We start from the raw sequence: 67,420 nt of genomic DNA, 5'->3' as shown, positions 1-67,420 counted from the left end.
CAGCACTCCCGGGCTGTGCCATGGCAGCCCAAGGGAAGGGAAGGATCCCTTCCCCATTTCCCAGGGGGAGAAGCCAGGGACATTTCTCAGCCCAACAAGAGGCCCTTGCCAGGAGCAGAGCAGCGAATTGTGCTGTGCCCTGGCCGTGCCTCATAGCCCTGCTCCTACCAGCGCCCAAGCTCAGGGAAAGGCTGGGCAGGCACTGGGCCAGCCCCTGCTGTGTCACCAGCCCAGGCTGAGGGTATGTGTCCCTGGATGCCAGGAGCATTTGAATACCTGCCAGCTTTCCAGGGCAGCTCCTCCCTGGCCACAGAGCAGGGACACGAGTGACTGTGACACAGGGACGGGACAAACTCCAGGTGCTCCAGGAATGCTGCCTTGCTGGGGACCTGGCCTAAGCTTCCTTCCCCCAGACCAGACCTATGGTCTCCTCTGTCCTGAGCCAGCTGCAAGGGGGAGCATAAAGGTGTTTCCTCAGGATGTTCCTGCATTCAGGAGGATGACTGGGAGTTACTGGAAGGGACATTGGCCCTTAGGGAGCACCCCAGCTTGCAGCTGTGTCAGCTGATGAGCTTTTAGGGAGCTGTCTGCAGCTGACAGAGCATTTTCCAGAGGTGCTGGCTCTATGACCCCTTGGTAGCAGCAGCGTGAGGAGGAACAGGAGGGTTAATTCCTCCTGCTCACCTCAAAGTTCTGCTCCTGCTCTTCAGCAGGACAGTGAATAAACCAAGAGGCTGAAATTCCTCTTTTGTCAACACCTTCCCTAGTGTTGCAATGCCAATAGCGTCGTATGGGACTGCTCTGCCCATCCTGGCAGCTCACGGTGCAAGGGCACAATCACAACTTCCCAGCCCCTGCACCTTCCTCGTCCCTCCCCAGCAAAGGAAGAATCTGCCTGAGGAATCACATGATGGTCTGGGGCTGGAAGGGACTGTAAAGGTCAGCTCATCCCAACCCCCTGAGGACAATGGTTTTAGATAACGGGGTGAGAAGTGCCAGGAGAAAGTGGGAACAGACAGGGCAGGTGGCCAAGTGCTAGCTATAGGTAAAACCTTATAAAAGAAAAGCCTTGTAAATTAAGGCCTTGTTATTTTGGCTAAGCTAACAGCTAGCCTGAGGAAAAAAATTCTTTTTTTTCCCCATGAAAAAAAAATTAAAATAATGAGAATCAGTTTGCATAATGATCTATTCTTGTGAAACGATAGCTTGCACCTGTGGAGAGGAAAATTCTACTCGTGTATGAAACATCCACTTCTCAGAAGACAAAAATGTGAACATATCTAGAAAGAAAAATATTTGATGGACACGTACACTAGCCATTCCCAACCAATGAACTGAGTTCCAATGAATTGTTCACACAGTGCCTTCTGATTTTCACATAAATGTGAGCTGTGTGAATAAAGACTCAACTATTCTGCATGAAGAAACAGGCACCTTGTCCATCCCTATTGCAAAAGCCAAGAGTGTGAGGGGATCTGGCTCTGAATCCCCTTTCAACAGGAGCAAACAGGGATGCAGCTGGCTGTACTGGGTGTCCCCAGGGAAGCAATCTGAGTTTGGGATCTGCTGTTGGGCAAAGCTGCTGCTGCTGCTACGAGCCCTGAGCAAATCCCTGGCACCTCTAGGGCATGAGGCACAGTAGGATGAAATGAAAGGTTGTTGGAGATTTCCTGCAGGCACAGGGAGCTGTTGGCCTCTGAAGGGACTTTTTGCCACTGATATTTGGGGAGGAGAAGGGGGAAAGCAGAATTGTGCTTTTCCTGTCTTTCAGCACATTGGGGCATTGACCAGATCTCCTGGCACAAGTTATCACACTTGTGGATATTAAAGGGGAAGCTGAAAAACCTTTCCAAGCCCTTTCAGGAGTTGAAGATTGTTCTGCCATCCTGACTCTGGGGTGCTTTAGGAGCCAGGACATCTCTGCACGAAGCAATTTGTTCCTCTGACAGGTTCAGCATCACCAAGGTCAGCCATGCCACTCTGGCTAGGACAGCTGTGTCACAGCAGGAGATGCTGGTATGCTCCTGCCCTCTGAGACATAGCGGGCAATCCTCCACAGGGGAAAAGCAGACAGGATGTGCAGGGCTGGACCTGGCTTCCAATGGTTTGCGTGAACCTCAGGGAGAGATAAGAATCAAAGCCAAAATCTCCCCGCCAGGCCAGTGGTGCTGTCTAGTCTGCCTCCCTGCTTTCAGGTGCTGCCAGCTCCACTTGTGCCTCCCCCATTGTTTCCCAAGCACTTAGGACAGAGCTGAGGAAACCAAGCCCTAGACCCTACACGGATGAACAGAAGTAAAATTAGAAACCAGGGGAGCAGACTTCCTCCAGACTTCTTGCTGCTCAGAATATCAGCTTTGTCCCTGAAAAGTCCTTCACCAGTTTGCCCTCACCAATCAGGGTTGTTTCAGCTCTTGCTGTGATGTTGAGGCTGGGGTTCTGGTCAGCATATTTGGGAAAGAATTGACTTTTGGGGTTTGTTTTAGCTGCCCCCTCACATTTGGAGTCCCACCTTTCTGGATCCCTCAGCCTTCCTCAACCAGCTGCTGCTAAGGTGCAAGCAGAGCCCCTCTGTTCACACAGCACTCAGTGAGAGGAACAAGTGTTTGCCAAATCGCTCTGGGGAGCAAAATTCCTCATCCTCATCCCTGTCTTGAAAGGAGCTCAGCTGTGCAGGGCCTGGTTCTCCTGCCAGGGACTTGCGCTTTACCACATCAGGGCATGGGAAGGAGGGAAGAAATCCAAGCAAACTGCTTGTGGAGAGCTCCTATTTTTCTTGGAGCTGGCTCCCCTCTCTCACACTGCCTTTCCCCTCAGAGCTCTCAACCCCTGGAGAGGGAGGCTGGGATTGTGTCACTTTTGGGGACAGATGCTGTGACAAAGAGCACTTTTCTCTCAGGCACCAGCTGCCCTTCACCTGCTGCTGGACATGTTTTATTGCTCTGGAGTCTGGCCCAGCCTGAGCCAGATGAACCAGGAAAAGCCCTTTGCTTGGGATACTCCTAGGCACAACTGGGCTGCAGATACTCAGAGATCCAGAGAGAAATAAAGCACAGAGAGGAAATCTGTCAGTGCTTCAGAGCACCAGGGAATTTTAGTTCAGGTTACAGGGGAAGGGCTTATTCAGCCTCCTGATTTTCTGCTTTGTTCATGATACTCTGTATCCCACAGAAACAGAGGGAGCACTGAGAAGAAAGAAACCCCTTTTGCCTGGTTGCAATTAAAGATGTCACCCAGCTGAATAAGGGTGTGAATAACTCTCATTTTTCTGGTTTGTTCTCAATATCTGGGTGTGGCTCTACCTACCTGGACTAGATTATTTCTGTCAGCACCTGGAAAATCAACTTTCCTTGGGATTGCACAGGTCCTGTGGGTGGAACTCACCTCAGCTGCTTGGTTCCTGGGCCCTTTGCTCATGGGGCTTCTTGGTGCTTGCTTTGGTCATTTAACATCTTGCTGCTCTTTGCCATAATTTTAGCTGAACCAATGTGGAAGGCAAAGTGTGTGGGGAGATTTTGGGGTTGTCTCATCAAGGCAGCAGTGATGGGGAACAGAATTTGTTATTCCCTGCGAGCTGGGAAAAGACAGCTGGAAATTTCTTGGGGTACAAATGCTGCAGCAGCAGCAGAATTGCCTCAGTTCCACCAGGAAGCAGCAAAGCTGTGTTTATGCTGAGCCATTCCACAGCAACTGGCAGATTCCCACTGATAATGATTAGAGGGGAAAAACAGGAGACCAACAAATCCCTTTTTTGTCCCAGGAAAACCTTGAAGGAGAGAGGAAAACAATCCCTGGATGATGGAATTGCACCCCAGAACAGCAGCTGTTCCAAAACAGATGCAGCATCTCTCTGTCAGTCCTGCTGGATGTGGCTGTTCAGAAAAACCCCATGAACATCCTGAAGACGGGGAAAATTCCTTCCAAAGCCTGGCCAAGTGTTACTTTGGCACTAGACATTTCCATGAGGTCACTGTTGGAGTTCCTCCCATGGCTGGATCGTTCACAACCAGAAATTGAAACTCTTTGGGCTTTGTGACCCCTTGTATATCTTACTCTGGTCTAGCATAGGGCAAAGGGGTCTTTGCATTCCTGCTGGCATCTGCCAGGATTTGGGATACTGCAGGATACATGGCCTGACTCAGTCTCCAGCTTCTCTGCTCCTCCAGAGCTGCCTCACAGGAAAGTCTTGTCACCCCATATTAATTATCAAATGTAACAAAAAATGATTCCAGGAATCCCTGCACTAAAACCATCTGCTTTTTGATCAGCAGTCCTGGAAAAATGCTGGATTCTAGGCAGGGGCAGAGGTCCAATATGGGGGGTAAAACCATTGTGGTTTTTGCTGGGTCTTGCTGATGAAAGCTGCAGCAATGGGTGTCTCCTCACATCCTGCCATGGATTGGTCTGAAGGGCCAGGAAAGAACAGGGGAAGAACCCCCAGAATTCCACCCCTGCTTTGGAGATTTGTAGGAATTCCCGGAAGGGAGAGAAGACTTGGGAGCCTACGCTGATGATGGAAGCAGTAACATGAATGGTCTGAGGGACTGCAAGCAAAAAACCCTTTTTTAAAAAAAAGTTTCACAGTTCCATGCTGTATTTTCCTTGTTTTCCCCTCTGGGAGATCTCTCCATCCTGTTGCAGGTGTTCTCTCCATTCCTGCCCAGCTTGCCAGTCCTGGAGATGAGGGAAGAGAGAGAACAAATGGGGAGAGAAGCTCTGAGTGTCTTTTATTGGCAAAGTATCCCGACAGCAATGTCCTTGACAGGTGCCAGGAAGTGAAGCAGGGGCAGAAAAAGCCCCATGTGTGGGAGAACTCTGCAAAACAGGATCTACCAGACTTCCTCTGCAGGACAGCCATGCCCAGGGAGCAGGGAGAGGGGAGCAGAACAGGCCCCACACTTGGAGCAGCCCAATCTGAACACAGATTCCCTCCTGAGCAGCACCAGCACCACCTGAAATTTCCAGCTGGATATTTCCTCCCTGCTTTCCACCCTGTATCCCATTCTATATAAATATCTGCAGCTTTGGTTGTCCTTTTGAGATCCAGCAGGGAAAATGACAGTGGTAAGTGCTCCTTCATTCCCTGATTCAGGGCTGCAGCTGGGAAAGGGACAAATAGCTGGAATTGCAGATTTTCAGTGAACACCAGGATTTGAGTGCACAGGGTCAGTGTTGGTGTGGGTACAGCTGTTATTCTGTTGCTGTTCCCATTTCCCTCAGTGTTTGGTGGCATTTCCAGTGACCACCCCATTTTGGGGGGGATTTTTAGGGTCATTCTCCAGGAGTTTTCTGTAGTGGCAGATTTCCACATGGCTGATCTGTTCAGAACCCTCATGGGGGACCTCAATTCTTCCCCTACTTGAGTAATGCTTCTTACTGGATTTTATTTGATTCCTTATTCCAATTGGGAAGTGAGGAATGTGGATGGTCTCTGCATTCACATCACCTTCCTCTTCTTTCTTGGCTGAAAAAGCGAATTTATCTTGCAGAGGGAGCCTGAGCCCCCGTGGAAGGGTGGAGAGCAGAGAGGACATTTCTATCTAACAGCGATTCTTAATTGTGGGGGGATATTTGTGCTCTGGTTGTTCTTTCATTGTTCAGGAATTACAGCACCCGGCTCTGGAACAAAAGTCTCTTATCCCCAAAAGAGATGGGAATTGTTTGGGTGGCTTTGCACACGTCCAGCCACCTCTTTCTCCACAAACTGCTGGAATGGCAGCAATTTCCCCAGGCTGACGTGGGAGGATGTGAGGCTGGCAGTGAGGAGGGGATGGATGTCAGGCAGAGCAGTTCCCAGCAGAGCCCTCTGCTTCCCTGGCCTTGTTTATCCATCAGGATTTATAATCTGCCTTTTTTTGACTGGAAATAACAACTTGTTGATGGCAGCAAGGCTCATCCCCCTCATTACTTACACTTTTCAACCAGCCAGTCCATCCTGCCCTTTCAGACCTCAGCATGGCCCTTACCAGAAATGACTGAAGGTGGAAAACACAGGATTATGTTCCCAGAGGGAGGTTCCTGCTGTTCCCCCATGGATTCCCTTATAGAAACTCTGGGTGATGGGGTAAGGAGTGGGGTTGTGTGGTTTATGCTCAACTTTGCTGTTCCAGGCAGGATATTCCCCTAGGACTGATTCCCTGCTGACTGTCCCATCCTGTCTGTGCTCCAAAGTCAGTCTCCACAAGGCACCTGCACCTCCAGAACTTGCTGAACTCGTGGAAAATTAAGAATTGGTGCCTTGAAGGAGCTGACTCAGAGCTGTGCCCCCCTCTGACACCAAACCACCACGGGGGGACAACTTCTCAAGCATTCCAGGAGCAGGGGGGGAGCTGGCCAAGGCCAGCTGGGCTGGAGAAGCCCTGCTGACGGCACAGGGACTACCCATTCCCTTCCTTCCCACTCCGTCCCCAGCTGCCCTGCTGGCTCCACACAAAAAGAGTGATTGTTTTATGTGCTCCAAGCTTTGTTCCTGCTCACATGTTTGTGCCTTCCCACTGAGAGGCTGGGGAAAGCCCCACATGCAAAGCCAGCCCTCAGCAAATCCTACCTTAGAGTCAGCTCTGTGAGAGACCCTGAAAATGAGGGTTGGTGCCATTCTGGCAGCCTGGAAATAACTGTAAATCTCTGTCCCAGGCTGGTCCAGTTTGCAGTTCTGCTGCAAGCACAGCAGTGCTGGAGCTGTTCCACCCCAGTGTGGCAGCTTTAGTTCTGGATTTATCCTAACGTGAAGATTCTCTGGTCCCAGTGATGCCTTTTGGGGCTACCTAGAAACAGAGGCCAGACAAAATTAAGAGAATAAAAAGCAGTTCTATTTATAAAAGGGCCTTCAGGTGCATTTAGGGCAGACAAAACCACCCAAAATGGACCACGACTCATGGGTTTTTATCCTTTTTTAAATTGGGTCCATTTGCAGATTGGGGGTTAATCCTCCAATTCCAGCTTCAGGAAATGAAGGAATTTACCCCAAGTTTGCTGCCCCCAACTCACTTTTGTTTCCATCTCTCAGGCCTGGGGCAGTGAGGTGTCCTTGATTGCCAGGCCTGGAGAGGAATTGCTGTGTCTGCCCAAAATGGGAAGGCAGCAGCTCCCACTGTGTGTGGAGTGTAGAGTTCTGCACTGAAGAGCTGCAGGGTTACAAATCTATGGGAAAAAAAATAGAAAATATAAAAGTTGAAATACTAAGGAAGAACAAGAAGGCTGCAGAGCTGGGAGTGGGGAGGCTGGAGCTGTCACCTGGGTGTTGAGGCTGATGGAAAATCAGCCTCACTCCAAATTCCAGGCTGAGAGCAGCGAGTCTCTGCCAGCTCTGCTGCAGCTGCACTTCCAGTGGGGGCCAGGAGCTTCTCCTGATGGGAACTCCCAGCCTCATGCTGCTTGCCTTTCCTGCTGTGGCTGACTTTGGGGCTGAGGGGTGCTCAGAGGCCCATCCATCACTGTCTGTGCTGCTTTCCCCCTACCATCACACTCAGAGCCTGGCAGGATTTACACAATCCTCCAAAAACAGAGCACACACAAAATGCAGCTGATGGCAACAGCAGCTCTGCTCTGTCCCCAATCACCCAGGGGTTGTGGCCCCAGGAAAAGGGGAATAATGTCCTGATGGCCCCTGAAACAGGAGCCAGAGATGGATGGAACAGCTAAATAAAAACCATGACAGAGTTAACTCAGCCCTCCAGCACCCTGAAAGCAACACAAGCAAAGCTGCCCTAATTACTGCAGGGATTCAAATAAATTGGTTATAGAAGGTGAAGTAAGAGAAACAGATGCCAGGGCAGCCTCCTGAGGAAGGGAATCTGATTTCCTCTGCTTTGGTGGTTCCTGTGCTGGCTCCTCCCTGCAGACAAACAAGGCTCTCCAAATGCTGGAGTCTCCTCTGCATCCCTGCAGGATGCTTCAAATTGTTTTTTTTTCTCTCTCCCACATGGACAAATGTAGGAGATTACAACTCTTGAGAGAGGCTGCAAGTTCTCAAGGCTGAGAACTTGCTGTTTGAGGGGAAGCAGCAGCTCCTTACGTAGGTGGAAATTCCTCAGGAAACCCAGTCCTAAGGAGATTCTCTTAAATTTGGCTTTTCCAAGTTGTCTGGGCTTTCCTAACAGGATGGAGATAGGGAAAAAAAGTCAAGCAATATGGAAAATTATCCACTCCAAAGAATAGCCTTTGGCTAAAAATTGACCTCCTCATCCAGACCTTGCTTGTACTGCTTAGAAGTGAGTCCAATTTTTGGAGCTATTTGGGCTCCTGGCAAGCAAAGTGAAGTCCAGCTGGGAAAAAAGGCAGTCAAATCCTATTTTGTGAAGGAAATGAAGAAGGATTTAAAATCTTGGAGAATCACTGCTAGAGATTCTTGGGAAGAAACATGAAAGGTTCCCCCCTGTTCAGAGCCATCAAATTCATGCCCAGTTAAGTCCAAGGAATTATGAGCTGCATGGAAAAGTTGGTTCAGCCAGGCTATAGGGATCTGGGATCTGAATCAGCCACTCCTCCCTCTGAAGCTTTCAACACAAGTCTTGCAGCCTTTGGGAAGAGGTGCTGGTCCTAAAGGGAATGTCTGCTGGGGACATCCAGGGGCCCACCCACGTTTGTAACCTCACTTCTGTGCAGTTCCTGGCACTGTGCAATCAGATATTTATGTGGAACATCCACTCCTTTATTTATGGCAGCTCTGTCATGGCAAGCAGGGATGGGGAGCTTTGGTCTGGCAAAGCCTCGGGATGCAGTTCTCCCTGTGTCCTCCCACTCTGCTGTTGGGGTGAGGGCTGCACTGACTGTGGGATTTGGGGATTTGGACACTCCAGAATGGCTGTGTCTGTGTCAGGCCTGGTTTTCGTGAGGGGGTCAGTGTTTCTCAGGTGTGTCCTGCCTGGTTTTTGTGGGGTCAGTGTTTCTCAGGTGTGTCCTGCCTGATTTTTGGGGGTCATTGTTTCTGAGCCTGCTCCAGTGGTGGAATTACGGCAATTCCAGACAACAGCAAGGAAAAAATGAAATCTCTGAGCTTGAGGTACCCAGAATCCAGGGCTCAGAGCTCAGGCTGCTGCTCTTCACCCCATAAGTGGCCATGTTCTTGTGCTATGTGGCTTTTTAGGGAGCTTTGGGATAAAAGAGATTGTCTATAAGCTAGACCTTACTGAGAGTCTTACTGAGGAGTCATTCTCAGCACTGCTCATCTTCTGAGAAACATAAAACTGGTGAATGCTGTGAGTAAACACATCTATTTTTGTAGTTTGTCTTCCAAGTCAAACAAAAATAAGAGATGACTCGAGGCTGAGCCCTACATGACACAGAGGTAACTGAGAAGTGACAAACTCAGAGCCTGACTCCGGGCTGGAAGACAGACTGGCATTTCTGGGGTCAGGGAGTTGAAGTTGGTGCTCTGCAGCTGAGCAGAAACTAAGTGTGGCACAGTGGGTGAGCTGTTCCTGGTCATTTTGGGGGAAAATCTGGTGATGTTGGTATTTCTGTTCCTCTTCAGCATCCTCTGAGTCAGATTTGGGCTGGTAAGAGCTAAGCAAGGTCTGGCCTTCCAGCCCAAGCCCTGTCCAGTGGGTCTCCTGTCTCTTTGGGTGATTTCTCACCCATGCTGGGGCTGCACAAGCCTTCCCTGGAGTTCCAGGGGAAGTTTTCACCCTCCTCACCCCCAAAAAGCTGCTCTGCTTCCTTTCCAAATGGGGAATTTCCAAACTGCCATATATAGACCCCCCTCCAAACAAACCTGCCATGTGGAGCTCAAACAAGGCTGTGTTCCCAAAAGCCTGCTTGTTCCAGCTGCAAGAATTTGTCTCAGAGAAGAGGATGTTGCATCTCTTCAGAAATTTGGGATTGTTTACATCCCTGGAATGTCCCAGCAGCTGCAGCAAAAAACCCCCAAGCACTGAGGGCTCTACAAAAACTTGAGCCCCAGCAATATCACAATCAAAATGTGGTTGGTTGGCTGTTGGAGGTTTTATCTGGGCTTTGTCCTACAATTATTCATTGTTCCTGAGCTGTTCTGTAGCTTGTCATGGTGAGAAGGGGATCACCCTGAGGGAACTTTGGCCAAATCCACAGCAGGTGGAGAATGGGAGCTCAGAAGTGATGGGGAGCTGAGACTGAGCTGAGATTTAATCAGCAGCAAAGCTGGAGTGACACCTCTGGCTTCAGATGCAGGATGTATCCAGGAAAGAATCAGCACGAGCACAGGCACTGGGCTTACTGGAAACAGGATTTTCCAATTCCTGTAAAGTTTAAAAATAAACCCAAACCCTGTAAGATCTAATTATTTTCCAGGCTGCTTTTTCCTGCTTGCATCTATCCCAGCAGGACTTAGAGGGAGATAAAGGCTCCCTCCAGGCTTCAGGGTGTGAACGGCATCCACAGGGATAAACTGGCAAAAAAACAGGGAATTATTCTAAGATGAGCAACACTTCCTTGGGAAGTGAGTAATAGAAGGAAATCATCTCCTTGGATCCAGCAGCCCTAATCAAGGGGTTCTGAATGGGTCTGGAGATGGGGCAGGGGGAGGATGGGATGGAATATGATGGGAGCAGGTGGATGTCTGGGTTAGCTGATGAAAACCAAATGGATTTGCAGTGGGGCAAAGAAAAATGTGAGAAAATGGGCTGAGAAAATGGGCTAGAAATGCTCTAGGTCTGGCTGACGGGGCTCTCAGAGGCACATTCCAAGCCCTTGGCTAGGCCATGTGGGAACAAGGAGATGATTTCCTTCCACTGCTTCCATTCTCTGCCTCCTCCAACCCATTCCTCCCATGTCCCAGCTTCAGAATCCAGCCAGTGGGAGAACAGCAAGGACAGAAACACCAACAGAGAACCAGGATAAGATTGGGAAAGTCCTGAGCTCAGCAGTGGTTTGAAAAACCTTTTGCCTTCTTGGCTGCCCTAATGGTCAATCCATAAGGATTGAGTGGGAATCTGTGCAGCAGGAATGGATGGATTTCTCAGGATGGGGGTTAAGACTCTGTGGGTTTTGCTTTGCTGTGTAATTTCTCCCTGGAAGCTCCTTTGCCACCTGAGCCTGCAGCTTCCCTGCCTCAGGATGCAGATGCCACCTGGGAGGGGATCTCAGAGTGAGAACAGGGCTATCCCATTCCCTTAAAACCTGGGGTAATCCTGATTCCAGCCTATATGGAGCACTGGGTGAGGCTGTCACCTCCACAGGACTGAGTGCTGGAGCATCCTGGTGCTGTCAGCTCCCTTGGGATGCAGATGGGCCCCAAACTGGGAGGGGAACACAAACAAGTACTCTCAACAGTCTGAATCTGTGGATTTTTAATTGTATCTTCAGCCTGATTTTCCATTTGGTGGATGAGTTTGGATACAACTTTTTTCCACTCTGAGCACTCCTTGGCCCCTAACTCCTAGTGAGTTTTTTTTACAGTTCCCAGGGGAGAGGAAATAAAATTGAAGGAAATAATGCTCACCAGTGTCTGAAATCCCAAAAGCTTCCTTTCTTAGCTGCTTTTCAGCCTGGCCTGCTGGTCCCTCCCCATGTTAAGGAGATGAAGATTGATGGATCTCTTTATAACTGGATGTAATTTTCCAGTTTTTCCCTCTGCTGGTAACATTTTGGACCTGTCCAGAGGCAGCACATAGCAAAACTTACAGTGGAAAGGGAATTATTGTCACATCACCTGATAAGTGGGAGCCAAATGCAAAGTGAGGAGAGCAGGACAGCCCTGGGAAAGGGAATTGGGGTTGATTTATTGATATTCTAGTAGAAATTCCCTGCACACAGCAGCACAGAGAGGCTGGACCTCAGCATCTTTGGTATCTGCTCCCCTCCCCTCATCTAGTGAGGGATTTATCACAGGTTTCTCTTCTTTGCCTCAGGATCCCAGACTTGAACCCATATTTAACACCACATCAAGAGATGATCCCTGGGCTGCTTCTGCGCCAGCTGCAATTCCTAATATTGCTCCCTGCCCTTTCCCACCTGGCCAGCAGCTCCTTCCTGCAAGCTGTGCATGTCTTGGTGGCCCCAGTAGCCCTTCCCCAGGGGACACAGGCTCCGAGTGTGCCCCAGCCTGTGGGAGGGACCCTCTGGCAGCACTAGGACCTGTGCAATGCTCCTCCCAGAAGATTAGCCAATATTCCCAGGGCAGGGCAGCTCCCCAGCCTTTTCTACTCTTTCTTTCCCTTTTAATCGTGTTTTTCCTTCTTCTGGCTTATTCCAGAGAGGAGAGCTTTGGATTTTTCGCAGCTTTTCTTTCCTTTTTTTTCCCCCCTCTGGTAACTGGCCTGCTGCCAGTGCCTTGCAGGGCCAAAGTTTTATCTGTAGGGATATATTTTTCAAACCAAGTCCAGCTGCACACAGACTGAATCCCTGCTCCTGGGGCAAGCTTCACTCGGAGGAGGAAGAGCAGCAGGAGCGTTGTGTGTGCCTCTCCTCCAGCTATTCCTGTCAAGATGGATTTATGGCTTTAAAAGGAGTCGTGGGGGAGGAAGGAAAATTGCCTCCAGGAGCCAGAGCTCGCACCACAGCCCAGCAAAACACACGTCAAGGAGCAGAGACCTCAAGGCACGGGAGTGAGATTGCGCTGGGATCTGGTGGATCCGGACTATGACTGATCTCAGGCTTTTGGTCTGCCTTCACAGAGCCCAGGCGGTGGATTTAAGGTAATTTGGCCAGGACCAGGCTCTGCTATGTTGGCCAAGGCGCTGCTTTCCCTTGGTCTGTGGCTTCGGTTTGCTGCGGGACAGGATACACCTGAGCCAGGTGAGTGCCCAAAAAGGCAAAGGCTTTCCTGTGGCGCTCTACCCCATTTCATGCCTTCTGCTCTCCTCACAAAACCTTTTCAGAATAAAAGCTGAGGCTATGGTGCTGCTTTAGGTGTTTGGATGTACTTGTGTACAAACAAACTTGTCTGCAATTGCTGCTCAGGAAGTAATTTTGTGCATTTGTTTCCAGTGGGGAAGAGGAAATTGTTCCAGAAATTTGCAGAGTTAGGAGTAATCATATGGAAAAGTCCTCACTCCTCACTGTGGACTGAAGGACAGGCATTGAGAGAAGTCAAGCCAGTGATTAACAGTGTTCTCTTGCTGATCCCTGTAATTCAATCATTACGGCTCTGCTTTAAAATGCTTTCTCTTGGATACTGCTGATAGAAAATGATAATGGTTCAGTCCTGCAGAGCTGACAGTGGGGAAAGGGATGTGCAGGAGATGGACGTCTCGTTCCTGGACCCTGGACGGGACTCATCCCACATCATGGTGGCTGAGCTGCTGCAATTCATTTTGTGCTGCCCTGTGCTCATGAGTGGAGAAAGTTCTGTGGCTGCAGGGATAGTTGTGATTGGTTTTCACTGCACCTGGGAGCTGCAATCCAGTGGGAAATGAGAGGGAACTTCGTGCCTGCCTGGCCAGGAGCTCCTCAGACAGAGCAGCCTGGACTGCTGGTGTCTGACTGTGCTGCTGGTACACAGAGGCACACAGAGAGGCTGTGGCTGGGGCTCAGATCCCTCCCAGGGTGCTGAGTTCTGTCCCTCAGTGTCCCAGCTGGGGCAGGAATGGTGCTGCAGCTCCTGGCATTGTCCCAGAGCTCCAAGTCCACCCAGGCAGCAGCAATTCCCATTGTCCTGCCCTCCTGCTGCCCTGGGAGCGTGTGGCATTTTCCAACACAGGCTCTGAACAATGCTCAGACTTTCAGGGTGTGTGACAAAGCCAGCCATGGCATTCCAGAAGGACTGTGCCCCACTCCAGAGGCAAAATGTGTGTGTGTGTTAGTGATGAGCTGTGTGAGTGATGTGCTGCTTTTGCCTCTCCCTCGAGAGGGAACGACCCCTCTGGGCAGGAGATGCCCATCCCAGCCTGGTACAACTCCTGTGCATTTTCCAGGGTTGCTGTGATGCTGTGCCATGGTCACAGGGACAGGAACACTTTGGGATGTGTGTCCAGAACCTCTTTTTGAGGTTCCCAAAATTCAGTCTTGAATCTCTTGGGATTTGACTGAATGTGAGTGACCATGGCTTCATTCTCAGCTGCAGTGGGAAAAGTGAGGAAGCTGCTGGGTGGCCATTGGTGTTTCCACATGCTCAGAAATTACAGGATTGTTCTGGACAATGGGTACTGGATTGTTCTGGACAATGGATTTTGGATTCCTGCACAAAGTCAAGCCAGACCGTGACCAATTACCCTCTTCCCTCTCTGGGTCCAGATTCAGATCTTGGCTGCAGCTGTGTAAAGAACAGCCTTTTGATGTTTTGGGCTTGGAGAAATGGAATTTGACTGTCATTTCCTGGGCTGGCATCAGCAGAAAAGGATGTTGCTGTTGTGAGTGAAAAATGAAGGCATGGCCCCTCCATACACATTTTGTGGGGGACCCTGCACTTACTGACCTCTGAAGCACTGGCATAATTCCGTGATCCCAGAACTGTTGATAAAACAGCAGAGAGAGTAAAACTCATTGAAAGATCATGAGAGATGGCAGCACAGCTCCCCTCCTGCTGTTGAAGGCACCTGGAACCTCTAAAGGCTTTTAACCACACAAGTATTTTGTGCTTGGTGGCTGTCAGCCCTTCATCATGCAGGTGACCTCCCCATCTCCCATGGGTTCTCTGATGTGGTTTGAAGTGTAAAACCCCTCCTGGGTGGCTTGTGGGGAGAATTCTCTGCCAGGGAGAGGTGGTGTCTTCTTCTTCCTGCCTCTCACTGTGATCCAGAGGGGCCACAGGGAAGCTCAGCCTGTGTTCCTCGGTTCCCTCTGCCTCCCTCTCAGAGCAGAACCTTTTTCCTTGCGTGGTCAAGCACTTCTTGAGAGAAGACAAACATAGGATGTCAAAAGCAGTTAACCCAGACAGGACATGATCCTTCTTGGCTGTAACTGAGCCCCACAAAATCCAAGCCTGTGTAAATCAGGCATGTGGTGTGTGTTCAGCTCCCAGATGAGAGCGTGGGGAGCTCTGTGAGCGGATGTCTCCTGTCAGCATCACGGGGAAGTCTGGCCAGCTGTTTTCCTCCCGGAAAAGCCAGCAGGCAGCGTTGTGTTTCCATAGTGACATTTTGCTCCCATATCAAGCCCTTCAAAACACTTCTGAGCCCAGTGCATTGGCTGGGCATCACGTAGGGAGTGGCACCAGGACCCTGCCGTGTGTTCTGTGTCACTCCCAGGCTCAAGCAGGGCACAGGGATGAGATCTGCAGTTATTCCTGACAGTTCAGGAGTCAGGGTAGTGCTCGTGGATGCCCCTTTCCCTCCAAAGCCTCCCTGAAAAGTGAGAAATCCTCACTTGGCAACTTGCCAAACTGTCTGAAGTGAGGAGAGTGCCTGAAAACAGCAGCTGTTTGCGTAAGCAGGGATTTGCTGGTAACAAACCTCCACAGCCCCACCTCTGGCACGGATGGCATGTTTGTACTGGATGCAGGACAAGGAGCAGGAGGATGGATGAGGGAATTGAAAGCATAAACCTGCAGGGAGGGGGAGATGCAGTGTCTGGTCACTTTCTGAGCATTGCCGTGCTCCTGATGGGGACAGAGCTTTTGTCTCGATTTTTTTTAATGGATTCTTTCTGCTGAATAAGGAGGAATTTGTGCCTATCTCATGCAGGACAGAGTGTTACAGCTGGGATGGTGTTTGAGTGAAGGAGAAGCCTTCTGCCTGACCCACAGAGGGTCTCTTTAGCTCCAAAACACACCCCTAACCCACCCACCAGTGGGTTTAGCTGCTGGTTTTGTTAACTGGTTGTTGTTAACCAAGGTAGAACCCTGTGGTGTCAGACTGGGGCTCTTCCTAATTAACACAGCAATGAGTGATGGGGAAAACCAGCGTTTAAGGCATGGGAACATGATGCCCAGCTCTCTTGATGCCCCAGAGCTGCAGGGTGCAGACAAAAGGCTGTGACTCCCCAGACCCTAGTTCTTCTGGGGTTTCACACAAAAGGACACGGCTGTGACTCTCCTCTGTTCCCTGGTGTTTCATACTGGTGCTTACCTGCATGTTCCCCATGCAGGTAGCTCTGGCAGCAGTGGGATTTATGCTCCCTCCGGGTGAATTCCCAGTTCTCCTCCCAGTGCTTGTGCACATGACCCTGTTGTTTACTGGTGCAGGAAGGTCCTTTGGCCATTGATCCCTGCCGGCCAGGGCCAGACACTTTTCCAGCTGCTTGTTGCAACATTTGGGAAGTGAGGGACACTTCTCAAACTGGTGAGAAGCAGCGGGGAAGAACAACCCCGTGTTGCCAAGATCTCTCCCTGTGTCCTGCCAGCCAAACCAGTGGCTTGTACTCTTTCCAGCAGAGGGGAGAGCTCAGAAAGCTTTGCCTTGCTTTGTGCAGCCAGCAGCACAAACCAAAGCCCTGCTGGAATGCCACTGGGTGTTCTGGCATTCAGTGGCAGGAACCTGTGGGGTCACAGTTCTTCTCAGTGATGTGGCGATTCCTGGACTTCACTTTTGTTTTCTGCCCAGCACCAGGGAGCTGCGGGGGAGTGTCTGTAGCATGGGGTGAGCTGTAGTGGGTCACATGGAACTGGCCAGGATCCAGCTGGGATGCAGGTCTCTCCAGCCGAGGCACAGAATCAGGGAATGGCTGGGGTTGGAAGGGACCTTTAAGGATCATCCCATTCAACCCCCTGCCATGGCAGGAACACCTTCCACTATCCCAGGCTGCTCCAAGCCCCATCCAGCCTGGCCTTGGACATTCCCAGGGATCCAGGGGCAGCCACAGCTGCTCTGAGCACCCTGTGCCAGGGCCTCACCATCCTCACAGAGAATTTCTTCCCAATATCCCATCTAAGCCTCCTCGCTGTAAGTTTGAAGCTATCCCCCTTGCCCTGTCACTCCATGCCCTTGTAAATAGTAGCTCCCAGTTAACTTCCTCCATTTCTGAATGCTCTGCCAGGTCTCTCCTGCTGTTCCAGGAGATCTGTTGTGCCTCTGCCATCTCAGCCAGCACCTCTCCCTGAATCCTGGAATTTGGCAGAAGATAACCGAGCTTTCCCAGGAGGTGCCTGTGCAGGGTTTGGGTTCACACCACTCCACTAATGCTGTTCCTTCTCTCTCCCCTGCCAGGTCCCCAGCCATTGATCTCCAACACAGAGGGAGATCTCCTCTTCCTGCTGGACAGCTCTGCCAGCGTCTCCCACTATGAGTTCTCCAAGGTCAAGGAATTCATGTGGGATCTTTTGCACCCTTTCACCTTTGGCCCCAGGGACATCCAGGCCAGCATCATCCACATCAGCACCACGCCCACCATGGAGTTCCCGTTTGACCAGTACCTGACCAGTGGCACCTTGAGAAAAGCCATCAGGGACACACGGCAGCTCATGGGTGACACCAACACGGGCAAAGCGCTGTCCTATGCCAAGGAGAAGCTCTTCAGTGGAGAAGCTGGGGCCCGGCCAGACGTGCCCAAGGTTCTGGTGTGGGTGACAGATGGCTTCTCCACGGATGACATCTCTGAGCCCATGCAGCTGCTGAAGGACATGGGGGTGACCGTGTTCATCGTCAGCACCGGCCGGAGCAACTTCCTGGAGCTGTCGGCTGCTGCCAGCCAGCCCTCGGACAAACACCTGCACTTTGTGGATGTGGATGACCTGCCCATCATCACCAAGGAGCTCAGGGATGGGATTCTAGGTAGGCTGGCATTGGAGGGGGGCATTGGAACTTGGTGGCAGGGGTAAGGATGGGTTAGTGTTTGGCTTTGTGGAGTGGATAGTGGGAGAATTCCCCAAATCTCATGGTCATCCTAACCCAAAAGTGCTGCTCTGGCAAACTGCAGGGGTTTGCCCACCATGCTACAGGTCCAAGAATAAACCAAGGTTTCTGGGAGGTCTGGGACAAATATTCCCCTTGGAATATTTGACTGAGTGGAACAAATTCCCTTTGGTGAGATGAACTTGTGTTTGTGAAGAGTTCGGCTGGGAATGAGGAACTCAGGCAGCAAAATATCTGAATCCCTTAAAACTCCACAAGTCTTTGAAGTGAGTCATGCATCTCAGGCATCTGCACAACCCAGGCAGAGCACAAAAATGCCCCCACCTGCACAGGCTGTTAACCAAAGGTTTCCCAAACAACAATGATTTCACCTCAGCAAGAGGCTGCTGATTGTGGACACAAAGTGCCTGAGCCCCTTGAGTTGATTTTCATGCTCAGGGTGATTTTTCTTTTTTTTCCCCTCAAACATTGTCTGTCTCTGCGCCAGCTGATGGAGGAACACAAATGTGTGGAACACGTCCAAAATGGGATGTGTGTCCCCGGCAAGGATTTGGTCCTGTCAGCTTCTTCCAACTCTTTTAGGATAGATGTGACTCCCTAAATTCACCATCAAGGGCTGAGACCTTCATCTCCTGCAGTTGTTCTCTTACAAAATACAATTAAGGACGGTGCCTGCTGTCAGCATTGAGACTATAGGAAAGGAATGTTTCTGTTCCATAAATCCCCTGTCCTAGCATGTTCCATATCTGCCAGATCCATGGCCTGAACTTGGCCAGCACAACCTTTGAAAGAACAGTCCAGCCCTGCCTCTGCTCAGCAGCCCAAGAGCTACCTCTCTGTTCCTTGCAGGGTTGTAGTGGTTGCTAGGAAAGGGAACACACAGCAGATTGGAGTTTTCATCACTCCAGGTATTTAGACCATCCAGGAAAGGCTCTGAGGAGATCAAATTCCATTATCTGGGCCTCAGGAGAGGCTTTGGAAGGCAAGGGCACTGCCATCTGTCCCTGGGGATTGTCTCAGCCTCCCAGATGCCTCTGGATTTGTTTGGAATGCTGAGGGAGTTACTGTGACTTTGCAGACTTTTCACACATTTTTCTGGAGGTTCTCTCTCCATTGGAAATCCTGATTTCATTCTTATTTGACTTCTGCTCTGTGATGTGAGTTGGAGCTGCCCCTTTCCACAGAATCCTCTGTGTGTAGGAATTCCTTCATGTTTCCAATCACAACCATTAAAAAAACCACTCGCAGGGCCTGTGTTCTCCCCCAAACACCCACTTCTCCCCCAAGTGAGAATTGGGCAGCACCAACAGCCCTCCTCCTGTCCCAGCCACCCCACAGGCCTCCAGGTATTTTGTTTCCGTGCTTATTCATTTCCTGGTGCATCCCAAATCCAGGTTATACAAAATAGCATCCCAAGAATTAGAAATCTGCAGCACAGGAGATCATAAAATCTGCAGAGATCACAGCTGCTGTGCTTGAGGGCAGCATTCTGTGCATCCAGCAGGCCTAAAAACTGCTGGGGTGGGATTCTAATGGAAGGTGAGATTCCCACATGAATCCAAGGGTTGCAAAGTGCCAGACATTGGTCACATCACCTGATTTCACCTTAATAAAGCTACTTAAGTCCACTGTTCCCTGCCTGGAGGAGGCAGCCCTCAGACACCACCCCTCCTGAGATAGCAGGGACAGACAGGATCTTGGCAGGCAGGAATTAGGCCTTTCCAACTCTGGAATGGCCCAGACTGGTTTAATTATCACTGCTCTCTTATCTACATCTCCTGCTACTGTTAAAAAACAGTGGAGGCTTTTGTAGAGGCACAAACAAGCTTTGTCAAGAGTTGCTCTCCTCCTTCCATCTCCTTTCCAGGAATGGGGTGTTTCATGCCTGCTCCATAGATATTCCAACACAGGGGTTCCTGCCAAGCTGCTGCTGCTGTCTCACGTGAGCTGAGAAGCCTCAATCTCCACAGGAAGAGACTCTTGAGATGCGGTGGACCTGAAATAGCTCCAGTGTTGCTGCTGCTCTGTGGAGGGGTGCAGGACAGGGACTGTGGATGACTGGGTGTGCCCACTGCCGTTTTTTCCTTGGCACATGGAAGAATTCTGCAGAATGCAGCTCCCAGTCAGCCTGGCCATGGCACAGCTGGCTCTTGGCAGGCACCTCTGCCCTTCCCAGCGGGAAGGGAAGGTTCTCAGGCTGTGGAGAAGCTCAGGCTCCCTCTGTTGCATCTTGGATGTGCCCAAACTGTGGCATTTGGTGCTCTCCTTCTGGGGAAGGACTCTCCAGTGTTAAGAAATTAAGGCATTCCTCCAAGGAGACATCAGATCCTGTGCCTGCAGCCACTTGCTCTGTGCTCAGCCCAGCTGAGCTGAGGCTGTGGACTTGTTCCAGCCTTTGGCACCACCTCCTGAGCCAAGCTTTGCAGAAGCCTGCATATCCAGCACTCCCCAAGTATCACCACGTCCCACATGTGCTCAGGGCAATGCATTTCTTATCCAAAATGAGATCCTGGGTAACTCCTACTACAGTGAAGGTTTTGAGCCTGAAGTGCTCTGATTGTCTCACCTGGCACTGAGTCCAAGCAGGTGAGCACAGGGAGTGATCTCAGAGCCTGAATGCCCATCCTGGAGATGGAGAAGTGTTGTCCTCCCTCCCAGAATCAGAACCTTTCCCCACCTACATCAGAGCAGGACACAGAAGTGATTTGTCCCAAATCCTAGCTGCAGCTTCTAAGAGGGGTGACCACAGACCCAGATTAGGACAGGTTCTCCTGCCTGGCTGCCTTTCTTACCCTCATCATGAAACCAGCAGCATTCCTGCATGTCTGATCCTGATCTCTCCAGAGCTCACGGGGTGCCAACAAACTCGTGGCTGCAGAGTGGTGACTGGAGTCACCAAGAGGCAGGAGCTGGAGGGCAAGTGGTGACTGGAGTCACCAAGAGGCAGGAGCTGGAGGGCAAGTGTCACCACCTGTCTGTCACTGGGCAGGCACTGGCTGCATCTGGTACAGGATATTAACTTGCTGCTTCCCTCTGGGAACAGAGGGGCTTGGAAACACATTGTGGGCATTTATTTTCTCTGGTTTATTGCCCTCTTCATATGCTGAAGGCTTCTGGGGTCTGGCAACACGGGCAGAGCTGTTTGCTCTGGGCTTCCTGCTCCCTGTCCTTTCATCTTCCCCTTTTATTCACAGTGTCCCTGCCTCCAAGCTCACTTATTTCCATTTACTGAGCTTTTGGCAGGATTTTTGGCAGGACTGAGGCCTTTCCTGTGCTCCCTGTTCCTTCGTGGCTTGGCCCCTGGTGTTTGTGAGGCTCACAGAAGGGTGCAGTGCCCTAGCACTCCTAATACTGCCTCCCACCCTCCGAGTGGGTGGAGTGCGGCTGGCTGGGCTGGAATGGAATGGGAGCAGGCAGGGCACAGAGCAGGGGAATGTTCCTGCCTGCCTGGGAGAGCCAGGGAACAGCTCAGAGGAAAAACTGAGATTGTTTTATTTGGTACGGGGAAGTTGGCAGGGCCTCGGAGTGGCTCAAAGGCCGGGAGCTGATCCACTCCCAGCTAAAAGACAAGTCTGGGAGTGCAAAGCAACCCCATCTTGCAGGTTTGGGAGGAATTTTGTGACTCCCTTTACCTCTGTGAAATGGGAAACCAGTGAGAACTACCTAGAGAGCTCTGTGAGTGTTTGAGCATGAACTGGAAGGTTCTTTTATAAAGATTTAGAATGTCAAGGCTCAGGGTGCTCTTAAAAATCCTTTAAAAACAGAAGAGAAGCTCCATGTCTTCCTATGTCACTTCCCAAGATCTAGAAACAAAGTCCTGTGTGTTTCTGCCCCTCTGGAAGACCAGAAAGCAGTGGAATTCTGCCCAAAACGGGCTTGGAAGGCCACACATGTCAGAAGGGTCAAGTAGCAGAGGAAGCTGGGGGGGCTGCCCAACGTCACAAGAGGTACTTCTGCCTGGCATTTGTGGTCTGGAACTCAAAGGTAGCACAAGCCTCAAAGAGAAGCCTTTGTGCAGGGGCAGGGAGAGGTGAGGTGGCACAAGAGGGCTCTGAGTGTTGAATGTCACTGAACAAGGGAGCTCTGTGAAGCTCTGCAGGGCATGACCTAAGCTGGGGTGAGTCCAGCTGGCTCAGCAGTGCTGGGCAGTCCCCAGTTACTGCCCTTTCTTCCTGGCCACTGGGCACAGCAGAGAGCAGCAAGAAATGGAGTTCTTCATACTCTGGGCAATTCCTGTACAGGAATTGAGTGGTTTGGTTTCACTGGTTGGTGATTTCCACAGGGAGACACATCTGTATCAGGTATCAGTGGTGCTTGCCAGATGCATCTCCCATCCCGGAGGGCTGGGACTGCAGGTGCTCCATGCTCTGGGGGTTGATGCCAGCAGTGATTTCTGGCCACTGTCCCTCTTCCAGATGCCATCCAAGCCAACAGGCTCCATGCCACAGACATCACCTCGAGCAGTTTCCGCCTGATGTGGCCCAAGTTCCTCTCCCAGGAAACTGGCTACTACAGCCTGGAATATGCCCCAGCAGCTGATCCAGCAAGGAAGAGGACACAGCAGGTGTCTGGGGCTCACACCAGCCTTGTGCTCAGCAACCTTGTACCAGAAACCATGTATGAGGTGGCTCTGGTTCCTGAATCCAACGTGCACTACTTCCCGCCGCAGACTACAAGGGTCATGACACTGGCAGGTAAAATGGACACGGTCCCTCTTGGGGGACAAGGAGATGTCTCCTACCTGAGGCTGGAGGTAGAGATAGAGGATGCTGGAATGACCTCAGGGAAATCTCTGTTTGAGAGGAGAGGAGAGGAGCAGGAAGCAGCCTCTCTGTGCAGAAAATAACTCAGATTTATTCTGGGGAGAAGCCTGCAAAAAGGTGGCAAACTGAAAACCAGCAGGGTTTCTGGCAGGGGTGGCAAAGTCAAGGTGGACTTGTACACAGTATTAATTTTCTGCATGCAGGAACAGGTCTGGCTGAGTTGCTCTGCCCGGGTATAGAAACCCTTTTCTTGGGCTGATCTGTGTGATGAGTATCAAGATCTGCTTGCTGGGTTGATTTTAATTCCACACCCTTGAAGCCCAATATGGTGTAGGTTAATAATGCTCATTAAATCCTCATTCACATCTCTTTCCATTGCTTCCAGAGGAAATCAGCCCAGTTCAGGTTCTCATCTCGAAGTCTGGGCCTTACAGCTTCCATGTGAGCTGGGCTCCTGTGCTGGACAGCGTGGCCAGCTACCAGCTCCTGTATGGGCCACTCCCAGGGAACTCAGTGAAGGTGCTGGAGGTGGATGGGAAGTACAACAGCACTGTGGTGGAGCACCTGGCACCCAACACCACCTACCTGGTGACAGTGACTGCCATCTATAGATCTGGGAAGAAGAAATCCCTGTCAGCCAAGGCCTGCACCCAGGAAGGTGAGTGAGGGGAAGTGGCAGCACAAGGAGTCCCTTGAGTGTCCCTAGAGGGTCACCTGCCTCCCTAGAGGTGAAACCAGAGGGCTCTGAGTCCAGTCCCTGGGGTGGGATACAGGGAAAAGCTTCATGAGCAGCTCTGGGTGTGCCATTAGGACACAGCAGATGTGTAAGGGCTGAAAGATAATCACTCACATGGTGAGAGCTGTTCATGGGGTATGGCCAAGCTGCTGGTGCACCTGCAGATCCAAGAATCTCACTGAAGAAGAAAAGTGCCTTTTCTGACTCCTCTGTGCCTGTTCCTTGGGGTGATTTGGCATCAGACGGGTAGAAATTGATGAAATTCAGAAGTTAATGAGCAAAAACTTGTGCTCTGAAGAAATACCTGTGAAGATATTGCAGGAGGCAAAGTCTGGCCCTTATCAGGACTCAGGAGTGAGGAGCTCAGGGGATGACAGAGCTGAGGGTGTGGGAGGTGACTGCCAGTGTATGACAGCATGAAAAAAAGACTTTTATGCTGGTACCAGGACAAAGTTAAGGAGTAATTAAACCGAGCTCCTTCAGTGGGGAGATGCAGAGTGATTGTATCTCCCCACCAAAGGCCAGGCTGGCCAGCACCATTCCCCTGGGGAGCAGGGAATGGTAGGGCTCACTTTGGAACAATGTCCTGCAGTAACATGGATCCTCTCTCCGCAGAGGGCTCCAAGGTGAAGCACCTCCGCTTCCAGGACATGGGTCCCAACACCCTGAAAGTCTCCTGGGACTCTGCAGGCGGGCCGGTGCTGGGTTACCGGGTGCGCTGCCGGCGGCACAGCGGCCCCTCCTCGGTGCTCAGCGTGTCCCCACAGGTGCACAGTGTGCTGCTCAGTGACCTGCCCTCGGGCACCAGCGGCAAGGTGTGTGTCCAGCCCGTGTACAGGAACCAACCCGGCCAGAGGCTCTGCCGCAGTGTGCACAGGCAGCCAGGTGAGCTGCAGACATCCTTAGCCAGGTGTTGCAAGTGTTCATAGAGGAGCCCCGAAGGGCTGGGACATCCTGTGCTCATCACTGGTCTTGCTTCACCACAGGGATTGACCAAAGTTGGGCTCTTTTCCCCGTTTTTAGCAGTAAGACTCCTCCTAGTGGAGTTTATTGCAGGCAGGAGAAAAAAAACGTGCAGTGGAGACGGTCTTGGAGCTACTTCGGGATAACAAACAGCTGAAACCTGGCATGGGCATTGGAAGTGCTGTTTTAAAGTCATTTAAAGCCTTGGTTGCCCTTCATTTTCCAACATGGCAGGGGACAGGTAACAATTAACAATTAAAGTTGTAAAGACACAACACTTCTTTCTTCCTTCTGCTTCCCAGAAAGAAACCACTTTCTGTGGCATTAAAGGATCCCTGATAGGATGGAGTAAAACTAAACAGAAGCTACTAAACAGAAACCCCTTTTTCCCAGCAAGGGACTGGAGTGAGAGTAAAAATGTCCCCAGCGGTGAGATCTCTGGCTCAGATGTGGAGAATGGGTGGCTAAAGCTGACATTTCTACTCCTTGTGTTCTTCCAGCTACAGAGGCCCAAGGATACAGGCACAGACAGAAAGCGTGAAAGACTGGAGCGAGCTGATGCCCAGCAGAGTAAGGGATCTTGCTTGGACAAGGACTTGGACAAAAAGGAGGAGCCAGGGGAGGAAAACACCTCATCTCCCAGCCTGTGCTGTCTCTTGAGGGGTCCTGCTCGTCCAGCCCAAAGCCTGTCCCCAGCCAAGTTCTCCCAGAGCTTAAAGGCTTGGCCTGGCTGGATGGAACAACCAATCTGATAAAAGATGCCAAATCTGTACCCATTTCATATAAACACACCTGACAAAGAACAAACAGAAGGCAAAGTGGTGGATCCTCACTATTGCTTGCTTGCTCCCTGTTCTCTGTTTATTAAAGGTCGATCCAGATTTACTTTTGCAGCTTCTGAGCACATTCAGGACTTGACTGTTCAGTGCCCTGGCCATTCATACAAGGCGCTCAGAGAAAGATTCCACGCAGCCAAATCCATTCCCGCAGCCAAAAGCCAGGGAAGCTGGAGTGTGAGAGAGCAGGAAACCCCAAATCCTGGGAATGTGCTTCCCCAGCAGGTCCCTCCAGGGGTCCCAGCCCTCAGCTGAGCTCAAGGAGCAGCTGAGAGTCCAGAAAAGCCAGACAAAACCATCTAAAGCACTTCTTATAGTTTCTGTGGTCCTTCCTGGATCATCACCACTGCATTGCTCTGGCATTCTTGCAACCCCTTTTCACCAAATGGGAGTCCTGCTGTCCTCATGGAGATTAATTAGTCTGTTCTGTGACTAATTACAGGCAATAAGTCTCCAGCACTATCATTCCTCTGCACTCTGAACACACAGCACATCTCTGGTGTCTTGTCTTGGGCTTCTACCCAGTGCTAAGCTTGAGCTACACTTAAAAGTCAGGGGTTTTAAAGGAGAAGAGTAATCTGATTCTTTCCCTTTGGCTCCCAGGCTTGAACTCGCTGTTGCTAATCCACTCTGGAAAGGGGAGCTGGGAAAAAAAAAAAAAAAAAAAAAGACAAATTATAAATACCTAGTGACCAAGCAAATGGTTTCAAAGTTCAGGGCTTAGGGCTGTAAAGAAATGTAGATACTTCTCTGCTAAACCCCAGCATCAGTGGGAACACCCTCCCTCAGTAACTCCTGCTCTATTTTAAATTTACTGCTTATTTGTCCTACATGTGGAACTTGTTTGTTGGAAAGCCCCATGCAGTCTCACAAACCCTTCTTAAAACAGCTCCTTTCAGAGCTAAGAGGAACTTTTATCCCTGACTTTGTCTCCTGAGAGCTGAATCCTTCGTCTCCCCATTTCTGGAGCATTTTCCTTGGGCTACCTTGTTCAGTAGAGAGGGGTAGAAGGCAGGTGAGTCATTCATTAACTCTATAAAGAGATTTTCACATGATTTGTGTCCTCGTTTGGAATGTGCATTTGTGACTGATTAATCTCAGTGTTGAAGGAATGACAAAGGCCCTGGAACTGCTCATGAATAAGATGATTTTGTTTGTTCTTGCTGTAGGACAGAAATTAAGTTTTCACAACTCCCTGCATAGTTAATTAATACATTAACGTGTCATCCCCCCAGTTGTAACACACCCTTTTGAAGACAGTTAAATAAAAATACAAGAGCTACTGAATGACTCCTTTGTGCTTGATGGAAAATCTATGAATTGTGGGTTTTGTTCCAGGGGTGGAAAAGCTGGCATTCATAGAATGATAAAAGTTGGGAAAAGCTGCTGAGATGACCATGTTAAATCATCATAATTTTAAATGGCTGGGAAGTGTGTGTTCGACCCATGCCTGTATAGCCTGGCTTACAGGCTTTATCCCTATCCCTCTAAAACTTTATCCCTATCCCTCTAAAAATGTGTTAGAAATGTAAAAATAGAAATGTGTTTGTATTGATAAAGCCTCAGTTCCAGTAAGAATTATTTTACAAGGAGAAATCTTGGTATAACTGGTAAATATTTGTGAACAACACGCTCAGGCACAGGGTGGGATTGTTGGGGAGTGTTGTGAGGGGCCAGGAGTTTGACTCTGATCCTTGGTGATCCCTTCCAGCTCAAGATATTCCATGTTTCCATGATTCTAAGCATGCATTTGGGAAGAAACATGAACATTTAGAGAACAAAAAATATCTGAGAACATGTTCCCCAGCCTGTTGCTGGGCATGGTCCAGGTGTGTTCTGCATTTTACACCGTTTCAGGTTGCAGAATTCCACGTGTTTCTGACTACCACAGCCCTTTCCTTCTCTAAAGCCTTTCTTATCATCTTTCCTACTCCAAGCAGTCGGACAAGGAAACTGTTTTCATGGGAATTCCTGCTCTTTATCTCAGATAACCACAGGGATGGGTTTTCCTGTGCTCCCAGTCTCTGGAGGCTTCTGTCTCATCTTTTCCATTCCAAGGATTTGGATTAGGAGGTCATTTCCATGGAATATCCTACTCTTTATCCCAGATAACCACAGTGATGGTTTTCTCTGTGCTCCTCTTTTCCACTTTTCCATCATTCCCATTCCATGGGAAATGTTGGATCAGGAGGCGATTTTCAAAGGAAATCCCAGATAGCCACAGATAAAGGTTTCCCTGTGCTCCCCTTCTCTGGAAGCTTCTGTGTCATCCTTCTCATTCCAAAACGTCGGATTAGGAGCCGATTCCCAGGGAAATCCCGCTCTTTATCCCAGATAATCACAGCGATAGGTTTCTCCGCGCTCCTTTTCTGCTTTCCCACCCTCTCTGCCATTCCAAGGAGGCGATTTCGGGAGAAATCCGGAAATCTGGAAATAACGCCAGGCCCGAGCCGATTTCCAGGGAACTCCGGGATAACCCCAAAGCCGTGCCCGCCTCGCGGCCCTTAGCAACGCACTGCACTCCCGTTGCTACACAGAAGCGCCGCCCACCTTGTTTGTCCCTCCCGGCGCTCCGTCCCCCACGCGGCGGTCCCGCCCCTCCCGCCTATCTCAACCAATCAAACCCCTCAAGCGGAGTCTCTCTCCGCCAATCAGAGTGTGGTACGGCGCTCACGCGAGCCAATGGGAGGCCCGCCCGCCCTCCGGCGCATGCGCGCGGGTCGCGGCGCGTCCCCCGCGTGCAGCCGCCGCCGCCCTCATGTCGTGGCTGTTCGGGCTCAACCGCGGGACCGCCCCGGGCGGCGGCGGGGACGCGGCACCCCCGGGCACCGGGACAGCCGCGGGAAGCGGGGCCGGTCTCTCCCTGCCGCCCGTCCCCGGTGGTGGTGGTGGCGGCGGCGGCGCCGGGGACCGTCAGACGCCCAAGGACAAATGGAGCAACTTCGACCCCACGGGCCTGGAGCGCGCTGCCAAGGCGGCGCGAGAGCTGGACGCGTCCCGTGCGTGAGGGGACGGGGCGAGAGGGTGGGAGAGCTCGTCAGGGTGCGGTAATGTGTGGAAAGGGGGTGTCAGAGCGGGCAGCGGGCTCTACTCTGTGGGGCCCGGCGATGGGACGCGAGGAAAGGGCAGGAATCGGTGCCCAGGAAATTCCACCTGGACGTGAGGAATTGTCTGTTCCCCTCTGGAACAGAGGCCTTCATTGGCGATATTCCAGGTGTGTCTGTACACAATCCCGTCCTCTGTGCTCTGGGATGACCCTGCTGGAGCCTCTCGGGGTCTTTCCAGCCTCACCTGTCTTCCCATTCCTCATGTCCTGTCGGGTCCCACCTGCCCAGGGCCGCCTCTGGCGCCTGCCCTGCTCTCTTGGGGCCCCGGGATCAGCATTATCAGTCAGTGAGCTCTGAGTGTGTCCTACAGGGTTTGTGAGGGGAGAGAGAGCATCTTCATAAAATCACAGATTCGCAGAATGGTTTGGGTTGGAAAAAACCTTAAATCCCATCTCATTCCACCCTCTGCCAAGGACAGGGATCTTCCACTGTCCCAGGTTGCTCCAGCCCCATCCAGCCTGGCCTTGGTTGGATCTTTTCCACAGGTGTGCTGAGAAGTTTCATAATAATTTATTCCCTGAAGGATTGAATGTGCCCTTGCAGAGCTGTGCTCCAGGCAGGCACAGCTGGAGCAGGATGGATCAAACAGTCTAAGCATCTTCTTTGCTGAGAAGACAGCTCTCACTGTCCATAATCTCTTCCCACCCTCCAGGCCATGCAAAAGATGCTCTGAGCCTTGCTCAGATGCAGGAGCAGACCTTGCAGCTGGAACAGCAAACCAAACTGAAGGTGTGTTGGAATTCCTCAGGCAGCTGCCAGGTTTGGGAGGGATAAAAAATAAAATCTTTATTCTGCAGGGAATGATACATTTTCCTTTCTCTTCAGCTTCAGGAAATCATAGCTATTTGCCTTTAGGAAAAAAAAAGTAATTCTGGCAGGTGAAGTCCCAGCTAATTTGGCCTATTCTGACACATTTTTTTTGTGGTTTTGATTAAACTTGCATGTCCTGAGTTGTTTTGTAACTCCTGGAATATCACTGCTGTTTCTGGGGAATGACGGGGTTTCTGTGAGAACTGTAAAGTAGTTGGGTGAAGGGCAGACTTCTGTTTCTCTTTTGAATGAATTTAGGGATTGTTTGGGTGGTGACTGGTCTCCTGGATTTTTATTTTTTTTAATTGTGTTTAATCCTGAAACGGTTAATTATGATACTTCTTACAATAATTTTATTATCATATTTAAGTTTCTTGTGTTAATGGTCGTCTTTTAAGGGTACTGTTCTGATTGCAGAGGGGTTTCTTGGAATATAATTGTCAGTAGAATTTCTCTCCAGGATGGTCTGTTAATGGGAATTACATACTCTGATTGTTCCCCCAGGAGTACGAAGCTGCCATAGAACAGCTGAAGAATGAGCAGATCCGGGTACAAGCAGAAGAGAGAAGGAAAACACTCAATGAAGAAACCAAACAGCATCAAGCAGTAAGGGAATGAGGGGGAAGCCAAGTGAGGGGAGACCTTGTTTGTATCTTCTCTTATAGAAAAGGCAATAATTATATCTTTCATTATTCCTTTAATTAATTAGCCCTTTCTGGGGAGAGGGGGCTGTGGGCAGCCAGAGGACTGGGGTGTTCACAGACTGAACCCCAGCTCTGTCCTGGATTTGTAATGTTGAGCTGGATTTTTAGTCTTCTTGGACTTTTGTTCCCAAGTTCTTGAACGTCCAGAGGAGCTGGTGGTAGCAGTTGTGCTCATTCTGTGCTTTTTGGGATTTTCCTAAAGGGCTTTCCAGGGAAGTGTTGAGGAATACTGGTTTATCAACTGTAAGCGTTAGCCTAGACAGTGAAATGGCTCTGAAGTTATTTGGATTTCAGTCTTAAGTAGCTTGAAACCCTGTTTCTTACGAAGTAAACAGGAAAAAATATCTTAAGAGGAGAAGTGATGCAAATCTGAGTTGTTGAGAGCAGTGTCCGTGCTTCCTGGTTGTTTGAGCTTGAGTCACTGACATGGAAATAATCCTGAAACAAGGAAAATAAAGGCTGGCCTTTATGTTTAAAGCTAAATTATGGTGATTTCTTACTCTGAGAGCACAGGAGATGAGGGAATTGGTTAATTCTAATGGATTATCCAGCTTGGGAAGTTTTTTATAGCTGTTTATTTGGCACATGGTGCTTTTCTGCTTGCAGAGTTTGGACTTTGAGCAGGGCTCAAAAGGTCCCAGGAAGCAGCTGCACATTCAGCTGCTCTCAGGATTCACCTCCTGCTGGTCACAGGGCATCATTTGAAGTCACAGCAAGCTCATGGGTTATTGGAAATCACAGCAAACTCAATCTTGGTTTATTCCAGGATGTTGTACTTTTGATGAGGAGGTAATTCCTAAGGTGTTCTGCTGTCCCTGTGTTTGGAGAGAAGGATGTCACCCCCTGATACAGATTCTCCCTCCTGGTGGATGTGGATCCTCAGCCCACTTCCAATTCAGTGGAGATTACTTGGGTTTATTTGGAGTTACAGTGGAAAATTGATAAGAGGAATTAATGAGGAACAAGTAATTATCAAAACCATCCTGACAGTTCTATTGCTTGCAATAGACTGGTGACTACCAGTCCAGATAATGTGGTTTAGAACATGAAAACTGTTTTTCCCAGTGAAGTCTCCTTTTCTGGGCCAAGAAACACTTGTTCTTTATTTTGATGTCTGTGGTCCCTTAAAATGAAGTCAGACTGTGGAGGTTTCTCAGCACAGAGGAGTTTTTTGCTGCTGAGGATATTTTACCCTGTTCACATTCAAATCCAGGATAATTTCTTATTTGTGTGGATTTTCCAATTTAGTTTGGCTTTTTCCCTTCTGAACCTCATTCCTCTGAGGACCAGGCAGTTTTTTTAGCTGCCTAATCTGTGTATTCTGAGTTCTGTTTTGTTTTTTGAAGAGAGCCCAGTACCAGGACAAACTGGCACGGCAGCGCTACGATGAGCAAATGCGACAGCAGGTAAGGTGGATTCCTGCTCTGATTCAGCTGGGAATAGGCTGGGAGCCTCCGTACGTCCAGGGGATGCTCTGGAGCTGTGCCCTGTCCTGTTTATCTATGTTATCTGCTCAGCATCAGCAGTGCTGGCCTGGCACATCAAGGGTTAGGCATTAGGAAAAAGCAGCAGCTTGGAATTAGGAGGATAAATCTGGGAGATGGGGAGAGGAAAACACTCTTCAACCTGAGCACCAGCTTCTTGAAAATATTTGTGGCACTTTGAAGTTCTCACAACATCAACATTTTTTCCATTGTCATCTCTCCCTGTAGCAACTTGCTAATGAGGAAAATCTGAGGAAGCAGGAGGAATCTGTGCAGAAGCAGGAGGCCATGAGGCGAGGTGAGTGTTTTGTTCAGCTGCTGAGGGCATGAGGGCATGTGGAGTCTTGTTCTGATTTTTCTGTCCATACTGTGTTTGATGTCAGATTGGCAAGAACAGGTAAATCCCAGTAGCACTAAAATTAGCAATTGCTTCAAAGGTTAGTTTTGTAAAGGGCTGCACTGCTAATCATCTGCCCTGTCACTCCTGGATTTCCCAATGAGCTGTCAGTATATTATTTCAGTTATTCCTGATAGAATAACTGAAATTCTGATTTCGTACTGGAACAACCTAAAATAGAACCAGTTTTGAGGAGGGGGAAAAAAACCAAAACATCTTCTGGGAGGAGTGGTTAAATCTGTGTCACCTCATCTGCATTTTCCTGCAGAAAATAAAAAAGTTGTAGCATGAAACTTGCTTATTTTCTTTTTGTTGTTGGGAATTGCCAGAATTCCTTGGTTTGCAGAGCTCCACTGGGGTGCAGGTCTCAGAAATGTTAAGGCAATTTGTGTTTGACTGAACAGGATGGGAAGGCCGGCTTGCTTTGAGCACACATGTAGACAGCTGTGCTGCCATCCAGTGAGGGAAGTGTAGCCTGACTAAAACAGCCCAGTGGTGAAACCCTGTAGGGTTGGGTTAGTTTACTCCTGGACTTCTCATTAATTCTCCTTTCACACAATTCCAGGTTTGAAGTAACGGAGCTTCCAAAATCCTGTTTGGGACTGGCAGCTCTGTTTTGCTCCTCTTCCTTCCAAGCCATGCACAGTAACTTCCCTGAGGTTTTCCTGCTCCCTGGCATTAAGCTACCCAAAAATGTGACGTCTCTGCTGTTTTTTTTTAACCCAAGCTACCGTGGAGAGGGAGATGGAGCTGCGGCACAAGAACGAGATGTTGCGGGTGGAGGCAGAGGCACGGGCGCGTGCCAAGGCCGAGCGGGAGAACGCTGACATCATCCGTGAGCAGATCCGCCTCAAGGCCGCCGAGCACCGCCAGACCGTGCTCGAGTCCCTCAAGTAAGGTGCAGGGCAGGGTCTGGAGCTTCTTCATGTGTGTCCCAGCATGTTGGAAAGCTGGGCTCTGTTCCTCTTAGGAGTTCCATTCTGGTGCTTTTTCAAGTGTGTCGCACATGGAAGAACCTGGGGTTTAATCCTCCAAGGAATTTCAGCCTGGTGTTTCTCCAAGGGCATCCCCATGTATGAGAGAACCTGAGGTTTATTCCTGTGAGGAATTTCAGTGTTGTGTGCCCTTGTGTGAACTCTCTCACTTGTCTCACTACATTGTCACCTGAATGGCAACCAGAGGCATTTATAATGAACTATTTTTCTAACAGATGATTTCAAGCCCTGTCCTCTAATCCTGCAACTCAGTAATTCTGAGAGCCCCTCAGTTCTTTCAGTTCCCCTCAGCTCTTTCAGACCATCCACCACAAAGCTATAAAGCAGTTTGGCTCCACACAGGTGGGTGTTTAGGTTTGGAATTGGTTAATTTTACGTCCTTTGAGGTTTTGAACAAAAAAGGCTTTAGAGTAAAATACTTAGAATTCAACACAAATAATGCATTAAAGAAATAAATTGATGCCATCTTAAAGTTAGATGCTTTTTTTGACTTAATCCCAGCTCAGGTGTAGGTATCAAAAGACTATAAATATATTTTCCATGCTTGTTCATGTTCTAATTCTGAGGCGAGCCCTTAGCTTTGACTAGTTCTGCAGAAGAGTAACAACTTTATTACAATCTGAAAGTTTGTCTTGAAAGTTTATCAATTCAGTCCTTGAAATCCCTTTCTCTCCTGCTTGCCTTGCTGTTTGCTTGCCACAGGACAGCTGGGATGCTCTTTGGGGAAGGATTCCGTGCTTTTGTAACAGACTGGGATAAAGTCACAGCCACGGTAAGGTTGGGATATCTGTCAGTAACGTCCAGAAAAGCCTGTCTGTAAATGTGTTAAACTCCTGATTGTGTCACAGCTTTAGATCTGATTTTGATGTAGTCTAGAGAGCACTTAGAGAACTCTTCTGTGTGCTAAATAAATTGATTAAAAGTCAGAGCAGCATCTTTTCATAGGACAAAGGAGCTTGGCAATGGAATCTTGGAGACATAAAGTTGTTTCTGAGTGTAATACTTACAACAAAACAGCAGTAAAGATATATTTTTGGTAGTGTGGCTGGTTAAAATAGAAATTTTGCTTTAAATCAGTCAGCACCATCTGCTCCACTCTCTGATTTTATACACACAGGCTGATACAAAACATCCTTTTCCTGAGAGCACTGGGAAGAACAAGACAAGCTTTTAGTGGCTCGTTTTGTCATCTGTACCTGGAATGTCTGCAGCGTTCAGATCTTTTGTAGATCAGTGCTTGGGGCTTTGAGCACTTGACCCAGATACCACTTTCCTGCATTATGGTCATTTTTGCTCTTCTCTTGTGAATATGGGACATTTAGCTTAAAAAAAAAAAGAGTATATTTTTGGAAAGGGGATGACACAGCTGGGTAACTTATGTTTTCTGTTGCTTTGACAGTTTTGAAATTACTATAAGGTAAGAACCAGACAGTTATTTTAAGAGCCCCAAAGGTTCAACTTCAAGATTTTTTGTTCATTGTGGTTTTAATGTAATTCACTTTGTTTACTGATCAGAGTCACATTCCTTTGTTTGATATAGAACTCAGTGTTACAGCTCTGTTTCTCTGTATCTTGTGACATGAACATCAATGAAGTCCAAAAGCCTGAGAAACTGACATCAGATCTATCCAGGCAGAGGGAACTTTGCTCTGTGCTGGATGGTATAAAAGCATTAGATCATGACACTGTTTTTAGAGGGAGGCTGCTAAAAAGGTGAAATCTGTTTTGTGTTCTGTATCTGAGCTGAATTGGGTGTGGAGATCCCTCACTCTTTGCATCCTGGAACTCACAGTTCTGATCCCTTTGTGTTTCCATCCAGAGCAGAAGTGATATCACACATTTTGGCAGAGTGAGAGCGAACAGATGGTGCCTCATGGTTTATTGAACAGGGCCATCCTTGTTGTCCTTGAGGTTTTTGACCCCAATCTGTACTTGCAGGAGAAGTCAGCTTATTTTAAAAGCTATTGCTGCAGTTCGCTCTTTTCTCTGATATAAATTATTGGCATCAGCTTTAAGCTGATTCCTAAGTCTGGAGTCTTTCTGCTTCACTGGCAAATTGATGAGAATGTCTCATTTTGTGAGGTTTCTGAAAGAACAGCCCAGTGCAGTGATGGTAATTCCCATCCAGTGAGGTAATTTCCATTCCCATGATGGTTTTGGCTTTGTTTCTCCTGTGGAGTCCCTGATTCCCTGTTGAGTTGGGACTGGCACAATTGTCACCTTTAGCAGATGTTCCCTTTTTGTTCCCCATTGTGCCCTTCCTTGGTGGCAGCCACAATTCAACTGTTTTACCATGGCATCTTAAACTCAGCTTTCATTTAATGCTGTGGTGAGGGGCATTCTGGCAGGCAGCACCTGGCTGATGTGGCTGTTTTGTCTTCATTACTCAGTTTAGTTGAAAATCTGGACAGCCCCACACATTTTGGGTAGGATGTACTCCTGGATTCAGGACTAAATGCTTCACTTGTGCTTCCTCTGCCTTTTGTTGTGCAAGTGCAGTCAGTGAACAGGGAGTGTGAGACCTTGACTGTCTGAACACGGATAAAACACCTTACCAAAAATAAACTCCTCCTGGTCAGCATTTGTCCTGAATCTTAATTCCCCACCACAGGGCAGGCTGCACACAGCAGCAGTGCCTTGCCAAGTGTTTTTGCTAATCTTTCCCCCTTTTTTTTGCAGGTGGCAGGCCTGACCCTGCTGGCAGTGGGGGTTTATTCTGCCAAAAATGCCACGGCTGTAGCAGGGCGCTACATAGAGGCACGGCTGGGCAAACCCTCCCTGGTGAGGGAAACCTCCCGGATCACTGTGCTGGAGGCTCTGAAACATCCTATCAAGGTAAAATTCAGCTTTGTTTCTGTGTTGCACTTAACAAAACTCAGCCTGGGATCGTCAGTGGGTCTGAATGAACAGAATAGAATGGATGGGATGAGCCCACTGACATTCTGTAAGATGTTTTAGTCCAAGTGAGTTTTCAAAATGTGGTTTGGTTTTTTTTAGCTGTGAGTAACTGAATTTGTCCTCTCAAGGTTGGTAAACGTCTGACCAGCAAGGCTCAGGATGCCCTTGAAGGAGTTGTTCTCAGTGTGAGTACTCTGTTTTCCTGTCTTTGGCTGTGAAGGATGACTTTAGATTCTGAATAATAGCTGCTGGTTCCTTAAACTCACTTCTAAAGCTGTAATTCCAGCAGTTTTGGAGTCATAGCACCCTTGGGACACTGAGACCATTAATAAGCTCCTGTGTTCAGTGTGACACGCATTAAGCAGCTGTTCACCTTTTTTTCCTCTGTGAAAAGCAGTTGGAAGTCTTGGTTCAGTCCCTGCTCTGGTGCAGTTTCTCTCTGTAGTCAGCATGTTAAGATACACAATGTCACCTGTGCCATCTGAAGTTATGGATTACTGAACCCAGACCTGCTTCTAGGCCAAAACAATCTAAATATTGTGTTTTCTTGCCCACCCTGAGATTGGTTCTTAACTTGTTAATTAGTGCTACTTCTGTATATTTGCTTCTGAATTTGATTCCTGGTTATCAGGCAAATTTAAGAGCTGCTTGAAGCTGCTGAGAGAAACTGCTCCTGCAGGAATAGCTCTCATTTGGGGATCCAAATGCAGTACTAAAATAAATAGGAGTTTATGACTTGAGAAGGAATTAGCACTGCAAAGAGTTGCTTGTGTTTTGACATACCCCTCCCAAGGTATCCATTAGGAAGTGAATATTTAGGTATTATCTGTTCCTAGCATAGTCACTGCACTGCTTCTTGCATTGCTGCTTTTTCTTATGAAAGAATTGTAGCCAAGTGGACAGAAAATCAAGTAAATCCTCACATAGACAGGAAATGACCTTGGTATGGAGTCATGAGCAGCTGAAGTTAAGACTTAAAAGCTTGAGCCTGGAGTGCTGCCTCCTTCTTGCAGGTAGTGATCTGGGAAGCCTGGTAGCTGCAGCTCTTTTGGTACTTTCTGGTCCTTAGATTTAACTCTTTTCTTGCAGCCCCAGCTGGAAGCACGTGTGAGAGACATTGCCATAGCAACAAGAAACACAAAAAAGAACAAAAGCCTGTACAGGAACGTTCTGATGTACGGTCCCCCTGGCACTGGAAAAACTCTCTTTGCCAAGGTAAAACCCTGCCAACATTCTGCCAACCTATGCATTGCAAAGTGTTCTGAAAATTGCAGGGCCTGAGAAGCCTCCATGGGTTGAAATCTCTTGCTGGAGTGTTGCATAAACATTGTGTTTCTGTTAGAAAGGGAGGATAGGGTAGCCTGCCTGCTTCAGCTCTGAATCGGTGCAACCACTTGGATTCTGGTGCTGAGAGGAGGCAGAGGAGCCTTTCCATCTGGAAAAGGCCCTTAGCAGCTGGGAGTTGTAGGAATCCCAGCAGCAGCCACTTCATATCCACCTCTGTTGGGTTTATACCCTTGGCTATGTGGGTCTTTCCTACTGTTGCTCACAGTCCCGGAGCAGAGATAGGCATGGCTCCCTGTGCAGAGACTGCCAGGATGATTTTTACATGGATTTCAGTCAGAATTTGAATTTTTTCCCTTGCTTTTCAATGCTTGTCCACAAGACCTGAGGTGTCATCAACTATTTAACAGTGGCAGATTTAACAAATTGATGCAAGTTGAATTTTTTTCCTTCTGTCAGTACATCAAACTCTTACCCCAGTGATTTTCTGAGAGTACAGCACCTAAAGTTTTCTATGGCACCTACTGGATTTCTGAAGCCACCTAATTTGGGTTCCTAAAGCAAATAGAGATGGACAGAAATGGAAAAAATAATACACAAATGCTACTAAGCAATAAAGAACATAAGGAAGCCCTCTGCAAATAAGCATACTGGCAGGACTATACTGCTTTAATTCCGTCTTCATCCTCCATGGCCTTGCAGTGAAAGAAAGGGTTTAATTTACTGGTTTTTGTTCGATTCCAGAAATTAGCTGTGCACTCGGGCATGGATTATGCCATCATGACAGGAGGGGATGTGGCTCCTATGGGCAGAGAAGGGGTCACAGCCATGCACAAACTGTTCGACTGGGCCAACACAAGTAGGAGAGGGTAAGTTGAGTTTTTCTTGAATCCTCAATTTGGGTTTTTGCTCAAAAAGCCCTCACCACAACAGTGTAGTTCAGCTCCAGTCACTATTACTGAGTGAGGTAACACGGAGAAAACTTTGAAATTTCGAAGAATCTTCCAAAGTTTTCCTAGAACGGGTGAATCCTTGTAAATTAGTAATATTTAAAAAGCAGAAAGCCTTTGCTTTTTTGTTCTCTCAAACCCTTTTTACACCAACTTTTCTAGATCAGTCATAACTTTATTGTCTGATCTCACCAAGCAGGAAGACATTTCCTGCCCACTTGAAAGCTGGGACAAATTTCCTTCAGGGTGATGAATGATCTGACTAATTAGAAGATTTAGCACAAATCAGGTGTTCACACTCGGGATGTTCCCTGTTGCAACTGCTCAGATTTTAAACACTGATAGTATTTAGATCCAGCTTCTTGTTTACTTTGTAGGAGGAGTGAATTATAAGAAATATAGAGGATAAGGAGCAGACAGATCTAAAGGCATTGACATCAGATGTAAAAATCACAAACACAAAAAAGAACTTCTGCTTTTTCAGTCACCTTCACAAGCAAATTTTTATCTGCAGAGAATCTTCACGTTGAGGCTGAATCTTGGCTCCCTGACTGTGTAGCCAATTCTCTCCTACCAATGTAAATGAGTTTTTACAGTGCAGAGATAGCTGAGGAGCTGTTTGTCCAGCCAGGATGGTAAAATTCAATATTGAACTTTCAGGGGGTGTCACTTTGGGTTTTGTGCTGGTTTGATCTCAGATCTGTAAATGTGGCTGCTCAGTGATTTATGTGTTCTCTGATTGCTTGAGATGGACATTATCTTGCAGTGTCTCTTTTAATCTTGCTTCATTCATCATCTAAATCTTTCTATTTCCCCTTACAAAGAAAACAGCAGGGAAACGTCCTAAGGATTTAATTTTTTAAGCTTTTATCCTGTGGCACTGTAGAAAGAAAGAATTTAAATGAGCTTAGAATTTAAGTGAGAAGTTGGAAGAGATGTGAAGGAGGATACTCAGCTGGATAGTTCCATTAAAGAATTCTTTTACAGCATTGCCTGGGTCTGAATTTCTCTGCCCTGATAAAAATTTATGTACATTTCAGCTTCCTACACTTCCTGATCAAAGCTTACATGGGTCCATAGAATCAATATTCTCACCTCCAGTAGCACTGAAGTATTTAAGCATATATAATTCTGAATATCCAGCAGTCTTAGCTGTTTCCTTTATTAACTGAAATGTGATAACAGACACTTCTCTGCAGAGAGTATATGGGAGAAGCTGTAGCTGGCTGGAAAATATTAATATGCCTGAAATCCCCTGGAAGAAAGCTGGGTTGAAAGCTAGGCAAGGAGGTAGTACAAGCTGTGACAGCTTTATGAGCATCCTGGTTCTGTTATTGATAAACATCTTTACAGGCTCAGTCCCTTGGGAAGAGCACTGCCCTTGGGTTATAAGTGAATTTATTTTGGTGAATAATTCATAGACTTTATTAATTCGCTTCTCCACAGGTAGTAAAACCATTACATTGGTGCTGCTGTGGTTTGGGAGAGAGAAACCTCACAAAATAACAAAGCAGGCTGAGGAGAGGACTCTGGTTTGTGCTTTTCAGAGTGGCATAAGGAGGAAAAATAGCAGGGAGGTGTCACTGTCACCAAGATTTCTGTATTGTGCCCTTGTACGCATCTCTAAAGAGGAGGGAATGGTAAAATAGCACTCTCAGCAGGTCTAAATTTCAAATATCTAATGCAGCTTGGCAGTAACATCCAGCACTGCCAGCACAAACTTCAAACTGTGCCTGTGAAAACTCTCATCTAGATTTAAAAATCCAGAGGAGCTTAAGGCCATGTGCCTTAGTCTTGCTTCAGTCTTCTTCTGAACACCAGGAAACAGAACTCCAGGGGCTTGGGGGCAGATTTATGGCCTTGAGGTGTGTGAAATTAATCCATTTTTCAGCTGCTGGGCTGGGCCAGGTACACGCCACGGACAGCTTGCCGCAGCATAGCTACGAAACACTGCCTGAGGAAATGAGGTTGCTTGTGCAATCCTTTGGATGTTGCCAGCTGTGTGTGCCTGGCAGTGGGGGCAGGAGGATCCTGGAGCTAGCTGGGCATCACTTACCTGTGTCCTATTACTGTGTAGTGCTTTCCTTTTGCAGCCTCCTGCTGTTCGTGGATGAAGCGGACGCGTTCCTGAGGAAAAGGGCGACAGTAAGTGCTTGGTGTGTGTCTGCTCCTGCATCAGTGCCAGCCAGCAGCCTCCTGCACTCTGATTATCTGGCTTCAATGGGCAAAAAATGGAAGCTAGCAGGTGCCTCAGTGCTCACCTGATTAACTGATGTCAGAGACAAGAAATCAGCATTTTGAGCATCTTGAAACTGAAAATTCCTGCCTGCAAAAGATGGGTGGTGATGCCATGTTGCTGCTGGATATGAAATAGGTCACACGAGCACAGCTTGAGGTGTGGTGAAAGGAAGAGAGAACTTTATTTCTTCTCTCAGAATTTATAGGTTTCTGACCACGGCCAGAGATTGGATAGTCATGTTAACACCTTTCCAACCGCACTGACTGTGAGAGATGTCCATCAAAAGACGTGTATCAGAAAGAATATACATATCTATGTTTACAGTTTCTCCTGGGAAAGTCTTTAGAAAACTGTCAGTCAGCAACCTCAGAAAACTGAGTTTTCAGGGCGACAATGCCATGATAATTTTTTGGTTTTTCTTTTAAATACCTCTTATGTAACCTCAATACCCTTAGCATACATACTTGTAATTCCTTAAATCTAATATCTTGACATAGTCCTAATATTCTATTAGGCCAAAATAACCAAACATCCTAAAGCCTGGCCATTAAAAACCAAAAAACCCTACACTACCTCAAAAAGCCAAAGTTCCCTCTAAAATACATCCCATGAATGAGAATTAAACCCATCTAAGGAAAAATACTTTGGAGTAAAGAAATACTACGCTTTTCATTCAAACCTCTCGTTAAAACATCTTAATTAAATATGCTAATTTACAAAATCTATAAAATTGTCCACATGCTCTACCATGAATGTACATTTCAGCTTATTCCACCTTAGCAAATTGTTGCACCATAAAAAACCGTATTAAATATCAAGATAAAAACCCTTTATCCCTTAACTGTGTCTAACTCTTAATTTTAAGACCAGGGAAAACGCATCAGTTGCCCAGTCTTGTTGAGGGTTTTGCAGCAGGAAAATAGGAAGGAAAGAGGCATATGCTGAAAGTTATTCGTGCTGGTACCTTGTAAGGTTTGGGCTTTGTCCCCACAGATATTTATCCTGGAAAGTTTTCATTATAAAACTGCTTTTTGCTACATGGAACAAAGTTACAGCAGCATCTTCCCCTGTACAAATAATCTGTGTTTCCAAAGTCAGTCACCACATTGTACAACCAGTCTGGACCTGCTGTTGAATCCCAGCTGTGTATTTAAAAAGCTCTTCAGAAGGTTATTTGAATGAGTGAATCCTTGGCTTATTTTCCTCTAAATATCACACTGAACTTCCCATAGCAGGGAAAGCCACCTGGGCCAGTGGCCAGAGCATTGGGTTTGAAGCAAATCACTGGATGTGTGTGGATAAATCTGTAGTCTGTCTTCTGGAAGCTTTATTCCTAACCTTTTTCCTGGGTGTATAAATTGATTTTTTTCCCCAAGGTGAGAGAGTGCTTTGGATTCTGCTGTAATGCAAGTGCTTGAGAATAAGAGAATTCCCTTTGTCCATAATACTGCTTAAAGCTATGAGCTCTCTGCAGTCCTCAGCAGCTGATCCTCCTTTGGGTTTCCTCTTTGCAGGAGAAAATCAGTGAAGATCTCAGGGCAACTTTAAATGCATTTCTGCACAGAACAGGGCAGCACAGCAACAAGTGAGTATCCACTTTCTGCAGCTGATATTTCCTTGAATTGAGTAAACTCTTTAAAAGGTCTCTGGTGTACAAATGGAAGTTGAAAATTATCTGTGCTGCTGAGGGATTGAAAGAAATCTGCAGAGAATATTCCCCTTTGAGTTGATGTACTGAACGTAGCTTGGTCCTCCTTCAACTTTCCCTGGCACTTGGAAATCAGAACAGAAGGAATTTTTTTTTCATGAAATTGGGGTGGTATTTGGACATCTTGGGTGTCTTGATATTTATATTATCTTTCTTGGTAAGTTACTGTTTATACAAGAGCTCAGAAAAATCACTACCACAAAAATTCCAAGTTCATCCTGGCTGGGTGCTTCATGTTCTGAGAGGTTCTCAAAATTTGCCCTTAACCAGGACACCTGGAAAAACACTTCAGTGGTGCTTGTTCCTCTCCAGTGACCTCCTCCCACCTTGTGCTTGTGTGGGCAGAAACTTTGAGGCAGATGAGTTTCCGTCTGACTCCATTTCTTTCTGTCTGACTCCGTGTGGAATCCCAGAGCTGTTCCTTCCTTGCTGAGCACAGGATGGCAGGGCTGAGGTGACAGAGTGGCAATGTCACTGTGCCCCACTCTTGCTCCCTTTGTCACATCCATAGGAACTCCCTGCACAGCACTGCTCAGTTTAGCCAAAACCATTTCCTGACTAGCATAATAGAGAGGTGACCGTTCCTCCACCTTCCTCAAATAATATTTGATTTTTTGGTGTGAACTTTACTTAGTTGTTAAAATTTCTCCTTTTACAATTGAGCCAGCAAGAAAAGTTGTCTCTGGCTTTATGTGGGAAAGTGAAGTTTATTTAATCATGAACTCCCCTCAGTGAGGCTGGAATGAAAGATTTCTTGAGTAACCTCATGCCATTGAAACAAATATCCTGGAAGGTCACTGTTCCAGGACATTTTCTGTCCTTGGGGTCTCTTGAACTTGTTGGAACCAATACACCTGTAACTGATAATTGCTTGTGTGTAGCTTCTCTGTCCCAGGGGTGCCTGGGAAGGGGTGTTGTTCTAAAATAAATAAATTGCTACAAAGCAAGGTGTTGATCCTGCAAGAACCTTGGTTTTCCCTTCAGGAGGAGGGCAAATCTCTTCTGAAATGATACGTGGAATTGCTCTATAAAGCCATGTTCAGTATAATTATTATTATTAAATTATATTTGCAAGAATAAACACATTAAATATTTATTCTCTAAATCAGGGACAGGCAGGAGATGGTTCATTCTTTCCCCTGACGTTAAATTGCTTTGGAAGAGTTCTGGGGGTGCGTTTTGGGTGCTGGGGATGCTCTGCCTCCTCTCAGAACAGCTGAGCTCTCACTGGCAATGAGCTTTCAAGTTGAATTCAGCCCTGATTTCAACCATGAGCCATTTGAAGACGCTGAACATGCCCTGGTGATTCATGCACTGCTTTAGACTTCTAAGCAGCCTATTGCTGCTCTGGGCAAGGAGTAGTCCTCATCCATGAATGGGAGCTCACTGGGATCGGTGTAATGGGACATGTAAATGGGGCTGCTTTGGTGGGACCCTGAGGAGAGTTCTTCCTTCAGCAGGGAATTGTCACCAGGATTGGGAATTGCTGCCTTTAAACTTCCCAAAATCATCTTCTGGGATAGCTGACTGCCTGAGTATCAGGCTGCATGGCAAACCTTAATCCAGGCTTGTGTTTCTGCAAGTCCTTTTTGGTTGAAAAGCCACTTATCTTGGCCGAGTTATTTCCAGACATGACAGCAGAGAACACAGCCCCTTGTAGCCAATGATTCAGCCAGACAGCAAGAACATCAATATTCCAATAGCTGTGCTTAAAAGCCCATTTCAAATTATTGGGCACTATTAAACTACTGACATCAATTAAAGCATTAAATTATTGGCACGGGGGAGAAGTGTCATTGCAAAGCAATAAAATAAAAGGATTTCCAGCTCCAGAATGCAGGAGGACCTGGAGCAGCACATGTATCGTGGAGCAGAGCTTGGTCTGCACACATCAGACTGTTCTAAACAGCCCAAAACACATTTTAGTGCAGTGCTTTAGATGCTGTTAAAGCTATTTCTAAGGAGTCCAGGGTTTTTTCTGAGTGATGAAACACCTTTAATCCTAACTACAACAGCTCCCAATGTTCAGACTCAGTTCATAGATTTTTATTTTTATGGCTTTGTCAGTCTGTCCTTTTTTTTTCCCCTCCCTAATTCCAGGTTTATGCTTGTTTTAGCAAGCAACCAGCCTGAGCAGTTTGACTGGGCCATCAATGACAGGATAGATGAGATGGTGAACTTCGACCTGCCCCAGCTGGAGGAACGCGAGCGACTTGTCAGGATGTATTTCGACCAGCACATCCTGAAGCCAGCCACGGAGGGCAAACAGTGAGTACACCTCACAGCTCTCCCTCCTTGGAGAATTTTTTCTTCTTTTCTTGTTTTTCTTATCCTTTCCTGAATGTTCTGTCTATAAACCCACTTTCAAAAAGCAGCTCAAAAGATGGGAGATGTCTCTCGCCATCTTGATGCAATGCCATCCCAGATTTTTTGTTGTGCCCTTAAAATTCAGGAGGCAGTAATGCAAGCAGGAAACTGTAGGAACTCCTTTGGTGTAGCTACACGTCAATCAAAAGGTTGTTCTGCCTTTCAGGAGGTTGAAGCTGGCCCAATTTGATTATGGCAAGAAGTGCTCAGACATTGCCAGACTGACTGAGGGCATGTCTGGCCGGGAGATCTCTCAGCTTGCTGTTGCATGGCAGGTGAGTGGGGCTTTGCTCCTTCCTTCTTTTTCCCTTCCTGGAAGGTTTGAGGATTTGATTCTAGAGTCTCAGATCATCTCTCCCTGTGAAAGTTTCATTTGTCCATAGGGTGGTACCAGAACACTGCTGCCTCTGGGGTGGGTGTTGAAATATCAGCATAATTCCTTATCCCATAAATAGGAACAGTTTTGATAATCCATAATGGGAAATCTCTTATGGAATTCAAGTAAATCAGGTGAGTTTGGAGTGAATTTGGGCAGTCCATGCTGGCCATAGTCATGGTCCAGCTTTGGAAGCTCAGCAGAAGAGATGCCTGATGTTGTTGCCCTCATTAGGGTACTAAACCATCCTCCTTTCCCTTCTTGTTTTAAACACTTCAGTGCAACTTGAGCTATTAAAGAAACAAATCTGACTGTAATTGGAGCTGGAAAAAAGGAAGGTATTTCTTCCATACATAAAAAATAAGAAAAGCAGTCATTTGGAGTACAGTTATTCACATGCAAGCTTTAGTGATTTTTAGTGATATTTTTTTTTAAACCAGGTTTTCACCTTGTTTTGTCACAGCTGCCATTTTCTTGCTGGATTGTGTATTTTCATAAACTAACCTAGAAATCTCAATTGAAGGAATGTGCTCCAATTTGTGTGTCATGTAACTTTACTCATGTCAGCTTCCTTTCAGGGATTGTAAAAACAAAGTGACTTTTTTATATAGTTCTTAAATTTTTATTTAAGTTTGGCAGCTCACAAACATCTTACGAAGTTTGTGCGTTTCATTCCTTCTACTACTGGGTTTCCACCTTTTAAGGGACAGAAATATTGTTCCTTTCTAGTTCAAATTAATTTTAATTGCAGTAGTCATGAGCCGAGGTCCAGTTTGAGTGCTGTTAGTTCCTATTTTATTCTTTGGTAGCACACAGCTGGTTAATTTTCCTGTATAATTTTTGTGATATTGAATCATATTTCAAAATGTGTAGTCATCTGCCCCACGTATGTGAAAGGCTTTGCTGCCAACTATTTCCTGTGATAAGAAGTTGTGATAAATGATACCTTGCTTTTTATCACCCCTTATCAGCAAGTTTGTCATTACTCCCCAGGAATGATCTCGGCTTTTGTCAATTAACTTTAAGTGCTGGTAAAGGGAGGAAAAAGGTGGGGGTGACTAATTTTCCCTGACAGCTTTTTAAAATGTATCTTGTGCTGCCAGCACTATTCACTATCAACAAAGTTTGATGTAAAATTGCAGCGGGAAGTTGTGTTCCTCTGCTCTCATGAAACACTCAAAGGTCTTGAAAAAAACAAACATGCAGGAGAGGGTGGGAAGAAATATTTGAGTTGGTTGGATGTAGGAAGAAACTTCATCTGTGTTAAAATCAAAGGGGCCTCATTTCTTGTTGGTTAGGAAGGGGAGTGGGATGTGCCAAGGGTCAGTGAGCAGCCCAGGGGCTGGACATGGGGCCATGAGGGCAGCTAGGGTGGGATAAGAGTTGTCTTGAACACTGTCCTAGTGTTCAAGACTCCTCTGACAGGAGCTGCCTGTCAGAGCTGTTGATGGTCTGGGGGTTCTTTTTCAGTCACTTTGTAATGCCTCAGGATTTTAGCTTTTCTTTATTCCATAGATTTGTAACCCTGCAGCTCTTCAGTGCAGAACTCTACACTCCACACACAGTGGGAGCTGCTGCCTTCCCATTTTGGGCAGACACAGCAATTCCTCTCCAGACCTGGCAATCAAGGACACCTCACTGCCCCAGGCCTGAGAGATGGAAACAAAAGGGAGTTGGGGGCAGCAAACTTGGGGTAAATTCCTTCATTTCCTGAAGCTGGAATTGGAGGATTAACCCCCAATCTGCAAATGGACCCAACTTATAAAAACAGGAAAACCCATGAGCCATGGTCCATTTTTTGGACGAGCTGTGACTGACTAGAGCTTGGCTGGAGCTGCTGTTCTGCCAGCTCTGGCCACTGACCTTGGCCACCTGCCTGGCCACATGTCCCACCTGCCTTTGGGTTTGCCTGTGTGAAGCCCCTCAGCAGGTTTGGGGTAAAGCCCCTCTCCAGGCAGGTGTTTTTTGCACACATCCAGCTGATCTCCTGGGAGCTGTTGGTATTTTAGGCCCTTTTTTAGCACTGGGGACTCGTTGTAGCCTTTGTAGCTACTCCAGTGCTCTGGGCTGTCAGGGAAGGTTTAAGGCCACAGTTGTCAAGCCTTTCTGACAGTGTTTTCCTGCCTCAAATTCCTGCCTTCCTGCTCTGCTTCCCGTGGTGCTGGTGCACCCCTGTGGATGGCTGTGCTCTGAACTGGGTCAGGGAGCTGAGCAGAGCTAAAAATAGCTTGGCAAGATGACTTAACTGCATAGCTACAGTGCTCAGGGTAGGTAGGGGCTGGAGGAACCAGGAACTGACTCCAAAAAATCCTTATCAGGCTTCCCTCAGCTGGATGCAGCAGCTGTAGGGTGCTTATGTACCACAGACACTCTGTATTTCTTATATCTTGTATCAATATATCATTTTTGGTCTTTTAATTCCCTTTTACTTCAAGGTGCTGCCAGACAAAGGTGGGAAATAATCTGATTACAGAATATTTTGAGCTGGGAAAAACCCACAGGGATCATCCAAGCCCATCTCTGGGCCCAGCAGGGGTCAAACCCCACAATCCCACCCTGTGCCTGATGTGAGCAGCCCCCTTCTGAGTGCACACCTTAGCTTTAATCCCGTGCACAGGAAGGTGTTTGTGCAGCCCTGATGGAGTTTGGAGCCTCTGGAATCCTCAGCAGCTCTGGGATCATCATCAGAACTTGATCCCAGAGGTGGTTTGGGGAAAGGGAAAGTTCTGAAGCTTTAGGAGGTGAAAGCATCACAACCATTAGCTCTTCTCTGAGACAGCAGCAGTGGCCACTCTGTCCTGTGCCCTTGCAGTCAGTTCCCACAAGGATTCTTCTGCCAGTATTGCTTTTGAAAAAACATCTCAGTTAAACTGAGCAATAGCTGCAGCATTCAGAGGCTTAACTCCACCATAAACTGAATTTGAGATTGATTGGCTGTCATTTACATGAAATTCTAGCCCACTGCTGTTTTGGTCTGGCTCTGTCTGTCCTGTATTTACCAAGAGGAAAAAAAAAATAAGATGCAGAAAAGCCAAAAGTGTAACCTCTAGCACTGGGAAAAATATTGCTGTCTGGCACAGCTAACAGTGTGCGTGCTAGAAATCCATTTTAATCTCTTCTGCAGAAGACGGCATTCCCTTTTGTCCTTGTGCTTTTCCACTGACCTTTATGGCTCTAGCATGGACCAGATGCATTTTCCCCTTAAAAAATTCCCCTCAGCTCTGTTTATAGTCATGTGCAGATTTCCCAACACTGTACTCAAATCTACAGATGTGCTTTAGATAAAATGTCAAAACCAAAAAGCAACCTTTCACTATTCCAAGCTGTAATCTTGGAAAATTGTTTTGGCAGCACTTCAGGAGAATTCCCAGGAGTTTTATGTCCCAGTGTGAGCTTCCTGTCATTTCCTTGCCTTTTTATGCCACTGACATAAATGCCTTTCTTTTGTTCCCTGAACCCTGTTTATATTTTTAAAATAGCTGTTGTATATTTGTGTGGAGTTTTTTTTAATCAGGCTATTTTCATTATCAGTGGGATTCAAATGATACATATTAGTCTCGCCAGGTTAAAATAAACCACAAGTCTTGGCTGAAATGAAACATGAGGTCATTTAGGCTGGACTTGTCATCTGTTCCATCCCCACCAAACAAGATTATTTCATAATTCGTTTTGAGGAATAAAACAGGAATTGCTGCACTGGATAAAGTGGGTTAAAATTTGTCCATGCAGGAGGCAGAGGTATGAATATAAATGAAGCTTGGTACCATTTTTGTGTGTGTGCAAGCTACTCCCAGAAGGGGCAGCTGCTTCTCCCATTTGCTTTCTTGACAGTGAGGGCCTAAGGCTTTCTAAAAATAGAAAGTCATTGACAAAATCAGCAGAGCGTGAGCTGCACAGCTTTGCAGGAGGTTCCACACTGGGCTGGATGGGCTGTGCAGCGGCAGGGAGGAGAGCAGGCCAGGCACCCTTCCTCTCTGAGCTCTGGAAGCACAAAAATGCATCCCAGGAAGGTGCTTTTTCATTTTAAAATACCTCACCATGGCTGGATTGAGAGGGGACGTAAACTGGATGAGTGACGTCTGAATAAAACCTTTCCAGTGCTCCCCTTTTACAGAGAGGACAGGAGGGGTTGGGAGAGGTGCTGTGGGAATATTTGGCAGGTTTTGGAAGCAGAAGTAGCAGCCTCAGTGCTGAGGATCCTGCTCAGGCCGCGAGTGCAGCACAAGAGCCTTTGTGCAGAGAGAATTCTCTATTTACAGAGAATTCTGCTCCTTCTCTGCACTCCCTCCCCCAGGCCAGTGTTTACTCCTGGTTTTAAGTAGGACCACCAGCCTGACTTGTCAGTGCTGCCTGGAGGAAGGATTGCAAAGGGTTTGCACAGGGAAAGGATTTGATGCTGCTTGCATGAAAAACCAGCCAGCTCTGGTGAGCTGTGCAAGTGAGACCTTTTGTGGTCTAACCAGTTCCCCCAAAAAAATGGTTGGAAAGTAGGTTAGAGGAGCCTGAAAACCAACCTGGGTAACCTTTTGCTCATTTCTGGAAATAGTTACTCCTCCTGCAGTGAGGTAGCACTGATGTAATAGGCAGCTCTAACCCACAACACTGTGGTGACAGCAAAGCAACAGCTCATCCTGGGCTTTGTCGTCTGCCCTGTGGACATCCCTGGGCAGTGGAGGTGTAAAAGGGTCACACTTGAGTTTGTTTCTGTGCTGCTTTTGCTGTCAGACTTGTTTCTTGCAGGAACTGATGTTTTGCACCATCAATAATTAATGAAGCCTCTGTGTGCTGCCTCAGAATCACACTGCAGTGTGTCTGAAACCAAAGTTAATATTCCTCACTGGGACAGGAGACAGAAGCGTTGGCATGTGGCAATCCAGGATGTGGCTCTGTGGGTGTGGGGAGAGGTTTGGGGCTCTTAGGGCCAGGCAGGATGGCTGTGGGGAGCTGCAGGGATCCCACTCCTCATCCCAAGCTCCTTCATTCCCTAAGCGCAACACAGAGCTGCTCATAGGAGCACTTGCAGAGGGAGGAACCAGATTTAGAAATCTGCAGCTTGGGGGCTGCTCTGTTACCTTGGAGATGGGTACAGCTGACAGCACAAGCATCCTTGCCTCACTTGGAGGGACCGGCTGTGCTGGCATCTGCAGGATGGCCGGGCAGAGCCCCAGCTGTCCTGTCTGTCCCCTTCCCAAGGGAGAGCCCCTCTGCTGCTGCCTCACAGGCCTGTTCCCCCTGCAGACTGTTGGACAAGGGGGGCAGGAGTTGCCAGCCCTTTCCCCAAGGAGCTGTGGTCACGTCTGTGCTGACTCTCCCAGCTCCAGGATGGAGTGTTTGCCAAGCAGAACTGGAGGGGGGAGTTGGGAGAGGGGAGGAAAGGGAAGGTCCTGTGGGCTTTTGAGTGCAGGGTGGGAGCCGACACAGCACAGAAGTGATGCAGGGGAGATTCCTGAGTAAAGTGCATTAGGAAAGCAGGATCAGTGCCCATGAAACATCATTTTAGAGGCACCACATTGCCCATGTTTCCCCCCAGCACTGACATTCATTCGGCTGTGCAAGTGTTTAAACAATTTCTGTTGCTTGGATGGAGTCGTTCCATTACCCCCCTGCACCCACCTCTCTTCACCTTATTGGCTTCACACATGCAGCTCTTTAAGAACAAGAGAAGAAATTTAAACAAGCCAAGTGTGGGGACCTTTTCTTCTGAAAACAAGGGCTTTGATTACCAGGAAATACAGAGGTGGGCAGAGCTTCTTGGTGGTGATTACTCTGTGTGCCACCTGGAATGAGGGCGTTGTGGGGGAAACCATGCATAGAGAACAACAGAGAGGGAGCAGTCTGAGATGTCTCCTGGTCCTGGGCAATGCCATGCCTGAGCTGTCTGAGGTGTCCTTGTCCCCACAGGCAGCAGCCTATGCCTCGGAGGATGGGGTGCTCACTGAGGCCATGATCGATGCCCGCGTGGCCGATGCGATGCAGCAGCACCGACAGAAGATGGAGTGGCTGAAAACAGAAGGTGCTGAAGCAAACAAAGGGACTGACAGGAGCCCCTTGCTACCTTTCCCTAAAGAGACACCGGTGTGAGAAGCCTGCAGGCTTCACCTGAGGAGAGAAAGCTGGGAGGGGCTTCTGGGCAAAGGTTTGGTGGAATCACTTGTGGAGAGCAGCACGGCCCTTGGTGCCAGTGAGGGCGTGCTGCCGCAGGCTGGCTTGGGTCTCGTGGCTTTAAACTGCACAGAAAAACAAAATGGTTTTAATAAGGGAGAAGTAACGGAATTAAAGGACCCCTTGCTGAAATACCACTGGCTGTGTTGGTCTCTATGGCCTGTCCTGCTGGAGAGGCACAAACCCCAAATGCTTCTCTGCCATTTCAGCAGTGTCCCAGCACCAAGGGAAGCCAGGGCTTGTCCAAGCCTGACACTGCCATACATTTAAATCTGTAGGGCTTGTGCTCCAGCAGAGGCATTTCTCACCATTTTCCCCACATCCTGTCCATGACAGCTCCTTGCTCACATCTCTGGGTGGCATCACTTGAGTTGTCTTTCAGAATCTCGAAGTAAATTTTTCTTACAAAAGTGCATTTAGGAGGATTAATTGGTTGAGTTGGAGTCAACACAGGTGGTCTGAGAGCAGCCCCATATATTTTTCCCCCAGCTGAACCACTTTTCTCCTTAAAGAGATGAGTTTGGGGAACACAGATCCAGCATGGTCTGAAGAGAGAGAGATGAATGGGGCTTGTTTGCTCCCACTGCTGCCATCAAGCTGCTCTTGCAACATGGGTTTTCTCCTGCATTTCTGGAACAGCTGAGAAAATGTGCCATTGTCAAGCCCTGAACACGATCCTGTCTTGATGAGATGAGAAGAAGAACAAATTCTTCTGTGCATATGAGAGACAGGTTAGAAAATATCTTGATTTTTTTTTTTCCCTGCATTTGAACTGAATATGAACTCAGTGCTCTGCTCTGAAGCCTCTTCTGTAGCTACACAGCACAAGCACATTGGCCTGACCTAAATCTGTGCCCTTGAGTACCTTGCTGAGCTGTTCTCCTCACACAGGAGCTGACACCAGCCCCACTTTGTCCATTCCAGGGCTGGCTGAGCTTGGAGCTGTTCCGTGGCAGGAGCTGGTGAGCTCAGGAGCTTGGACAGAGCCCTCTAGGACACCAGGAAATAATTCCTGAGGCTGCAGACCTTCCTTGCCTGGGCTGCCAGCATCCCCCACAGTAATTCCTTGCTATTTTCCCCTGGCAGATGTGAAGAGGCATTTTAGAAGATGCTTCTTTGGTGAGGTCCCCACTTGTGTGGCCCTCTGACCTGGTGCACTGCTGTGGGCTGGGGAAAATCTCTGTACAACCAAACCACACATTGGGTGTTCAGAATGATTAAAATAACTCAAACCCCACTTTTTCCCTTCCCTTTCAGCCCAGGTGTAATTGTCCTTCAGTCCACTGCTCAGGATTAGCTATTCCAGGCTTTCCCTTTCCTATTTAAGATTTTACTGGAATTATTTCTGCCAAGCCCCAGGAGATGGGAGCTGAGTAGAGCCACTGCTAAACCCCTCTGCTAAGGAATGATATGAGGGAGCTCTGCTCATGTGATTCCAATTCCTAATTGTGCCATAAACCTTCAATTCCTTCCCCCTCCTTCCCATGGAGCATCTCCATGGAGCACAGGAGGGAGGGAAAGGTGCTCTGCCTTGTCCTGCTGTGTGGCTGTGTTTCTGCTCATCCCAGGGGCTGGAATGCTGCTGTGGACCCATGGGAGAGGCACAGAGCTGCTGCCTCAGCTCTTTGCTGAGATTCCTGCTGCAGATGGAATCAGGTCCCTGACAGAAGCAGGGGGAGCACCATGCTCTGGCCAGCAGGGATTGAGTGCAAATTTGGGACACTGTAAGATTTCCAGTCTGCAACTGGTCCTGGAAAAAAATCCTGACAGAATCAGCTGGGCAGAGCTTTGTGCTGCAGGCTCCTGTGCAGGCCTGGTGCTGTTGGAATCCCAGAGCTCCTTCCCTCTGCTCCCAATGTCCTTGCACAGCCCCTGGAAAGTTGCCCAGCATCTGTGGGGCTGAAATCTCCAGGGAATTCCTCCTCCTTCCCAGAGATCTTTGTGGCTCTGGGCAGAGCATGCACGTCCTCCTCATCTCCTTTGGAGAAATCCTTGTTTGTGCAGGGTCTGGAATCCACAGCTGCATCTGCCCTTGGCTGTGAGTGCCAGGAGTGTGGATCCAGCATTTATCCAGCTCCTGCTCAGTGATGGATGTCTCGCATCCCACCTAGGAAGCACAGGAGGAGGTGGCACCCAGGCTGGGAAAACTGAGGTGGAGCAGGGAAGAGCAGAGGTTGAGCCTGGTTGAGGAGACTTGGGATGCTCCATGTGCCAGGTGAGGCAGGTGCAGAGGGACAGAGGTGCTGTGGACAGCTTGTTTTCCTTGGATTCGGTCTTCCAGCCCTATTTCACCTCTTCCCAGTGCATGGAAAGAAAGGCAAAGACTTTTGCATATTGATGCCATTTGTCCTTGGTGCCACTTTTTATTTCCACAGGAAATACCCTTCTCCAGCCACTCCCACACATCTCCTTCCTTCACACTTTGTGCTGTTATTTTATCCCAGTCCCTGTTGCCCCCAACTCTCCTAATCCTGCCTTCCCTAGCCATTCCTTGCCCCTCTCCCTGTGCCCTCTCCTGGCTACCGGCGAGCTGATTCCATGCCCTGCTGACACCTGGACCTGCTGCTGTCACTGCTGCTGCTTCTGTGGAATGTGACAGGAAAGGGAAGAAAGGCTCCCTGTCACCCTGAATTCCTGCCCCATCCCAGATTTAAGTGCAGGGGTTTATCCCTGGCTCGCTGTCAGCTCTGGGGTGACTGTGGAGGTGGCACCCAGCTATTCAATACTCCAGGCAGGACCAGAGGATAGCAACCCCAAGCTGAGGGTATCTTCTCTCCTGACACTGAGGTATGAGCCAGTAGCACTTTATTTAAATGGAATTGGTATCGGAGAGCAAATCCCAGAGCAGATAGATTTGCGGACAATCCATCACTCCCATCCTGGCTGCTGCCACTGGAAATGTGGTCCTGGTGCCTCAGCACTGCAGCTGGGGACAGATTTACAGCCTGGCCAGCCCTGGCTACTTCCAGTTGCCATCCTTTGAAGGATTTGTATGGAATGTGAAGGGCTGGGAGGAGATTCCTGTTGTGACAGCACAGGGATGTGAGCACTAGGCACTCCCTGTCCCTGTTCTGGGCCTTGGGAAGGTGGGAATCTCCCCAGGAAACTCTTCCCTGGCAACCTGTGTTTGTGATTGGAGTGGAGAAAAACCACTCATAATCTTTTATAAGCCCTTGTCTTGTGTGCTGGGGGTTTTTTTCTGCTCTGCTTTGTCTGCACTGAGCCTGGGATGTGCCCAGATATGCCCAGATGTGCCCAGACTCATGAACAAGTCCTGCAGCAACATCTTTGTGCAGGATTGGAGCCGCAGGCAGGGTCAGAGGTGCTCTGGGTGGGTGGTCCTGTGCCAGCAAGGAGCAGGATGAGGGATGTTGGAGAACTGGTTCATGGTGGCAGATTTCAGTACTGCTGGAATGGGAAATGATCCAAGTTTTCCTTCTCCACGCCAAAGACCTGAGATTCCTGTGCTTTTCCTGTTTTTCCTGCCCTTCCAGGCAGTGGGCATGAGAGACTCAGGCTCCTCTCTGGAGGCAGCTTGCACCCAGAATTGAACAGTGAACTTTTTTATCTTGGTTTAAAATCAGTTTTTGGATCTTGGAGCTTCCCTGCTATCCCAGCAAGCAGGAGCCAAGCAGTGAAAATCTATCCCAGAACCTGGGGGGAATCACACAGCCCTTCTGAGGTCAGGACAGCTCTCCTCACCCCCTCCCATTCTTGTTTGCACCTCCTCCTGTTACCCCCCTGCCCAGAACTGGGCACCTGCTGCTCTGGGGTGCCCCAGCTCTGCCCCAGGGGGAATTGCTGGGTTAAAAGGGTTGAAAAAACCACTCAGATGCAAAACATGCAAAAAACTATTTTACTGACAAACAGCACAGGATGGGCTTAGTTCCAGGAGCTGAACTGGTTGTCTATTATACAAACATCTTCTTGAAAGGGAAGGAATGGCTGAAATACACTCACTCATTGACCCAAATAAAATCACAGTGTGCTTTTTCTATTGCCTCCCCCACCCCAAGTTCTCTTCACCTTAAGCTGCTCCCCAGAGCCTCAGCACAGGCTGCCACCCCTCCAGTCACTGCAGACCACAAAGCTTTGGGTGAAATCTGCCTGTGCAAGTGGATTTAATAAAAAAATTAGCCATTATTGCTTTTCAACCACAGTAAAGATTATTCTGTGATTAAACTTGGAGCAGAGTTTAATCTCTCTCTGGCAGTCTGTGCTGTGCCTCTCCCTGCCTGATGCATGCAGAAGTGGTTTGAGTGCAGGAAAAAAGAAAAGAAGGATTAACAATCAGGGAAAACAGCACTCCAGGCTCTGTCCTGGTGTTTCACATGTGAAAAACCTCCCTAAAGTGAGTGCAGGGCTTCCTCTGCCTCAGCGTGAACTGTGACTGAGCCACCCTGGGGAATCCCAGGAGAGGCCAGAAACTGGGAATCCCTTTGGAATAGAAATGAGTGCAAATGGGTGGAGGGGCCAGAGTAGGGACAGGCTCCATGTAGGGGACACGGTGACACACAGAGCTCTGGACACATGGACACAAAGCCGCAGCAGGGTCCCAACAGCCCAGCCAGGGTGAGCAGCTCCTGACTCTTCCACATCTCCCCTCTCCTCTGCTTCTCTCTCCTCAGCCCCTGCAGGGAAGCCACAGGCCTGGCTCTTTCTGTTTGAGCTTTTTATTTTCTTCAGGAAGTTCACTCACTGCTTCTTGTCCTCCTGGACACCCCAGGGAGCTGGGCTGAAGGGACTTCTCACCTCCACTCCAGCCTGGGGTGGAAGCAACAGTCCTGGGTCCCTGCCCAATAGACAGTTCCCTGCTCAGCATCCCATTGCTGTTCACTGAAACCCAGATCTGTCCCACCAGTGCATCCAGCTTGGAAAATGATGCATCCAAATGTCTCTGCTTGTACCACATGCTCTCATAATGGAAGAACTTCTGCACTGTTCACATCCAGAGGTGCTCTGCGAGGTGCTGTTTTTACCTTCCAAGACCCTCTGAATGCAGAAGCAGCTTCATCACCTCTGTGATGACCCTACCTCTTCATCAATGCCAGGCTGAACGTTCAGCAGTGCTGGGAAGTGAGATCTGATAGAGGACCAAGCTCCCTGTGCCCCTCAGCTCCTGCCAACCTCCCCCTGCACCGGGTGAGCATCACCCTCCCTTTCCACCACGTGCAGGATGTTCAAGCAGGACCCCCCATGTTTCATTTTGTGCCTCTGCTCCAGGTCTGGACACCGCATAAAGAGCCTGTCTCCATCTCTTTGCATCCTCCCTACAGAGATTTTTACGTGGATGAACAGTCCCAGCTCTCCCAGGTCCCTCACAGGAGATGCTCCAGTGCCTTCATCACCTCAATGTCTGTTTTCAACACCCCTTTTTAGAAGATTCTCTTCTTCCAGCTGAAAATGCAACCAGAAAATGAGGTAGAACAGCAGTAAGTAAGCCTACTGTGCTGTGCTGTGAGTGCCCAGGACACCATTCCAGGCTCTCTCCTGGTCTTTTTTTATGCATGAGGTGCTGCCCACTGGGCCAGCTGAGGTGTCCCTGGCTGGCTCAAGGGAGGGCATGATGGATGGATGGATGGATGGATGGATGGATGGATGGATAGATGGAATTACAGGAGACACCTTCCCAAACTGCTCCTCAAAGAGGAAGAGCTCTTCTCAGTGTTTCTTGTTTATATTGGCCAGGGGTTTATTCAGCAGGGCCAGAATTGAGGATGGGATCTGAGTTTAAGAAGGACCTACTAGGTGATGCAATGGATTTCTCAATCCCCTGCTTTTCCCCACCTGTCTTTCCACACCTTTCCTTCCAAACCATTCCTCATGCAGGCAGCCAGGCCAGGGCTCTTCTCACCCCAAAACAACAGGAGACGTTCCCACCAGGGCTCCTCATCCCAAAAACACAGGAGAATACTCCCAGCAAGGCTCCTCATGCCAAAACCACAAGAGAACATTCCCAGCACCAACCCCAGCTCTGGAGAAGCGGCACATGGAACTTTGAGCTGTGTCTCCAAAAATAGCCCCAAAAATCCCCAGCACCACCAGAGCCAGGAGCTTCCCCCGGAGCATCTGGCAGGTGAGAGCTGAGACAGGGCCTTCACTTCCCACTCCCCTGTCCTGCACTTCCCACACCTTACATCCCTGTTTTCCTTTCCCTAGGCTCTGACCACCTCCTTGCCCAGCCCTGACCATGCTGTGCCAAATTTGCTCCCAGATGGACCCTCTTTACCCAGGGTTGTCGCTGGATTCGGGTGTTGTTGTTGTTTCCATCTGCAGTTGGATAATTTTTTTTGGTTGATTTGTTGGGGTTTTTTTGTGTTTGTGTGTGTGTGTGTGTGTGTGTGGAGACTGGATCAGAGGCAGGAGAACAACAAACAGAATCAACACGAGTACAGCTGGGACAATTCAACGAGGAGAAAACACCCCCACGAGCAGAGAGGAACAAAACAAACACAAGCAGAGGAACAGGCGAGTGCGGCCACCACCAGAGCTGGCAGTGACAGCAGCAACCCCACTGAGACAAAGGGACAAGGGACAGGGCTAGGGAGGCTCAGCCTGGGGCAGGAGCAGCTCAGGAGATGGGATAGGGACAGCAAGGGTGGTGGCAATGGGGGAGAAGGAGCTGCTGGGTGATGCTGGCAGCTGCAACACCCCAAAACTGGCTCTAACACCCCCAAAATAGCTGTAACACCCCAAAACTGGCTGTAACACCCCATAACCAGCTGCAATACCCCAAAAAATAGCTGCAACACCCCACAAAACAGCTGTAATACCCCAAATTAGCTGAAACACCCCAAAACCTGCTGTAATACCCTAAAACCATCTGCAACACCCCAAAACCAGCTGTAATACCCCAAAACCATCTGCAATACCTCAAAACCAGCTGTAATATTCCAAAACAAGCTTTAATGTCCCCAAAACACCTGTAACACCCTAAACCAGCTGCCTCTTTCACCTTTTGCTTTTCTGGGGGCCTGGGCACCTTGTTCCTCAAAGAGGAGATGGCAGACCTGTGGCTCTTGGGAAAAACTCTCCTATTTGGGTTTTTTTTTGGCGTATTTGGGGTATTTTGGGTGTTTCTGCTCAGGAGTTTGACACCATCCCAGATCTGCTGGGTCAGGATTCCCTCCCTGCAAAGGAAGGAATTTTGGTCCTCATTTACTAAGGATGAGAATCATTTCCCCAGGATTAATCCCATTGGCTTTTGTGTGCTGGGACAAAGCTGCTCCACCAAACCTGTCTTGTTTCCCTGGATTAAACTGAATTTCTCCCAATAAATTTAACTGCACTGAGAGTATTTCTTGGTTTTGTTTTGTCAGGGGATTTTTTTCTGCCTAAGTTTTACCAAGAGAGAGGTTCAAAAGGTGAGAGCTGCAGACCCAGCAGATTTTTTAAAAGTCTGTTTTTATGCAACAGGAACACTTACAATGTAGAATATTTTTCTCCCTCTTCTAGAGCCTCAAATTCTTATGGCATTTTGCTGTGGATCAGCCAGATCAAACTTAATGGGTGTGAGGCATCACTTCACCCTTTCCAGTTGTTTCATTTTTAATGGTATTTCAATCAAGACCAGCTGCTAGAATAGGGCAGAGGCAGGCTTTACATTCAGTCTGAGTTTAGCTCAGTGGGAAAACTGTTTTTAAAGTGTTCCCCCCCCCCCCCACCAGTTCCAGAGACTCAATATTTTTCCTTATCACAATGGCATTTTCTCCCCTACAAAATGCTGTCCCACCTGAGGACTTGTTGATAACACAAGCCCTGCTCTTCCCTGCCAGGAGGCTGTGGAAAGGAGGTGCTCAAGGAAAAGTCATTCCTTAGATCCTAAGGAATTTTAGACATCACAGCCAGGACTGACAGATAAACAGACACAAATATGGACCAGGCAATTATTTAGGTCCAGAAAGAACCTGGGGCTCCAAGACAACAGGCACTAAGGAATAGCAAAGGTGGGAATGGCAGAAAACCATGAATGTTAGGGCAGGTTTGGACTTGTAATTAACTGAACTGGGCATAGGAAATAAAAAACAACCCCAAGACACAGAAACTGGAGCAGGGAGGGAAGAGCAGGAGTCTGTTTTCAGTGTCCTTTTCCCCACCATCAAAGAGCAGGAGGCCACTGAGAGTGTCAAGGAATCCATGGAAGAAAGGAGATTTTCTGAGGATGCTTAGCATCCTTTAGTTCTGGGTGTTTTCCCCATTTCTGCATAAACCCACTCAATACAAAATAATAAATGAGGGGGAAACAATAAGGATTCAGGGCTGTCAGATTCCTAGGGATGGAATTTCCCTCCTTTACCCCTCCTAATAAATCCTCTCTCTCCCTGCCCATCACATCCCATGGCCTGGGCTCACCAGCAGAGAAGGACCAGGCCAAGGAGCAGCTCCAGCACTCCTGGGCTTTGCAGCTCCTCCAGGTCCTTCTGCCTGGGAGAAAAGGAGGTCTCTGGATGGGGACACTGCTGTCAGAGCCTCGATCCCATCCAGACCTCGAAAAACATACCAGGAGAAGCACATGCAAAAACACATTGGAGCATCCTCACACTTGGACTCAACCTTGGGGACATTTGTGATGTCTGGAGAGGAGTTTGGCTTCAGTCTCTCTGTGTCTCTCAAGCCAAGCCCCACAAGCAAGGGGAGTTTCATGTGCAGCAGGAATGAGGCTGCCCAGGGCCCCCTCTCTGCATTCTGTGGTTTGGGAGTGTTTTAAGCAGGCTCACCCTGCAAGAAGAGGGGCAGAGCAGCTCCCTTCCAGGCAAGAAGGGTGTTTATGAGTTGGATCTAGCACATTCCATCTTCCTCCAGTGAAGGACAGCAACCCTGCCATCACCAAAGCAGCAGCATCAGCCCAGGCTGAGCCCTTCCAGTCCCACACCCCTGGCTCTGAGGTTGGATTGCTTAAGGCAGGTTTCAGTGGACAGCAATGCAAACAACAAACCCCTGACACATTCCCAGCACTTCCTTCCCCCACAGCAGCTACCCAGAACATGAACCAAAGCAAAACAAAAGGGGACACTGTGCTTCCCCAGTCCCCATCCAAACCTGTGACCAGCCAAGCCACGGAAGGGACAGAGCAGGGCAAACCCGAGCCAAAGGACCAAAAAATGGGGCTGGAGCTCTTGGAGAAGACATTCTGCATCTTCTTTGTGTTGTCCCACCTCCATCCCCTTGGCCAGCAATCCCAGCAGGATGTGCAGGACAGCCGTGAATGCCAGGAAAAGGTGGGGAGGATTGAAAGTATAATGCAAATCTCTTTTCTCTCTCTCTCTCTCTCTTTTTTTTTTTTTTTTTTTTTTGTTTGTCTGCTTTTTTTGTTGTTTTTTTTTTTACATATATACACGAGTCTGACAATAAAATGTGGAACACAGTGCAAAGTCTTGGCTGCAGAGCATCCAGGACTAGCTTAGTTGTGCATCGTGGTGTGTCCACCCATGGATACCCGGGATGGATCCCTAAAATCCGTGTCCTCAGCTGGCTTGGGAACAAACAAGAGGCTGTTCCCGAGGAGGAAGAGCAGAGTCCTGTGTGTTTTAAAAGCTGGCTGCAGTCCCTGGAGGGTGGGGGTTCCTCAGAGGTGCCGGGGGCTGGGGTGCCCGTTGTGGTACAGCTTCTGTTTGATGTGCACCATGTTCCCGGTGGCCTCCTCGTACTGCCGGTGGTGACGTTTCCTCAACTCCTTCAAGTTACAAAATTTCGGAATCCAAGACCAGGAGTTGTCTGGAAGGCAGGGAGGAGAGGAAAGGTGAGGGATTGCAGGGAGAGGTGAGGGCTGTGCTGTTTCAAGGCTGCTCCTGCCCTGCTGAAGGCAGAGCCACCCCTGAGATCCCTTCAGGGCTGAGCAGAGCACATTGTCCACCCTGCCAGGATGGCCAGGGCAGCTTTAACACTTCTCCCAATTCCTGCCACCATCCCCAGTGTCACCCTCTGCCCCCAATAACTTTTTAACCCATTTTTTACCCATTAGTTCACCCCTCAGCCAAGGAACCTCTCTCCCTGCAGCAACATTTCAGCTGCCACCCATTCCCATGAAAATTTTTCATGGTTCCACCCCAAAATAGAGCCCAGTCCCTCAAAGGACAACTGGAGAGTCCCAGAGAAGGACAGATGGCACAAGGATGAGCTGCTGTACTGGGAATTGGTTGAACTCAATGATCTTTGAGGTCTTTTCCATCTCAAATGAGTCCACGACTGTGAGATGGTGGTGACTGTCCTGCTCAGCCCTGCAGCTACTACACAGCACAGGCTGAGCTCCTGTGGAATATTTTCTATTTTGAGAAGCCTCTTTCATCAGGAAGGAGCTGCAGGTTATTGTAACAGGCCACAGCTGGAGCTGATCAGGCCCCAGTGTGACACTGAGTCACTGCTGAGTGGTGCTTGTGCACTCCTCGCTCTGTACCAGCACAGAATTTGTGTTTCCCCTGTCCCAGTCTCACAGTCACAGGCACCACTTCTCCCTGCAGAGGGAAACTAGCTTTGTTCAACAAAAAATGAAATTAATTTCTGCTTAGTGTCTTTAAAATTACTCATTTGCACCACTGATTTTGAATAAATAGGAAATATTTAGGTTCATTGCACCATTGGCCAAGCCTTTTATAAAGCCTTAAAATAGGTGTACACAGGGAGGGGGAAAAAAATGAAACAAAAGTATATGAAATACTAAATTAATTACTAAAAATAAAAGCCTCCATTCATAAGGGGTAGGTGATCCCAGCTCTGAAGAACATCCCAGCACAAGGAGAGCTCCTACCAGCCCTCCTCTGATCTCTGATGAAAATCAGGAGTCACAGCCCCAAAATTGGTTCTCAGAACCTGAGATCTCACAGGAAAATCAGCCCCTGCTTGGGAAACAGCAGCAGCATAGCCCTGGGAGAATCCTGACTCAGAAACTACTCACAGAGGCTGCTGGGGATTTGGGAAGACTAATGGGAAATTAATACCATTTTTTATCTGAGTTTTTAGAAAGAGAGAGTCCACTTCCCTAATTAGAATTTCTTATAGGTCTGCAGATAAATCTTTCTCCTGCATGCTTCTCCTTTCCCTCTGAGTTGTGATTTAACAGCAGCATCAGTCAAGAGTTGGAGAGATGGAGATTTGTAGGCACATTTTGAGGGAATTTCAAGTCATTTTCTGATTGAATACATTTTCCTGACTTTTTTTTTTTCCTCCTCCAAATATGAAAACCCATGGGATGCCTGTGCTGAGGGAGGAAAATAGGGCAGAGGGAGCCTCTGAAGGAGCATCTGCTGGTCCTTCTCAGTGTGTTAATTCAGGATTTTAAATGCTCCAAAGCCTGACAATTCTGCCCAACCCTTTTCTCTGTAGGGCTGATGGCACAACTAAGCAAAAACATCTCCACATCTGGTCAGGGATGAGGAATGGAAAACCTCAGCTGACACCATACAGGATGTCTGTCACTGTCACCACAATGTCACAGGTTTACACAAACAACACCAGGCTGCTATCCCAGCAGCTAGGAAAAAAAGAAATCCAGATTTTTCTGGGGAATTTTGGTGCAGCCTGAAGGTATTCTGCCTGCAGAATTCCCCCATCATTCTGGTCACAGAATCATGGAACATCCTGAGCTGCGAGCACCCCACAAGCATCACGGATAATGAGGGACAAAGAGGTCTGGGATATCCCTGGCCAGATTTGTGCCAGATCCACATGGAATAAAGCAGCAGCTTGACCTCTTCCAGCACCCCCAGCTTCCAAGGAGAGGGCAGGGACGGAGGGAGAGGAAGAAGAGGAGGAGGAGGAGCACTTACCATACCGTCGGCTGGTCCTCCAGGCGCGCACAGCATAGTGGAGAACCCCGTCCATCCACACCAGGAACCAGCTTATACAAAAGCCCAGCAAAAGTCCCAGCATCAGATCAATCTCCTGCTTGGTTACATTGTCAGTCACAAAGTAATTCTCCGAGGAGTCCACCACTGACTGGTCCCCGTCATAAGGGATGACATAATGGATGTGATGCCTGGTGTAGGGGACAGAAAAGGGGGAAAAAACTCAGTGGAGATTTTTCTTTTGCCTTTCCTCCCAGTTCCTCCCACCATCCCCAGGAGCAGAAGGACTGTTCTGGATTTTGTGCTGCTGTCAGCAGAGAGGGAGGGAGGAAAGCACAAACAGCCCTGACCCCAGGCCTGGAACTGATGTCACATTCCTGCCACAGGCTCCCTGTGCCCCAGCTCATCATCTACAACACAGAAGAGGAAATCAAGGAGAGCAGGAGGCCACCCGTGGGATGCAGAGGGCACATGCTGGAGGCAGAGGCCACCAGAGCAGCTGTGTTGCCCTGAAAGTGCCACCACCACCATCCCCTGGAGGAGGGGGAGCTATCCTGTCCCTTCCCTGCAGTCCATGGGTGTCCCCAGGGAGGATTTGCTGCTCCGTGTCCCCTCTCCATCAGTGAAAGGAGGCTTGTGTTGATGCCTTAGCATTTCAGCTTTTCTATTTTCCATGGATTTGTAACCCTGCAGCTCTTCAGTGCAGAACTCTACACTCCACACACAGTGGGAGCTGCTGCCTTCCCATTTTGGGCAGACACAGCAATTCCTCTCCAGGCCTGGCAATCAAGGACACCTCACTGCCCCAGGCCTGAGAGATGGAAACAAAAGTGAGTTGGGGGCAGCAAACTTGGGGTAAATTCCTTCATTTCCCGACGCTGGAATTGGAGGATTAACCCCCAATCTGCAAATGGACCCAACTTAAAAAAGGATAAAAACCCATGAGCCGTGGTTCATTTTAGGTGGTTTTGCCTGTCCTAAAAGCACCTGAAGGCCCTTCAATAAATAAAACTGCTTTTTATTCTCTTAATTTTGTCTGGCCTCTGTTTTTAGGTAGCCCCAAAAGGCATCAGTTTCTCTCACACATCAGAGTTTAAAGAATTTGCAAGTTTACAGCCACAAGGAGGCACAGGGAGGAATTCATCTTGCAGCCTCTCAGTCCTGGCAAAGTCCCACGAGCTCCAAAACAACCTCAGCTTCTCCTTGACCAGGGAAATCTGTGGGGGTCCCTCCAAGAGCAGACAGCAATTCCTGCCTGGAGCACACAGCAAGAATCCCTCCCAGCACAGGAGCAGCTGGCAAAGCTCCCCCAGAGCCCTGAACATCTCCAGGGGGAAAGCAGCAGCTCCAAAGCTTCCCAAGGCTCCCAAGGTTTGGAGAGGCTGCCCTATGCCAGGAGGGTGACTGGGTTTGTTTGTGCCATGAGATGATGGAGACCAAGCCTGGGATGAAGCTGAAAAACACCAAAAAAAACAGCCCCCAAGTTCACCTGGGGAAAAGCAGGGAAATGTCAGGGATGGAGTGAGGGAGTTGTAGAGTAGAAAAAAAACCCAAAAAAACACAAGCCAGGCAAGGCTGTGGGGGCTGAATGGGAGGGGATGAGCAGTGACAGGTCCCCGGGAGTTGCGAGGGTGGGAGGATCCTGGAGGATGGGGGATGCAGGATGCAAAGCTGCTCTGAACAGCATTTCACCTTCTCAGCCGGGAGCCCCGAGGCTGCCCAGCCTCACCCAGGGGTGGCCACACACCCAGCCAGGTGATGTCCAGCACAGTGCTGGCATTATCAGTGCCCCCAGTTCAGGGAGCAGGGGCTGTCCCAGTGCTGCCCAGTGTCCCCAGCATCCCGTCCCTGTCCCTGCGCCAGGCACGGCCCCTCTCCCACCCGCAGAGGAGAGGGAGGCAATGGCTGAGGCCTCTGAATATTCATGAGGTGCAGGTTGCTCGATAATCACGCCTGAGAAACGTCCAAATATTTACACAAACAAACCTGCACTCAGAGGAACCTTCTGAAAACAGCCCTAATCTCAGCGATGCCTTAATGGGGGCCACCTGCACCGGCTGAGCCGGGCACGGCGCTGGCACAGGCTGGCAGTGGCCACCAGCCCCTCCAGTCCCCATTCCCAGCCAGGGAAAGCTGCCTGGCTGGCAAGGGATGGGAAATGCCATCTCTGATGGCAACAGCTCCCGGGCTCAGGGCAGCCCTGCTCCTGGCATTGGCTGGTTTGGAACTGGGATCTTCCCTCTTTTGGCCCTGGGAAATCCAGGGGCTGCTTGAGGGAGGGCTCCCCAAAAAGGAATGGGAGGGTTCCCATGAACACAGCCAAGCATTTCCCATGTTCAATGATTTCCCAAATCCCTGCACACACACATCTGCCATGTCCTATGACACAAGGACACCTGGCAGGTCCCAAACTCCCTCCCTTTTGCTTTCTGCAGCACAGGCATGGCCTAAAAGGTGAATCCACAAACTCTGGACTCCTTGGAGGTTCCTTGGCAGGGTCTGGCTGTGTGTCGTCTGCAGGGCTGTGTCACAAGCCCTGTGGCACCTGTGCTGTGTCACCTGAACTCCCCTGCACTAACACAGCCACCCCTGAGGCTTAGAGAACTCAAACTTCCCACGTACATCCAGGACAGGTTGCTAGGGATGAGCACAGAGCTCTGGGGTGGTTTTCACCTGGAGAGGAAGGTCGTGGAGTTCCTCCCTCCTTCTGCCAACCCCACAATGCTCAGGGATTGTTGGAAAGCCAAATTCAAAACCTCTGCCCTGCCTGGATTAAGAAACCCCATTACCCAAGGATCAGAAACAGAAGTTTAGATCCCAGGTGCAAACTTCCTTAAAAGAAAAGCCTCCTGTCACTAAAGCTGCCCAGAAAAGTACCTGAGACCTGCAGCTTTCTAGCTTTTGGGAACCCTAAGTCACCAGACTAATCCCATACAGATGATCTGCATTTCCACTTTGTGCAGTTTTCTGGAAGGAGTTTAGCAAAGCCCAAAGAAGACAAAATTTTCCTGCTGTTTCAACAGTTGGGAGAGCTGGGCTGCGGGGAATTTTATCCTTTACTTGCCTTAACAGGACTGAGTGATGCCACAGAGATGGGGAAGAGAGCAGGGACAGACCCCCACAAGTTTTCTGCTGCTGCTGAAGCCCTTGGGGATGTTCCGGGAGGGAATCAGACCCTGCCTCATCAGCACAGCATTATTAATAGTGCAGAGAGGACCAGGGTTCCCACCTCATACCCAGGGGACTGGAAACTGGAATGTGCTCTGGCTGGCTCTGGGGACCAGATCCAGCAAGGGAAAGTGTCAGCTCTGAGCTGAGCAGGGATAGATGCAGGAAAACCCCAGCAGCTCTTCCAGGACACTGCCAGGGAGGGCAGGCAGGGCTGGACACCAGGTCCTGGCTCCTCAGAACACAACTCTGCCATAGATCCTCCAGCCAGGGCTCATTTCACCAACCAAAGCCCTTTTAAGAGAGGCAAAATCCTCCTTCAGAGACAAAAACCCCCTTCAGAGACAGAAATCTCTTCAGCCTGGCATCACCTCAGCCCCCAGTCAGGGCTGGGTATGAGGTCTCTGGGGACCACAGCCCTGTGAGAGAGGTGCCACATGCGGCCCTAAACAGCTAAACCCACCCAAATTCTGCCAGTGTTTATTTACAGGAAAAGGATGCAACAAATAATTACTGAGATAATTCCTGAGGGCCAATTCCTGGGCAGTTCCAGCTGGTGCCAGGTTAACCCCATGCCACCTTCCCTCCTGAGCTGTGCCCACCCTGGCTGTGCTGGAGCTTCCTCAGGGAGCGTGAGCAAAAGAGGGGACAGAAATTCCAGCACACCCGGGGCCAGTAACTCCCGGGATCAGCGGGAGAGGCTGGATCTGCTGTCACTCGGCACAGGTGACAAACCAGGCAGCATGGTCTGTGTGCCTGCCCGAGCTGGAGATCCCTGTCCCCATCCCCAGCCTGTGACAAAGCGGGGCAGCTCCTGCTCTGCTCTCGGGGCTGCCGAGCTGCCCCCAGCGCTATTGTCCCTTGCGGTGACCTTGTGAGAGCGCCGGCTGCTGCAGCCACAGCACACTTCGGGAGCCTCTGGAAAAGCCACGGAACTGTTTTAAGCACACACAGAATCTGGCGTTGCCTCTGCGCTTCCACAGCCCCCGCTCCGATGGGGACAGGGACGGGGACAGGGGCGCGCCGATGCTCCGGCTCAGCCCAGCTGCCTCCCGGGCAGGCGACAGTGGCAGCCACGTCACATCTCCCGGGCTCCCGCTGCAGCTTCCACATCCTGGCTGGACCAAGCCCTTCCCCATCGCCAGCTGCAGCAGCATTTGGGGAAATCGGGATATCCCAGTGCTGGATCCCTGTCTTGCATCCCTGCCTGAGCTTGCAGCCGTTCCTCAGCGTCCCAAGCAGCCCCGAGCCTCGCAGGGCTGTTCCCAACAAGGCCAGGCTGCTCAGCAGGGTGGTGGCACCACCGAAAACATCTCCCTGGTCCTGGTCCTGGTGGAAACATGGCACTGGCACAGCTGCAGGAGCCCAGGGAAGGGCTGGTGGTCACTAGCACCAGGCAAAGAACACTCCCAGCACATCCACGGAGGGCCTGGGCACAGAGAGGTTCTCAGAGCGGCTGGGAAAGGAGAAAACAGAGGAGAAATGTCCCTCGTGTCCCTCCTGCCAGCAGTGCCACCCTCCCCAGAGATCCCAGCACCAGGGCAGGGCCCTGGCCAGCAGCCTCCTCACACATTCCTGTGCCTGGTGCATGTCGGGGTCTCCTCTCAGGACAGCTCCAGCACAGCCCTTCCCTCCTGGATCAGAGCCTGGGGAGAACAGGGCTGGAGCATCCCTGGGGCAGGAAGAGCTGACCCGAGGCTGGCCAGGGCCCAGCCCTGCTGCAGGGTGCTGACACCCAGGTGAGGCTGACGCTGCTCCCGTCCCTTCCCAGCCCTGCCTGCAGGGGAGACGATCCCTGGGAAAGAAAGACTCAGCCAAGGTCACCCAGAAGGTCAGTGGCAGGGAGGACACACATTCAGGAGGGTCCTATTCTCTCCAGCCCAGCAACTTGTGAGCCCCCCAGGCTGTTTTAGCGGCTCCTTGCTCCGTCCAGGTGTCTTCTGTTCCCTTCAGCTCACCCTGCCTCCTCCACGGACGCCCTTTGGTGTTTTTCCTTTGCATGACATCACCCAGCTCCTGATCTGCTGCCAGCTCTCTGCTTCCACCGAGGACCC

General features: G+C 48.9%; 3 protein-coding genes across 6 annotated transcripts in view; 2 read left to right on the top strand and 1 right to left on the bottom strand.

Moving 5' to 3' along the window:
- The first annotated feature begins 12,059 nt into the window (after positions 1-12,059).
- VWA1 (von Willebrand factor A domain containing 1) lies at positions 12,060-26,224 on the top strand. Of its 3 annotated transcripts, none has more exons than XM_015648559.3 (6): positions 12,060-12,608; positions 16,995-17,558; positions 22,055-22,333; positions 22,788-23,060; positions 23,754-24,023; positions 24,602-26,224. In XM_015648559.3, the coding sequence occupies exons 2-6, from the start codon at positions 17,096-17,098 to the stop codon at positions 24,640-24,642; spliced, it is 1,326 nt and encodes a 441-aa protein (XP_015504045.1). In that variant the 5' UTR covers positions 12,060-12,608; positions 16,995-17,095; the 3' UTR covers positions 24,643-26,224. The 3 variants fall into 3 exon arrangements, with proteins under 3 accessions (XP_015504045.1, XP_033375193.1, XP_033375194.1); XM_033519302.1 differs by having other exon boundaries at positions 12,064-12,708; XM_033519303.1 differs by lacking the exon at positions 23,754-24,023 and having other exon boundaries at positions 12,064-12,708.
- A 1,442-nt stretch (positions 26,225-27,666) lies between these two features.
- On the top strand, positions 27,667-50,555 carry ATAD3A (ATPase family AAA domain containing 3A). The gene is made up of 16 exons (XM_015648370.3): positions 27,667-27,936; positions 28,697-28,773; positions 29,359-29,460; positions 30,905-30,964; positions 31,271-31,340; positions 32,167-32,332; positions 33,137-33,206; positions 35,114-35,269; positions 35,461-35,517; positions 36,422-36,547; positions 37,361-37,485; positions 39,660-39,711; positions 41,320-41,390; positions 43,614-43,781; positions 44,047-44,155; positions 50,158-50,555. The coding sequence occupies exons 1-16, from the start codon at positions 27,696-27,698 to the stop codon at positions 50,335-50,337; spliced, it is 1,830 nt and encodes a 609-aa protein (XP_015503856.1). The 5' UTR covers positions 27,667-27,695; the 3' UTR covers positions 50,338-50,555.
- Positions 50,556-58,831: 8,276 nt separating this feature from the next.
- TMEM240 (transmembrane protein 240) overlaps positions 58,832-67,420 on the bottom strand; it is a 14,259-nt gene continuing 5,670 nt past the window's right edge. For both annotated transcript variants that reach the window (XM_033519197.1, XM_015648371.3), the window contains 2 exons: positions 62,181-62,389; positions 58,832-60,132 (listed from right to left, as the gene is read on the bottom strand). In XM_033519197.1, coding sequence (XP_033375088.1) covers positions 59,984-60,132; positions 62,181-62,389 — 358 coding nt within the window. In that variant the 3' untranslated portion in view covers positions 58,832-59,983. The remainder of the gene's footprint in view (positions 60,133-62,180; positions 62,390-67,420) is intronic.

This window comes from Parus major, chromosome 21 (genome assembly GCF_001522545.3).
Source record: "Parus major isolate Abel chromosome 21, Parus_major1.1, whole genome shotgun sequence".
Lineage (NCBI taxonomy): Eukaryota > Metazoa > Chordata > Aves > Passeriformes > Paridae > Parus > Parus major.
Note: the sequence above shows the minus strand (reverse complement) of the source record. Positions and strands in the feature narration are given on the sequence as shown.

Coding starts and splice junctions, on each gene's coding strand:
- VWA1 (XM_033519302.1), top strand. CDS start 12,636: ATGTTGGCCAAGGCGCTGCTTTCCCTTGGTCTGTGGCTTCGGTTTGCT. Junction 17,559..22,054: donor GCTCAGGGATGGGATTCTAG/GTAGGCTGGCAT, acceptor TCCCTCTTCCAG/ATGCCATCCAAGCCAACAGG. Junction 24,024..24,601: donor CAGTGTGCACAGGCAGCCAG/GTGAGCTGCAGA, acceptor GTGTTCTTCCAG/CTACAGAGGCCCAAGGATAC.
- ATAD3A (XM_015648370.3), top strand. CDS start 27,696: ATGTCGTGGCTGTTCGGGCTCAACCGCGGGACCGCCCCGGGCGGCGGC. Junction 32,333..33,136: donor ACCGTGCTCGAGTCCCTCAA/GTAAGGTGCAGG, acceptor TGCTTGCCACAG/GACAGCTGGGATGCTCTTTG. Junction 39,712..41,319: donor TCCTGAGGAAAAGGGCGACA/GTAAGTGCTTGG, acceptor TCCTCTTTGCAG/GAGAAAATCAGTGAAGATCT.